This window comes from Eulemur rufifrons, chromosome 16 (genome assembly GCF_041146395.1).
Source record: "Eulemur rufifrons isolate Redbay chromosome 16, OSU_ERuf_1, whole genome shotgun sequence".
NCBI classification, from domain to species: Eukaryota; Metazoa; Chordata; class Mammalia; order Primates; family Lemuridae; genus Eulemur; species Eulemur rufifrons.
The window spans coordinates 24,552,426-24,613,045 of record NC_090998.1 but is presented as its reverse complement, the minus strand read 5'-3'; the positions used below and the strand labels follow the sequence as shown (position 1 = coordinate 24,613,045).

General features: G+C 34.6%; 2 protein-coding genes across 7 annotated transcripts; one reads left to right on the top strand and one right to left on the bottom strand.

Annotated features, from left to right (window-relative positions):
* Positions 1-4,579: 4,579 nt before the first annotated feature.
* On the bottom strand, positions 4,580-30,561 carry FGFR1OP2 (FGFR1 oncogene partner 2). 6 transcript variants are annotated; one of them, XM_069490309.1, is made up of 8 exons: positions 30,314-30,378; positions 18,035-18,183; positions 15,457-15,574; positions 13,889-14,031; positions 11,412-11,525; positions 8,875-8,988; positions 6,652-6,836; positions 4,580-4,682 (listed from the first exon to the last, which is right to left on the bottom strand). In XM_069490309.1, the coding sequence occupies exons 2-7, from the start codon at positions 18,167-18,169 to the stop codon at positions 6,699-6,701; spliced, it is 762 nt and encodes a 253-aa protein (XP_069346410.1). In that variant the 5' UTR covers positions 18,170-18,183; positions 30,314-30,378; the 3' UTR covers positions 4,580-4,682; positions 6,652-6,698. The 6 variants fall into 6 exon arrangements, with proteins under 6 accessions (XP_069346410.1, XP_069346409.1, XP_069346408.1 ...); XM_069490308.1 differs by lacking the exons at positions 4,580-4,682; positions 30,314-30,378 and adding an exon at positions 30,505-30,561 and having other exon boundaries at positions 6,326-6,836; XM_069490307.1 differs by lacking the exon at positions 4,580-4,682 and having other exon boundaries at positions 6,326-6,836.
* A 430-nt stretch (positions 30,562-30,991) lies between these two features.
* Positions 30,992-60,350, top strand: INTS13 (integrator complex subunit 13). The gene is made up of 17 exons (XM_069490086.1): positions 30,992-31,438; positions 32,445-32,680; positions 34,988-35,062; positions 41,123-41,325; positions 41,747-41,827; positions 43,760-43,850; positions 45,145-45,273; positions 46,800-46,884; positions 49,698-49,787; positions 49,990-50,079; positions 51,200-51,378; positions 52,482-52,652; positions 53,281-53,435; positions 53,728-53,958; positions 55,774-55,913; positions 59,083-59,218; positions 59,996-60,350. The coding sequence occupies exons 2-17, from the start codon at positions 32,456-32,458 to the stop codon at positions 60,033-60,035; spliced, it is 2,121 nt and encodes a 706-aa protein (XP_069346187.1). The 5' UTR covers positions 30,992-31,438; positions 32,445-32,455; the 3' UTR covers positions 60,036-60,350.
* Positions 60,351-60,620: the final 270 nt, after the last annotated feature.

The window sequence follows — 60,620 nt, the reverse complement described above, 5'->3', positions numbered from 1 at the left end:
GAGTCTTTATGGGGTAAAGGCTTTTGCTATCTCACATGAGGTTCATGGGTCCTGCTGGTAACAGATTCCATTGCCCAGACTTGCCTGCCTGTGCTCTGACCTGCCTGAACTCATGGTGGACACTTTGGGAAGAACATGGATGCCTGTATCTGGGAGCTTTGAGCAAACAGGGCAGAGGATCAGAAAATGAACTCAGCTGGAATAAGCGAGATGCACTGTCCAGTGTGCCTCTGCTCCCCGTTCTACATGTGCTGTTTTTGGCAATTGAACCAGGACTCTTTTTAAAAAAAGGACCAACTGTCTCATTTGGGGGGAGGAGACCATCCATGTATCAAAATCCTTTCAAACGACTAAAATATACATATTGTCAAGGCTAGGCATAGGGTTCTGGAGGAATAATTTCAGGAACAGGGTTGAAGGCTTCCTTTCTCTGAAGAACTATATCTCATCTTGCTTATTAATGCCTGAAGTTTTTTCAACCAGGATAGTATTCCATTCCACAAACCAGCTCTCTCATCTGAAATCCTTCAATGATACATACCAGTGATTTTCTTCCTACTCAGTGAAGATAATGTTTTTATTCTCTTATGTCCTACATATGTCTAGAGTCTGACATGAACTAGGAACAAAAGCCTTATAACGTTCATTGAGATGTCTTAAAATGAGCACATTCTAGGAAGTTAACATTTGAGAAACTCATTTACTCAAGGGAAAATAACTCGGTATCACATCAGCCACTGATTTGATAGCACTGAGAATTTGACCAGAGAGTGGTGCTAAAATCTGAAACCAGGTGCTTTATCTGTATTTTAAAGTAGCCAGCTCAACATATATACAAACGAAAGCAATGTGCTGAGGTTTGGGGATTATGTACAACCACAAAAGGGAATAATCTCTTAGGGAACATGATTTTAACCAGCTTGCCAAATATAGTCTTCTTATCAGTGTCTTATGCTCAAGAAGTATATTCTGCATTTCAAGATTAGTATAATTTTATTCTGGTTACAGTTCTACCTGTTGATACTTGTTTTAATATAGTGAGTTGTATGAAGGGTTTGGCTGCTCCATTACAGTGTGGGTTTGCTGTTTTCCATTTAGAAAAAAAATTTTCAAGGGATATTATTAACTTAAAAACAAAAACCAAGGTGAAGAACCAAGCTGTATACATATGTTTAAAAACATTTGTAGGTAAGTTTTCTGATTCACAAGAAATGATCTCTGGGAAGACAGAGCTTGTAGTAAGAGGCTGACTGAACTGTGTATTTTTTGGTATGCTGGATATTTTTTTTTTTTTTTTGGTATTTGTGAGGAGGGGTGCTCCATTGCCTTTTTTTTTTTTTTCTGTTGAGACAGAGTCTCACTCCATTGCCCTGGGTAGAGTGCAGTGGCATCACTGTAGCTCACTGCAACCTCCAACTTCTGGGCTCAAGTGATCCTTCTGCCTCAGCCTCCCTGATAGCTGGGACTACCGGCTCTCACCGCAGTGCTGGCTGGGTTTTTTTTTTTTCCTTTCTTTTTGGTAGAGATGGGGCCTCACTCCTGCTCAGGCTAGTCTCGAACTCCTGAGCTCAAGCAATCCTCCCGCCTCGGCCTCCCGGAGTGCTGATATACTAGATTTTTAAACATGTACATTTATTTTCTTCATTTACAAGATAAATAACAAAAATGAACATGATCTAACAAACTATTTCTGGGAATTTATACACTAGAAATGACAGTACAATAAAGGTACGTGTCTGGATGTTTACTGCAGCATTATTTTGTGTTAATTTTACAATCTGAAAATCCAATAGGGGAAATAGATGCATAAATTACATTTATACAATGGTAGGTATGAAATGCTTTGGTTTGCAGGCAACAGAAGCTGGTTAATGTAAACAACAGAATTAGGTAGAAGTATACTGATGTTATTTGCTTCTGGACATTTTCTCCTATGCATCTGACTTTTACATAGTTGTAATTGTGTGTATGTTAACATTAACTTTTTAAATTTTTTATGCAAATTTGTGTATTTTTCTTCCTGTTGCTAGAATCTTCAAGCCACAGACTATAATTGGACTGATATGAATAATTTACTTAACCATTGGCCTACTATAGGGTATTTAGGTTGACTCTAATTGTCCACTCTAATACTACCATAATGTGACTGTGACCAGGGGTAGCAGTGCTGAGGATTCTGATATGTTTGGAAGGGAGAACCAACAGGATTTGGTGATGAACTGGATACAAGATATAAAAGAAAGTGGAGTCAAAGATGTCACGAAGGTTTTTGGCCTTAGCAGCTAGAAAGATGGAGTTGTCATCAGATGGGATGAGGAAGAATATAGAGGTTCTGGGAGCAAGGTGAGGAGTTTGGCCTTGGGACATCTTAAGCTTGAAATGTCTCTTTGACAGTCACAGTTGCCTGAGTCTGGAGTTAATGAGAGGTTTACAAGAGCTGTAAATTTAGGAGTCATCCAGCATACAGGTGCCATTAGGTCATTAAATATGAAATGTCTGATTTAGAATCAAAAGTTTAGTTTGTTATATATCAAACAAGAAGCAGTACAATTAATCAAAGTATTTGCCTAAACTATCAACAGTTTTGCAATTTTTGCTGTACCTTGCTTATGCCAGCAGCGAAGAAGCCTGGAGAACAAGTGGTGATGAAATTGTGAAAGGTATTTTCCACAACTTGTTGAGAATTGAATGTTTTTCCTTTCAAGAAGTGGTCCAAAGCCTGGAAGAAGTGGTAGTCAGTTGGTGTGAGGCTTGGTGAATACAGTGGATGACAGAGTTTCTAAGTCCAGTTTCTATAGTTTGAGCAGCATTGTTTTTTGTGACATGTGGTCTTGCAAGAGGATTGGCCTGTGTCCATTGACCAATCTCGGCTGCTTAATTCCAAGTATCTTCATCATTTCATCCAATTAATTACAGTAGACATCTGCTGTAATCACTTGACCAAGTTTCATGAAGCTGTAGTGGATAACACCAGCGTTGGACCACCAGACGCCATTAGCTTTTTTGGATGAATATTTGGTTTTGGACTGTATTTCGGCATTCATCTTTTTTCAACTATTGTGCCAATGCTTGTGACTGTCAAAAAGAATCCATTTCTCATCACATGTAATAATATAGTGTAGAAATGTTTCGCATTTATGTTGGGACAGCAAGAAAGGCAAGCTTCAAGATGATTTCTCTTCTGATGTTCGTTTAATTCATGCAGAACCCATTTATCCAGCTTCTTCACCTTGCTGATTTGTTTCAAATGGTCCAATATTGTTGGAATAGTAACATCAAACCTTGCTGCTAATTCATGTCTAGGTTGAGATGGATTCGCTTCCACTACAACTTTCAGCTCATTATACACCTTGGTCTCAGGTCACCTACATGGCTCATTTTCCAGATTAAAATCACCAGAATGGAACTTCTCAAACCATCAACGTCCTGTGCGTTCATTAGCTACATCCTTCCCAAACACTTCATTGATATTTTGAGCTGTATGTACTGCATTGGTTCCATGTCAGAACTCATATTTGAAAATAACACGAATTTTTGACTTACCCATGGTTTCACAAAAATTGCTCTAAAAAAAAATTTGAAAGATAATCACAAGCCAAAACGTGTGTCTGAAAGAATGAGGATGTACCTTTATAATAAAAAAACAAAAACAAAAAAAACCCCAAGAAGTGTCAAAGTGAAATGTCAGAGATACAAAGTGCCAAACTTAGTACTTAAGGAAATCAGACATTCCACACTTAATAACCTTAATATTTAAAGCCATGAGACTGGGTGAGATCACCGAAGAAGTGAGTAGAGGTACAGCAGAGGAGTAAGGCTGAGGCTGCTCGCTCTCTACTGTTGAGAGGCCAGAGAGAAAAGAGGAATAAAGGAGACTGAGAAGGACCAGCCAACGAAGTAAAAGGGAAATGTCCCCTCAAATTATAATTTGAAATTGTCTCCATCAATATTTTACTAAAAAGCGTTTTCCTGTTTCACTGTGAATCAGCAACAGGGGTAGTAGTGACCACCCTATGTTCTTCCATTATTCATCAAAGCAGTCTAGAAATATAAAATTTCAGAAGTCACCTTAATAATAAAGAATATCAAAGAGTATAAATTTAAGCAGAAAGTAATTTAGCTGTGAGGTTGTATATAATTGGCTTCTTAGAACTGTATTCCTTATATAAAATATAGTTGATGGATGATAAATAATAGATGACATATTAGTTTCCTAGGGCTGCTGTAACACATTACGATAGCCTGGGTGGATTAAAACAACAGAAATTTATTTTCTTACAGTTCTGGAGGACAGAAGTCTGAGATCAAGCAGGGTTGGTCCTTTCTGGAGGCTGAGGGAGAATCCATTCCATGCCTCTCGCCTAGCTTCTGGTATTGCTAGCAATCTGGCGGGTTTCTTGGTTTGCATAACTCTGACTCTGTCTTCACGTGGCTTTCTAAATCTGTGTTTCAAATCTCTCTGACTATAAGCACACTAGTCATTGGATTTAGGGCCCACCCTAAAGCCAGGGTGATCTTATCCTCACATCCTTAATTACATCTCTAAAGACCTTTATTTTGAAATGATTATATTCCCAGATATAGCAGGTTAGGACTTGGACTTACGTTTTGGGAAGACACTATTCAATCCATTACAGATGATAAGGTTTGCAGGATCAGTACTAAGAAGTTGCTGGCCAATTCTGAAGAAATATAGATAGATGTTGCTAAGTACTAGTTTTATGGTAAGAGGAGACAAAAGACCTTAAAAATGAACTATATGTAAGAATAAATGTAAGCACTATTTTCAATTAGGAGACCATATCAATTTTAATCACTCATCTTTATTGATAAAATAGGCTCCTATGCAGTACATACTCTCAGACATAAATTTAAGGTTCTGTTGCACAACAAAAAAAATACAGGATGGAAAACAAAGTAAATGTCTTTAACACTGAGATCTTAAAATTATATCCAAGCAAAAAAACCAAGAATAAATAACTTACTTATTTACAAAAATAATTATTTATCAAGTAATGTTTTATAATAGAGCTGCCTCAATGAATTGCCTCAGACTTAATCTCAATTGTGTAGCTTATTTTCAGTAATTCTTACCTGGGATAAAAACTATTTGAATGAATGTGTCATTAAATTAAGGGATACTTTCCAAAAAACCAATAGAAAAGTTTAAAAATAAAAACTGTCATTTATTTATAAAATATCAATTAAGGCCTCTGAATGAGAAAAGAAATCTACTTAATGTTTGGGCCATTAGCCCTTTTCAATCAGCCCCATCCACCCCATTCACTCCAAACTTAAGATAGAAAAATTCTGAAGTGAAAAGTAGTTTTGAATTTTACCAATATATGAAATTATACATAAAAATTACCATGTGAAGTAATATTTTGTAACAAATTATATATTCAAAAGTGGAATTTTCTATCTGTGCTAATTTTAATATATATTTATTATAAATAAGTGTAATATATTTAATTATATTTGATACTCTTTTATTCTATAATCCCCACAACATAAGAAAAATTTAGCTTTCAATTGATGTTAAAGCACATTTCTGTATCTGGCGGTCTTTAAAAAAATTTACATACTGTATATTTGATTTTTTTTTTAAAAAAGAAAACACTTCTAAATCAACAGATTTTTCTCCCTCTTTCAACTGAAAGGTTATAAGAAAAATCTTACAGGTTATGAGGACAAGATGGAGCTTAAAAATAGATCTGGAATTTTTTTTTTAATTTTAATTTACTTTTTCTGTACCTCAAGAGTAATTACTTAAAAAAAAGCGTTCTATGAGCCGGAGGAATTCCCAATTTTCTTTGAAATTACCATACCTATCTTGCTATATCAAACATTTCAACTCTGTTAGCTAAATAAACTACATAATATCCTTAAAGATCAACCAGAGAAGAGAAAAAAATCTCATCTTCGTTACTGAATTAGAACCAAAACTTATTCTTTCAAAAGAGTAGTTTAACCTACCAAATGTCTATTATAAGATCTTCTTTCTTAGAAAGTAGTATTCCTTCTCTTTCATTCCTGAAATAATATTTCATATACATAAGCAAGTTGTGGACAATTGTTAGCTAGGTATCAGTTAAGGTAAATTAGCTAAAATTAAATTACTTCTTTTATATATGCTGCATATAAAACATTCATACAGCCTTTAAAACTGAATTTTCTTTGACAAAAATTTAAGCTAATGGAAAAGTAGACAGGCAATCACTAAAGCTGAAGTCTCATGGTACATAAGCTATCTGTTAACTTTGACACCAAACAGGAAGGATAAAATTTAATATGAAAATCTATTCACAAAACAGTGGCAAAAATTTGTTTTTTTAAACTGAGATAAGTCTATGAATCCCCAAACATTTATTGGGAATATTCAATTTATTTAAGTATTATCCAGAAAGCCAGCAGCACTGCTGAAAGCTCTTGTATGTTCAGCAGTCACTGCGAAAGCCTTTCTATTTGTTCGCCAATTAACAATGGCTCAGTTTCTACTTTTCAATTATGTTTGGAATAAAGTCTAAGACCATTAACTATGCATTTTTTGTTGCTATCTCATAGCCAGTGCACTGTACACATTATAGAGAAAAAAAATAAAGGGTTGATATTGAGTTTTCTGTTTATTTATTCACTCATTCATTCACTTACAGGCCAGTCCTAGTGACCATTTGGACCATTTAAGACTTGGAAGTTCTTCAGCTCTTCCTCAGACTCAGGTCACTATTGGTCACTAATGCTGATAAAGAGGTACTTTCCGATGCATCATCTTTCCTAAGGTTCAAAAATGATTCTCGAGTTATTTGAAGGATCTCCCTCAAGCCTCTGTTTTCTTGCTGTAAGAAGGCAAGCAAAAACAAAGATGCAGTCACCATCTACAAAGTAGCTACAAGAATACAAACATACACATACACACATTTTTTTTAGAGACAGGGTCTTGTTCTGTCACCAAGGCTAGAGCACGGTGGCATGATCATAGCTCACTGCAGCCTTACAGCCTTGAACTTTTGGGCTCCAGTGATCCTCCTGCCTCAGCCTCCCAAGTAGCTGGGACTAAAGGCATGCACCAACACACCCAGATGACTTTTTGTTTTTTGTAGCAAGGAAGTCCTGGCTATGTTGCTCAGGCTGGTCTCAAGTTCCTGGCCTCAAGTGATCCTCCCACCTTGGCCTCCCAAAGTGCTGCGATTTCAGGTGTGAGCCACTGCACCCGGCCCAAACATATATTAAGAAAAACCAAACATATAACGGTATAACAAATAAAAAACAAGTTCTATAATTGGCATAAATGTACTAAATGATACATATAGTTAACGCGAATATAAAGAACACTTTTAAAGAGACAGGAATAATATGTTCAGTATCTTCCACCACTACAAAGTGTTCTTATGTAAGCAGCTATAATTACAGATAGACACTCAGAAATTGCCTTATTTTATCATCACATTAGAGATGAATAACATCTCTCTATATATTTATATAGACTCCTAAAGCCAGTGAATAATAAATACCCTGGGAGTAGAACCTCTTAGTACTTTTATTGCTTTCCATTATAGAATGGAATGCAGGACAAGCCATCTGGTTTGCTTCTCTCACTGGAATTTGAGAGCAGTAGGGTTGGCAAAGTAGATGTTATTTTTCAAGAAAGAAAATGACTAAATCTGACTTTGTAAATAACTTTGCCTTTCTCCCCCCCTATAGATTAGTTACTGTAAGAAACTTATAGACATTTAAAAATAAACTGTCAGCCAGATGCAGTGGCTCACACCTGTAGTCCCAGCACTTTAGGAGGCTGAGGCTGGAGGACTGTTTGATGCCAAGAGTTCAAGACCAGCCTGGGCAACATAGTGAGACTCCACTCTCTACAATAAGAAAAATCAGCTGGGCATGGGTGGTGTACATCTGTACTCCTAGCTACTCAGGAGGCTGAAGCAGGAGGATTGCTTTAGCCCAGGAGTTCAAGGCTGCAGTGAGTTATGATCAAGACTCCTGTCTCTAAAAAGTAAAAATTTTTAAAAAAGATAAAAATAACCTCTCATAATTTATTCTCTACTACTTTGTCTTCAGTGGCACCTAAATTTCAATGGTATAAAGCAGGGATTAGCAAACTATGGCTTGGCCTGAGGACTGTTTTTGTAAATTAAATTTTATTGGAACATAGCCAAACCTAAATGGCTGGTTTTCAATTACAATGGCAAAGCTGACTAGGTGTAAACAGTTTAGTTTGAAAAGTCTAAATATTTACTCTCTGGCCTTTACTGAAAAAGTTTGCCAACTCCTGTTATATGACTGGGAGAACACTTATGCTCAGAGAATTAATTTTTGGCCCTCTATGACCAATTTCCCCACCAAGATTTCAAAATGAAGTTTAAGAGTATAAAAGTCTCTTCTATTGATTTGAATTATTCAATAATCACATGTACTTTTGCTACCACAAAATAAAGGACAGATAAAGGCTTTTACAGTTCCCAGGAAAATAAGAGTGCCCTCCGAATATCTGTTGATTAAAAAAATTTCCCTGCATCATCATAATCTCTAATAGAATGAACAATTTTTTTAAAGTTACTCAATTGAAGAAGTATATTCACCTAGTGAGATAAGATAGGATTAAAAATCAATGTTCTCAATTACTAGTGTAAGTTAGTGATTATCCTAGATTCCTGCATTACTATATAAATGGTCTTGTATCATACACCCATATAACCAGCATCCAGAAGAAAAAGAACATCAGTACCCCAGAAAAGTGATATATATATATATATATATATACACACACACACGCACACACACATACATATTTAAAAATGTGATATGTTTTCTGGTGTAAATCTTTGTATGGACAGTTTTCACCTATATTTGGAATTTAAAACTTACTTCAAGTTGAAATATCCGTTCTTGTTCCTTGCAACCCTGCTGCTCATCAATTTCAATGGCTTTCCTCATTACTGCTGCCATTTCAGTTATCTGGTCAACATGTGCTTGCAGTTCCTAAAAAAAAGAAATGGGAGTTGGAAATCAGTGAAATACTTTATTATTTTTATTTTTGGATCCTCTCCTTTTTATAAAATCTGCAGTGCCACTTAATACAAATGTAATTTATCAAGCAGATATTCACAATAAAGTTGGTTGACCATAAATGTGCTTTTAAAATCAGATTTGTTAGGACTAGAATTAAAACTAAGCAGCACAATAGCACAATATAACTAAATCTAGCAGCACGAAAAGTATTCATAGTTCACATTGTTCTCAACACCATGATCAACTTTTTCTTTTTTGCGCCTACATATATACTGTTGGTCAAAGTAATGGGAAGGATAAAAATTGTTGACATTCAATCTTTTTTCCTCCCTGAAGTCTTCATAATTTACCAATCTTTTTTATATTATCCATGCCTGTAAACTGATCTCAATCCAATCTTTAATGTTTTCTAGATCATACACCTCCTTGAAAATGGAACTGTATCTTATTTATACCTGCCTATTATTTAGTGTATGTACATAATAAATCTCAAGTAAAATGAATAGAATTCTGTTTTTAAGTATTAAAATATTAAATGGCCATCTTTGTGAACTGATGAAAATATAATTTCAGTATAATATAGACATCCATATATTTTAGACACAAGTAGCCCAAATTCTTCCATTCTCAATCCCTTATTTTTTGCATATTTATACTGTGCCAGGCACTGTGTTAGGCAACAGGAATACGAAGCCTATTAAGATATGTTCCGTGATCTGAAGGAGCTTATAGTTTAGTGAAAGAGACAGACAAAAAAGGTTTAAAGTCAATACAAACTTGAGAATCATCATTTTCTTAATAAATAGCTTCTATAGATCATTATTCACTGGCTATTTAGTATTATTTTATTACATTAAGGCCACAACTTAAATATAAAAGCGAATAACTCCCTCCCCAAACACTAAGTCCTGTAAATAGTTATACTTTTTCTCTGTAAAAAAGATTTGAACAGAACCCCCCAAATCCCACAGAACTAGTAAACTGGAAGAAATGATAGAGAAAAAAATAGGAACATCTTTGGCAAATCACATTTAATAACTTCTTAGCCAACAAAAATGCAGGTCCTTATATTATCTTAATGGGACAACCTATACTAGTACTCAGGAAGAAGGTACAACAAAAGACTAATCTGCACTGTGCGACGTATTTTCAGAAATTAACAATTCAGTCCCTGAATTGCACTTAATGACATTGTCGATGCTCAATAGTCACATGTGGCTAGTGACTTCCACATTGTACAGCACAGATAAAGAACATTTCCATCATTTCAGAAAGTTCTATTGGACAGCCCTGGGTTAGATTATAGTAGCAAGAATAGTATCAAGACAAATATTTGTCATATTCTGCAAGAGTTAAAAAACCATTAAAATCCTTCCTATTATAAAGGGTGCATAATGATTAAAAGCAAGTAAGTACAGGTAACTGCAGCAGCGAATTGAATAAGGATAATAAGTAAGAATTTTGAATACCAACAACTTTCTCAATTTATGATTTGGTCAGTCCTACTGCACTGACATAGGCTAAAAACTACAAAGCAAGCATTTCTTTGCCTTTAAAACAGAAGAAAAAAAGACACTAATAACTTTTTCAAGACAGAGTCTTCCAACAAGATCATCACAGGAAGAACCCCAATACTTCAAACAGAATAGTATTTTTATAGGCCCAGTTAACGGATCACTGAACTATAAAATCTTTAGAGAAGCATCACAGACCTTTTAATGGGCACAAGAAGCAAGACTTGTGCTTTGAAAACTGTCTTGAAGGGAAGAAGTGTCACCAACATAACCCTTGGACTGTTTTGAAATGCCTTTAATTTCTAACTTTTGTCTAGGTTTATTCCTACTTTACTCAATACAGACCTGCCACAACTGAGTTAAAAAAAAAAAAAAAAGACAGTTAAGACACAATGGAGGGAGTACCACTAAATCCTTATATCTAAACAAAGACATTTTTATTTGTGAACTTAAACTAAAGGACTACAAACCATCAAAAATCTGAATTAAAACATTTCACTTAATACTTTGACCAAAATTTTTATGAAATCAGGTTAAAATTAATGTCAAGAAAATATCTTTGATGTCCAGAAAGAGAATGACTGTTTTGCAGCAACAAAAACTGTAGCAACACCTAACAAGAGCAAATAAATGAAAAGCTGGGCTAAATAATCTTTAAAACCTACAAATATCTAATAGGCTGTGTATGAGACAATGCAGAGAATTAATGACAGATTTAAAGTTTATACACTGAACAGCATGGCTATCAAAGGTACAGCATTCTTTGATTTCATTTATTTTCTGATCTAATGTGGGAGGGAATTTCAATGTAAAAGAACTTTTTAAATGGACACCCCCCTTCCATCCACACCCCAAAAGTTGACTGTTTATTTAGTGTACATTCTGATTTGCTTCCAAGTGCCTCCTCTCCAGTCCATGTTGAGGTGCTTCAAGGATGTGTCGAGATGCATCAAGGAAGAATCCTTCGGAGTTGTTACGATGTACCATGTCAATCTGTAGTACAGAGTCATTATAATGTTAATACGGATATTATCCGTAATTTAAAAACTGAATGAGTGTTAGTTCATGCGTGTTAGCCAACTGTTTAAAATGTTTGTTTTTTTAAGATTTCCAAAAAGGCATCTGTTCAAAAATATGTAAAAATACATATTTGAATGAAAATATGTATTTTCCATTTATTTTTAAATGTGTGCTCAAAAACTTCCAGGTGAGGGCAAAATTCTGTATTACCATGGTCTCAAAAGGGTCTCTTATTCCGAAATGCTGCTATGTGTAACTCTATTTGTTACCCCTAAACATGCTATAGAATTATTTTTGTGTTTAGGGATATCAGAGCACTAGTACCTAAATACATCCCAGAATCCCATACTTTTGTGGCTTTGTAAGTTTCTCTGCTCACCTGCTTCTGCTTGTTGAGCCCCCTGTAATTAATTCAAGGTTGGATTTAGATGGATTTTCTTCCTTTTCTTGACACTTTTCCAGACTTTCCTCATGAGAACTAATAGTTTCCTCTAGTATTCCAGCAACAATTCATATCTCTATTTTAGGATTCATCACACCCTACCTTACATTAGATAGTTATATTTGTGTCTGTAGCTCCCATTACACTGCAAGCTCATATGGTAATGTAACTTATTCATTCATTCATCTTATTATTTCCCATAATTAACCCAGTGCAAGTGTTAATTGAGTCGAAGTATCTCCTTTTTGGGAAAAATCAAAATCACAAACATTAATATGTATTAGTTAGAATTAATAACAAGTAACTGAATAGTCATTTTATGGAAGGCAAGGCTCATCAGCACTTAGATAAAGAATTCAATCTACATAATGAAAAAGGATGGTTTATAGCTATCTTAGGAAATGTTTAACTTTGCTAATTAATAAACCAGCTCTGATAAAATCTAATGTGTTGCAAAAAACATTTGCTTCTGTCATAGTTGCTACCAGATAGGACTAACAAGCTGCAGTATTATCCTAAGCATTTTTTGTCTTAGTATTCTTTCCTTTAGATCTTCAAAATTTTATTTTTTTAGATTATAAAATATGTTAACCTTTTGGAATTTCTCAAGATTACATTTATCTTACCAATAATTTGAATAAGCCAATTCCTCTTTGTACTTTTAAAAACACTCTTAGTTATACCTTTAAATTCAAAGGATTTTATAATGGTCTCATTAACAATAGATATTTTCCATCTTCGAAAGATTGCCACTTAAATATTCCTGAATTTCCATTTGGTTAGGAGATGAATAACATAATCAAATAATGTTAAACCCAAATTTATTAATTTATTATTTTACTAGTTGACACAAAAAGGTACTTATTTTAAGTTCCCTAATATATAAAGTTGTCATGCAAAGAGCTATTTACTAGGTATTTAATTCTAAGAGAATTAATAATAGTTTTAGACCTAAATGTACAAAACTGGAAGAAATATTTTAAAAAAATCTAAATTCTTTCAATAATTGAGAAAGATAAAAAAGTCTTATAACAATCACTATTTCTTAAATAATATTAGTAATAACTAATAATAGTTAGCTCACCATTATCCAATACAGATAATGGCCTAGTTATTACAATCTAGTATAATATTTTTATTTCACACCAGGAGTTAAAATTCAGTCTGAAATAAAATATAAATAAGAAAAGATTATTCCACTTGTCTTCATAGCAGTTGCCAGCACATACGGGGACATACCAAAGGGAACAGACACAGGGATGACAATAAGTAAGATGAATAGCAGGAAAAACACTAATTTCTAACCACTTCCACTTTGTCTCTAAAAATTATGCCAATTGGTATGCAATATGTAGAGGGGAGGGGAGCAAAATTTTAGTATGTTGGTTCTTTTCTTCTTAACCCCATGGTTTTTCCATTATAATCAGGATCATTTATAGTCTGAATTAGCCTCATTCAGAATATAGACTTAAGAAAAACAAATCTACACTAAGCTGCTTTCAGATTTAAAAAGAAGTTTTCAGCATTTCAATTTTTCTTTTTGTAACAGAAGTCAATATACAAATTTATTGGATATATTTCTTAAAAGCAGATAACCTTATAAAAATAATTTTGAATTGAACACTTACCTTTATTTCCAAACTAAAGTTTATTTTTGAATATATGCATTAAAGTTACTAAGAAACAATGGGAATTAAAAGAGTAAATCAAACAGAAAATGTTACATATTAAGCAACGAAAAAATAAGGAAGAGCAAAAATGTCAATTTAAAAGATGAAACAATCAACATCATGTTAAAATGGCATTACTAGATACTTGTGATTTGTTTTTTAAATCTGAACACAACCATTCGTCCCTCTTTACCATTTCAAGTCACATTTATAGAATGGATTACCTTGGAGTGCTGTTCTTTTAACTTCATTATTATACCCGGGTCATCTTTTTTGCTAGCCATTAGCAATCTAAACATTTGTTCTCGATACTTGCTCATTATAAGTTCCAAGGCAGACTGATGTTCTTCCAGGGATGTACGCAATTCTATCAAGAATAACAGTGTATTTTATTCAAACTTGAGTTAAAGGGACACAAACTATTCTCTTCCATATTATATTTATCAAAAAAAGCAACTAATAGGACATTTTCAAAAGAAAACATGATGCGTAAAAATCTAGCCATATAATAATAAAAGGCATCAAATGAAGTCCCCTATTTTTTTTTGTTTTTTTTTTGAGACAGAGTCTCGCTTTGTTGCCTGGGCTAGAGTGAGTGCCGTGGTGTCAGCCTAGCTCACAGCAACCTCAAACTCCTGGGCTTAAGCAATCCTGCCTCAGCCTCCTGAGTAGGTGGCACTACAGGCATGTGCCACCATGCCCAGCTAATTTTTTCTATATATACTTTTAGTTGGCCATATAATTTTTTTCTATTTTTAGTAGAGACGGGGTCTCACTCTTGCTCAGGCTGGTCTCGAACTCCTGACCTCGAGCGATCCACCCGCCTCGGCCTCCCAGAGTGCTAGGATTACAGGCGTGAGCCACCGCGCCCGGCCTAAGTTTTTTAAATGACCATTTTAACTTGTATTTTTGAGAATCATTTCAACAAACATATACTGAACAGCAACTAAATATCAGACAATGTTCTCTATATTAAGAATACAAAAAGACCATAGAGCTCAGTGTCTAGAGGAGAAAACAAATACATGGTAAATACAGAGTGGAGCACTACTCAAATACATTTAAGAAAAGTCTATGGGGAGAAACTGGTAGAAGCTTCACACAACTGTAGTATTGAAATGAACTTGAATTCCTTCAGTTGAAAAATGAAGGAATGGGCAGTCTAAGCAGGGAGGCATGAGAGTGGATGATGTGTTTAGGAACTGGTTTGGGATGGCAAGAGCAAAGGGTTTCAGGTGAAAAGAGCTGTGGTAAGAAGTTAGAAAAGAAGGCTAAAAATTGACTTTGAGGATCCTTGCATAAGGAAATAAGGATATAATGAAAGTTCTTAAGCAAAAGAATAACATGATCAGCTTTATTTCTGAAAAATCAATCTGATGCTTGTGTTGAAGATGGACTGGAGGGGAAAAAGAGGCTGGGATCGGGGAGATCAGTGAGCACAGTTCAGGCAGGAGACTGTGAACACCTAAGCCTGGGGTCCAGTGCAGTAGAACTGCAGAGAATGAAGCTATTTCATAGATAACAACAACGGCGTAAACTGGATATTGAAGGCGAGAATCTAAGAGGATGTCATGCAAGGCAGACGTTCATATACAGAACAGGATAAAGAGCAATAAATATGACTTAGCTATATGGACTAGAAATGGGATTAATGTCAAAAAGTAACTTTAGTTGGCTGTTTTCCCATTTTTGAAAATATTAATTGGTCCCAAATCAACAGTACAATTGCAGATTAAAGTTCTCTTTTCATTTGCCATACATATTAATACATAGTAGTAGTAATAGGTTTTGCCTTTATTCTCTTGTTGTAATTCTCTGATTTGTCTGTTTTCTTGCTGGATTCCCATGACTAATGTGGACCGTGGCCGATGTCTTGCGACTTCATTAAGTTCTTGAATTTCTTCCTGATACTAATGAAAAAAAAATTTTTAAGTGGGGAGAAAATATTTTCAAATATCTATCTGATACATAAATATACATATCTGATATAGAAATAAAAATAAATAAGTAAATATCACATAAGTGTCTAGTATCCAGAATATATAAAGAACTCTTAGAACTCAATAAAAAGAAAATAACCCAATTAAAAATTGGGAAACGATTTGAATAGACAGTTCTCTAAAGAAAATATGCAAATGCTTGATAAACACATGAAAAGGTGCTTAACATCATTAGTTATTAGGGAAATGCAATTAAATACAACAAGATACCACTTCACTATCACTAGGACAATTATAATCAAAAAGGGTGAAACGATCGCTTGAGCCTAGGAGTTCCAGGCTGCAGTGAGCTATGATTGTGCCACTGCATTCCAGCGTGGGCAACGGAGCATGACTGTTATGGCTCCTTTGAGAAACAATCTGGCAGATCCCCAAAAAGTTAAACATAGAGTTATTACATATACCTAGGGTATATACTCCTAGGTATATACCCAAGAAAACTGAAAACATGTCCACACAGAAACTTGTACACAAGTATTCATAGCAGCATTATTCTTAGCAGCCCAAAAGTGGAACAATTCAAACACCTGTCAACTGATGAATGGATAAACAGTATGCTGTACCCTTGCAATGCAATATTATTTGGCAAAAAACAGAAATGAAGTACTGATACATGCTTCAACATAGCTGAACCTTAAAAATATGTTAAGAAGCCAACCACAAAAAGCCATGTTATATCACTCCATTCATACAATATATATAAAATAGGGAGAGAAATCTGTAGAGACAGAAAGATTAGTGGTGTCAGTGACTGGGAGAAGGGGAAACTAGGATGAAACTGCTAACGGGGGTGATGAAAATTTTCCGGAATTAGATAGTGGTTATGGTTGTATAACCCGTGAATATACTAAAATGGAATGAATTGTATTAACATGTACCCTTTAAAAGGGTGAATTTTACAGCATGTGAATATTTCAATAATAATAGAACATGTGCAAAATATATACAAAAAGTTTTGCATTTAAAAATGAGAATCTAATTTTATTTTATTTATTTATTTTTTTTTTGAGACAGAGTCTCACTCTGTTGCCCAGGCTAGAGTGAGTGCCGTGGCGTCAGCCTAGCTCACAGCAACCTCAAACTCCTGAGCTCAAGGGATCCTCCTGTCTCAGCCTCCCAAGTAGCTGGGACTACAGGCATGCACCACCATGCCCGGCTAATTTTTTCTATGTGTATTTTTAGCTGTCCATATAATTTCTTTCTATTTTTAGTAGAGATGGGGTCTCGCTCTTGCTCAGGCTGGTCTCGAACTCCTGAGCTCAAACGATCCGCCCACCTCGGCCTCCCAGAGTGCTAGGATTACAGGCGTGAGCCACCGCGCCCGGCCGAGAATCTAATTTTAAAATAGCATTCATTTATTTTCAAGGCATTCTTATGAGACACTTAGTAATGCATTCGTTATAATACTCCTGGTTCTTAATTTTAAGATGTCAAATTCCTTTTTTCACAACTCAATATTAGGTATATGTTTATTGGAGTGCTTGAGTCCAGCTGGACAATTAGGGATGGAAGTAATCTGTTGCAAAACACAGTTGCAAAACAAAATAAGTAAATTTGCTCCACTGTTTCCAGTAGCTTTGCTAAAAGCATTATCCCAGGGTTGCTTCCTTGTATAAAATGAATGAGTTTCAAGAAAGTTGGCTGTGAATATACATTTTTCCCCCTCTGATTTCCATCATAATATCAGTTATTTTATAACTCTCTTAAAAGAGCTGAAAATTTTTATCAGAGTTTAAAATGGTAGCTAAACTAATGGCCCACTGGAAGATTCCATCATATAACAGGAAGGACAGCAAGAAGTGAAGCCCTTTTAATTTCTTCTTTAATTGGCAGCATTAAAAGAAAACCGAGGTAGCAAGTGTAAGTGCAGTAACTGCACAGGGTGTAAACTAGATATTGCCTTGCATCATTTTTAAAAGCTATTTTTTTTTATTTCAGCATATTATGGGGGTACAAAAGTTTAGGTTATGTATATTGCCCTTACCCCCTATTTTGTTGTTAAATAGCATCACCAAGTACTTTTATAAAGAAAAACATGAACATTTCTACATTACATAAGACAGAGCAAAATGTGTGTCAATATAAGTATGGTCTTTGTCAAATGTATTCAGTCTTAACAAATTCTTTTATTTTCTAAACTCTATTGTGCAACTCTGTCAGAAAAATAAGTTATCAAATCTGTAAGTTTTAGAGTATATGTACATATATATGTCACCTGAACATGACAAATTTAAACAAAACTGAACCACATAAGTCAAGCTATTTTAAAATTTTAGAGAACATTGAAAAAAATTAGACCAACTAGGCAGCAATTTATGATTGTCAGTGACTGCTTTTGTTAATGGAATCAACAAGAAAGAAAAATCAAACCTGCTTCATGGCTTCTACTCGCTTGTTGAGAGCTGTGGTTTGCTCAATCAGAGATTCTGCTGCATCGTCGTGATCTCTCAATCTTTCAACAAGAGCTTTAGCATCAGCAAGTGCCTTCTCAATTGTGCAAGTCATTTCTAAAGGAATATCTATAATCAAAATTAAAATCAAGACTCTAAGTCAGCATGTCACCTTATTTTAGTTTCATGTTCACACAAATATGTTTCTTAAGCCACATTTGTTACATTGGCCTAGGGAGGAAAAAAACATCTAAGAACACCTTGTGGTTTTGCTTCCGTTAGGACAGCACAAGCTTTAAAGTGAATTATAATGTTTCAGAAAAATTAGAATACAAATGATTTGAAGACATAACTAGAATGTATCTAAAACATCCTGAATTTATGGCAGGAAAAAGGCACATAGCCAATGAAAACAATGTTCTATTACACAGAAATTATGTCCTTCATGAGGGTGCTCCCTATCTTGTCAATTTTTGAGCAAGGTCACTTTGTTCACTGGTCTGTATTCTGGGGTCAATGATTGTAAAAACTCTTCCTAGCCTCTGCTTGGTGAGGTTACTTAAGACACTGTTCACAAACACTACTGACCAGCCAAAGTGGCCTCTATGTGTCATGGTCAAAGTCTCAACCTCAAGTCTCAACATGTCTAAGTCAAAGTCTCAACCTCTTCTTAGAGGACCTTCTGCTTCTTATATATAGTTGCATATTATATAATCTTAACTCTTGTACTTTCCTTAGTAAAGTGCAAAAAAAAAAGTTTTGACTTAGAACTTTGGCCATTATGGGAAACTTTTGATATGTTAAAATCAGCAAGTAGTATGTTCAAGAGGAGATAAACAAAATTAGGAGACAAAACATGAAAAAGTCAATAGTTAGCTTTTTTTTTTTTTTTTTTTTTAAGAGATAGGGTCTTGTTCTATCTCCCAGGTTGGAGTGCAGTGGTCTGATCAGAGCTAACTGTAACCTCCAATTTCCAGCGTCAAGCAATCCTTCTGTCTCAGCCTCCCAAGCAGTGGGACTACAGATGCATGCCACTATGCCCAGCTAATTTTTAAATTTTTTTTTAAGATGGAGTCTCACTATGTTGCCCAGCTGGTCTTAAACTCCTGGCCTCAAGTGATCCTCCCACCTCAGCCTTCCAAAGTGCTGGGATTATACATGTGAGCCACCACGCTGGCTTGCTTCTTGAATTGGTAATGTGGAAGCCTCAAACAAAATTTTAATTTTAAAAGTCTCTTTCAAAAACTTTATAATCTTCTGAAACTTATCCTTCTTGAATTTTTTTCTCTTTCTACTAAGTTTTACCCAGCCTTCTATATGAGCCACCCTTTCTTCAAGGCTTTCTTAAAAAATAAAATCACACTATAAATTACTAGGCCAGAAGTTAGGTCTACAGAAGTTACACTGAAACTCTGGTATAGATCCAAGTCAAGGGCCATATGGAAGGATTTCCATCAACTTTAGGAAGACAGAACTTTGCTACAGAATTCATGATTTTGTTAAATAAATACTACTATCCTGGACTACAGATCTAATGCAGCAAGGGAGAAAGAGAAGATTTAAATAACTCAATTGAATAAAATTAAAAAAAAACACATCAGGCAATTTCAGAAGATTTTCATTTACGGTTATATTTAAGAAAGATTAAAAATTATCAATTAAAAAAACAGACTTTAAAAAATGTTCAAATAGCATTCTTGGTTATATCCAACAGCTGAAGCAAAGGGTATATTGTCCTGTTATAAACAAGTATACAGTCAAATAAGAAGATTTAATTAAAGTAAATTAAAATTAAAACTGCCAATTTAGAAAATATCTAGTATATGACTAGATATTTCCAGAGAGCTCTAAGAAGTAAATAAGTTGGAAATCAGTAAAATTTCTGGGTCTTCAGATGAAACAACCAAAAGATTTGTCTTCTAAGATCTGAGAAATTTAAATAAAGGTACTTGAAAGTATGACAAGCAAAAAGGCCATTAAAGGAACCAATGTCCTACACTTGCTAAAACACAAAAGAACAACTATCTAAAATCTAGCCAAAGATGCTGCTTGGAGGGAGAGATTGGCATACAATAATGCCCCGTACTTTCCCTAAACTTCCAAGGGGAATTATCTAAAATTGTAGATGGATAATAATACAACTTTCTTATTTACATAGGTGTTACCATATCTCCCTTTGATCCCACTACTATAGAACACTAGATCCTTCAGAGTAAAATTTTAAAGTTGTCTGTAAAGCAAAAAGGAAGGAAGGGAGGGAGGGATGAAGGGAAAAGAAAAAAGAAAAGAAAGGAAAAGAAAGTAGGGTAAGTCGACCTATGATAAGTAAAACATAAAAATCAGAAATAATATTAGTCTTAAAGTAAAAATAAATGGTTGTAACAGATCGTGAAACAAAATAATAAAAGACAAAGTCATAGAAATCTCTAATCACATCCTAAGTTCCAATCTGTAAATGACATCATTGGGACCACTACCAGAAGAATACTTCTTTATGTGCTAAAATACAACATCTACAAATTTAATAGATAGAATCTGTTTCCAAATAAAATGCACTAAGGTTCCTACATATGATCAGATAGCTGATCTAGCTATGAAAATACCTATACTCTGTATAATTCAAGAAAAAAAAAAAAAAGCTAAGCTTCCAGAATCCTCTGGGCAAAAGAATCCATGGACATAGATAGATTCATTGGAATAGAGCCCTCAGTGTAGACAGCATAGTCTTCCTAGATAATCATAAATATTTCTTTTTGGAGTATGAAAACGGTACACTGTGTTCTGGGAGTATTAACACGACACTGAAAACCCCCTGCCTATTAAACCTTACATGTTAATTCAGTGGCTAAGGCTTTAAAACTTAAAAACATCAATTGAATTAGTCAAAGCATCTTCAGGGCTTATACTAGGCCTTTAAACCTGATGTTACCATAAGGAGTAAATGCCATAGTAAACCACTCAAATTTTCTACCAGTTGAGTAATTATGAAATATTGTTACTTTCTCCTTTTCATATTATCATCCACTTATGTAACACTCTTAATACAGCAACTTTTACCTACTGAAAGAAAAATCTCACAATCGTATTTCCACAGTTCAAGAAGTATCCAAGCCCAAAACAAAACTTTTGAATTCTCTAGTACCAAATCCTGACTTTAGGGTTTGTTAATAGGTTTTATATTAAAAATAAAAAGTGACGATACCAGACTTGATACGCAATAGGTACTTCATTCACTCTGATAAAACTCAATTTCTTACCAAAAGTCAAACTGATCAAATTACTTGATTGCGGTCCTCTAACACAGAGGAACTCACTAAAATAAAAGTAAATATATACACTAATAGCTGGTATGCTTTTAAATAATAATTCACTTCTCTGAAACGCTGTAAAGAAAAGAGGTTCTTCAGACATTCTTTAAAAACAGATACATTAACTGCTTGATGCTACCCAACATAACTGCTATCATAAAGGCAGAAACACAGTAGGTGGAAACACTATGCAAGCTATTAATAGTATACCATACTATAGATACTACAGAAATACTTTAAAGTACATTGTTATAAACAGATTGGTTTGACTAAAAGTCCTTATGCAAGGGCCTCATATATAAAATAACAAATCCACAGAGAAGTTCAAAAATTCCATTACAGACACACAAAATCTGGCCTGTCAAATTCTAAAAGAAACACGAGATGATCAAATTGTTAACATCCATGTTGATAAAAACTGACACAATCAGACTGGGTATTTAATAGCACCAGATAAAACCTCAGATACCAAAAACTCCATGAAACATCTCATTCAAGTAGGGAAAAAATGGCCAAAATATTAAACATGGATGAGAAAATTTATCTGGGGTAGCAGAGGATTTGGCTCATTTCATGTCTCATTTGTAAATTAATTAATCTGGAAAAATTATAAAGGTGAAGGAAGGAGTAAAATCATTTCTAAAGAACTTTTTGAATATATACAAGTGGATTTAATATGCTTGCCTCTCTCTATGGTTTAGGAATACATAACATTCTTACATATATAAGTAAATATTAGTAAATATACTAATGATAGTATGAATGAAATGTATGAATTTCAAGTATGCAACACTTTGTTTCTTTCTAAGAAACTGAATTGTCTCATCATTCTCAGTCCTCAGGGAACCCCAAGCGAGACAAATCCAAGGAGATCTAACACACGTTATAATCAAATTTTTGAAAACTAAAGACAAAAACGAAATCTTGGAAACAGCCAGACAAAAAATGACATATTACTGATAGATAACCACCAATTTGAATGATTATAGATTTCTTATCAGAAATGAAGGCCAGTAGAAAGTGGAACACTTTTAAAGTGCTGAAAGAACTGTCAACCCAAATTTTTGCTATATCGAGAAAATGCTCTTTATATATGAAGGTAAAATAAAAACCATTCTCAGATGAGGAAAAAAGTAATTCATTTTTGGTAAACTTGTTCTAAAGGAAATTCTTCAGATAGAAGCAAATTGGTATCAGAAGGAAATTTACAGCATCAGGAATGAGGGAGGAGAAACAGAAATTGTGAATATCTAGGTAAATATTCTCTTTAGTTCTTTAAAATATGTAACATTTGAAAACAAGAATTGTAATTTTTTCTGTTAAGATTTTTAATTCATGTAGATGTAATATATGACTACAACATAAAGGGGGAGAGTAAATGGATATATATAATGATAAGATTTCTACATTTCACTTGAAGTTGTAAAAATATCAATTGTAACTAGACTGTAAAAAATTTACATATATTGTAATTCTTAAAAAACCCCCTAAAATAACTGTACAGAGTTAATAGTCAAAAAATCACAATAGACGAATTAAAATGAATTTAAAAGTACAGAGATAATAGTCAAAAGACCACAAATAGCCCAATTAATCCCAAAATACCCCAAAAGAAAAAAAGGTGGAACAAAGGAACAAAATACTGAGGGAACAAACAGAAAACAAATGATGTTAGACCTAAACCCAAACACGTTAATAATTTCACTAAATGTATATGTTCTCAACACACAGATTAAGATGGATTATGACAATTAAAAAAGAGGACCCAACTACATGTCATCTGTATGAAACTTACTTCAAAAATGATATACGTAGGGTAATAGTAAAAGGATAAAAAAGTATACACACACACACACACACACACTATATAAATACTAATCAAAAGAAAGCCAGACTGCTAATAACCTCATGAAAGCACACTCATTATAATTAGTCATCAGGGAAATGTAATTCATAACCACAATGAGATATACTTACTAAGATGGCTATAATAAAAAAAGACACATAAAAAGTGTTGGCTAGGACATGGAGAATCTGGAACCTTCGTAACTGCTAGTGGGAATGTAATATGGTACAGCTACTTTGGAAAACAGTCTGGCAGTTCCCCAAAAGCGTAAACATACCATCCAGCAAATTCCACTCCTAAGTACACACCAAGAAAATGAAAACAAGTCGATGCAAAAACTGTATGTGAATGTCTGTACCAACATTATTCACAATGGCCAAGAAGCAGAATTAACCCAAATGTCCATCAACTGATGAATGAATAAATACGGTCTCTTCATATAGTGGAATATTTAGCGAAAAAAGTCGGGGGAGGGGATGATGTCCTGACACATGCTACAACATGGACAAAAATTGAAAAAATTATGTGAAGTGAAAGAAGGCAATCACAAAATGCTAACATATTATATGATTCCATTTATATGAAATGTCCAAAAGAAGCAAACCCATATAGGCTGAAAGTAGATTAATGGATACCCAGGCCTGGGGGTTGGGAAGTGGTAGGGGGAATGGAAAGTGAACACAGGATTCCTTTTTGGGAAGATAAAAATGTTCTAAAATTGATTTTGGTGACGGTTGAACAAGTCTACGAATATACTAAAAACCAACAAATTGTACACTTCAAATGTGGGAATAGTATGGTATGTGAATTACGTATCTCAGCAAAGGTGTTATATTAAAAAAAAAGAACTAGAGTGGCTATATAAATATTAGACAAAGTAAACTTTAGGGAAAAGAAAATTATCAGCGACAGAGGAGCATTATATAATGATAAAAAGGTCAATTCACCAAGACAACATAAAAATCCTAAATGTATATACACCTAACTAGAGACCTTCCAAATGCATGAAACAAAAACTGAAAGAATTGAAAGGATTAATAGGCATGATTAATAGGCATATTCACACTTACTGCAGAAAACTTCAACACTCCTTTCTCAGTAATCAACAAAACTCGTACACAAAAAATCAGCAAGGGTAAAGACAAAAATGAACATCATCAACTAAGTGGCTAGAATTGTTATCTATTAAAAACAACAACAGCAGGGTACCCATTATTTTTAAGTGCACATGGGATGGTCACTATGAGAGACCATATCCTGTGTCACAAACCAAACCTTAACAAATTTAAAAGAATCATACAAATTATGTCCTCTGACTATAATGAAATTAAATTAAAATAAAAGAGATAACAAGAAAATCTCCAAACATTTGGAAGTTAACACTCTTCTAAATAACCCATAAGTCAACAAGGAAGTCTCTGGAAATTAGAAGATATTTTGATCTAAATAAACATGTAAGATATCAAAGATTTTGGCATGTATGTAAATCAGTACTTTGAAGGAAATGTATAGCATTAAATGCTTATATTAGAAAATCAGAAAGATCTCAAATCAATTATCTAAGTCTCAACCTTTAGAAACTAGGAAAAGAGCAAAATAAACCCAAAGTAAAGAGAAGGAATTAAAGAGCAGAAATCAATGGAACTGAAAAGAAGAAAGTAACAGAAGAAAAACCAATGAAATCTAAAGCCAATTCTTTGAAAAGATCAATAAAGCTGGAAAACCTCCAGCAAAATTAATGAAGAAAAAAAGGAGAGAAGAAATAAATTACCAATGTCAGAAAAGAAAGAAGGGACATCACTGCAGACCTTTAAGTCATTCAAAGAATAAGTGAATACAATAATAAATTCCATACATACGAATTGGATAATTTAGATGAAATGAACTAATTTCTCAAAAACCACAAACTACATTACATTAATTAAGTTGCACAAGATGAAATAGATAACTATTAATAGACCTATAACTAATAGTTATTGGAGTTATATAACAATTAAAATCCAATAATTATAATAGCCTTTTATTAAGAAATTGAATTTATAATTAAAAATCTTCAGACCCAGATGGCTTCAATGGCAAATTGTACTATACATTTAAAGAAGAAATAACATCATTATTGCACAATCTCTTCAAGAAAATAGAAGAAAAGGAAATACTTGTACATCCCAACTCACAAAATGATGGTAGCATTTACTGACACCAAAATCAGACAAAGATAGTATATAAAAAAAGAAAATCACAGACCAATATCACTCATGAACATAAATGTAAAAAATCCTAAAGAAAATATTAACTCAAATTCAGCAACATGTAAAAAGAATACTACACTATATGACCAACTGGTGTTTATTCCAGAATTCAAGGCTGTCTCAATATTCAAAGATCAATCAATGTAATCCACTAAAGAAGAAAATCACTTGATCATACCAACTGGTGCATTAGAAAAAATTCAACACACTTTCATAATAGAAATTTTCTGCAAACTAGCACTAGAAAGGGATTTCCTCAAACTGAGAAAGGGCATTTCCAAAAGACCTACAGCAATGAGGAAAGGATGACCCCAGCCACCCGTCCTATTCAATATACTAGTGCAATAAGGCTAGAAAAAGGAAAAAAATGGCATACCGATTGGAAAAGAAGAAATAAAAACGCCCTCATTCACAACCAACATTGTCTATATAGAAAATCTCAAAGTATCCAGAAAAGAACTCCTAGAACTAATACCTGGTTTTAGCAATGTCACAAGATACAAGCAACAAGAATAAATCATTTTTCTACATAGTAGCAATGAACCAACCACTGGAAACCAAAAAAAAATTTTTTAAAACCCACATATTTAAAAATAGCTTAAAAATAAAAAAAGAGGCCGGGCGCGGTGGCTCACGCCTGTAATCCTAGCACTCTGGGAGGCCGAGGTGGGCGGATCGTTTGAGCTCAGGAGTTCGAGACCAGCCTGAGCAAGAGCGAGACCCCATCTCTACTAAAAATAGAAAGAAATTATATGGACAGCTAAAAATATGTAGAAAAAATTAGCCGGGCATGGTGGTGCGTGCCTGTAGTCCCAGCTACTCGGGAGGCTGAGACAGGAGGATCCCTTGAGCTCAGGAGTTTGAGGTTGCTGTGAGCTAGGCTGACGCCACGGCACTCACTCTAGCCTGGGCAACAGAGAGAGACTCTGTCTCAAAAAAAAAAAAAAATAAAAAAAAAATAAATAAAATAAAAAAAGAAATTCTTGGGTATATATGAAACAAAACACATGCAGGATCTGCATGATGATAACTACAAAATGCTAATGAAAAAAAATGAAAGAGGACCTAAGTAAATGGAGAAACATATTGTGTTAAGATGTCAGTTTTCCACAACTGTTCTGCAGATTTAATGCAATATCCAATCAAAACCCCAGCAGAGGCCAAGCATGGTGGCTCATGCCCTAATCCAAGCGCTTTGGGAGTTGTATCTAGAATACCTAAAAATCTCTCAAAACTACAAACAAGAAAATAATCCAATTAAGAAAGGAAGAAAAGACCTTAGCACTTAACCAAAAAGATATATAGATAGCAAATAAGGACATGAAAAGATGTTCAACATTATTAGCTATTAGAGAAATGCAATAAAAACTATGATGCGAATGAGATCCACCACAGCCCTATTAAAATGGCCATTTCATCTTGGCACACGAGGCAGCTTGTAAGTCTCATAAAATAGCTATTTATCTTTTTCTACATCAATACCACATTGCCTCAAATGTAATAGCTGTAAAATAAATTCTTTTTTTTTTTTCCCACCCCTCCCTAAAATAAATTCTTGCTATCTGATATGGCAAGTTTTCTTTTTCAAAATTGCTTTACCTATTCTTTGCCTTCTCTCCAACCTAATTCAATCCAAATGAATCTCTAGAGTACTCTAGAGTAAAATCAAACTGCCAGGTAATACTTTCAATTAATTCAAACTGTTCATAGCTTTCTGAATTTGAGGAATGCTACCTTATACTGTCATTTGCACAAGAGAACAAGTGTTATTCCCATTTTACCAATGAGGAAATAGACTCAAAGATTCCAAATATAAAGTGCCAAATGACAGTGCTATGAAGCAAGGAAAGAGCCAAGCTAATACCAGAAATAGAACTTCTGATCCCTAGTCTAGTGTTCTATTCTTGAACCAACCTGGATCCCCAGGGCCCTGTGTTTGCTTTTTACCTATATGAAAACCACATCGATCTCCTTAGGTGGAAAAACAAAGCAAATTTTCTGATCCTTCCCCACAAATGGAACTTACAAGATATTATAAAATTTCATTTCAAGCCAGCCATAGAAAAATGAGAATGTATATGAAGAGAAAATTTTAAAAATAACAAAATTTCAAATATATTTCCAGATAATAAAAGCCTGACATTCATTTTAATTAGGCATCACAGTTAATTATAAAATCAATGAATGTTTACTGACTAGCTTCTTAAAATTGTAATTAACATCCACTTTAAAAAACATTCTCTTTCCAGATTGCATAATGAAATACTACTGTCAAAATGAACTACATTTAAAATTTGTTATGTAACTATAAAAACATCTATTCAGGGAAAGGAATTATAAACTGCAGGTAATTCAAAGCATAATTTTATTAGCACTTCAGAAAAACAGTTGACACAGTTTCTAAAAATTTGCATGTTCATTTCCTGCATGTGAAACCACAGAAAAGTTTAAAATATTTTATAACATGCATTTACTTTGTCACCTTTTTTTGCAAATCATTGTGCTTTCTCCTTTTTTTGGCTAGTAAGTGGAGTGGGAGGAAGATTGTTTTCCAAACTCTCTAACAAGTTTCAAATTTTTAAAAATAGACTCTAGTAAAAAAGAAATATTCCAAATCTATCTGCCTATTTTTAGTGCATGTCTTAACTAGCCACGATAGACTTACATTATTTTCTATAGGTAGGTCCAAATTACAAGTGAATTTTTTTAAGGTGGGTTTTTTTTTTTTTTTTTGGTTTTTTTCTTTTCTGCATTAGCCACATCCTCGCCCACTTTACCACCCAAAGACATTTGCAGTCAGACTCCTGGCAGAAGGCTCAGAACATTCTGCTGCAGATCAGAGAAACCACCACCCACTCAAGACACCAATGGCCAGCTGTTTACTTTCAGATTTTAGTTAAGAAAAATTTAAAGAAATTGAAGTCTCTCTTCTGTTTCCCTTATCTAAAAATCCAGTATTCTTCCAGCTGGGCCTACACAGAAATATTGTGAATACTGATATACCACAGCTATGTCTTTAAATGTCAACAATCTAATTTAAAATTTTTTATTGTTCAGGCAGGTGTCTCTAATGTTAAATAGTATAGTTAATATTAACTGAAACATATGGAAATGGAAAAATAAAAAGGCATAGTTAAGGCATATGACTTAAGTCCCATAAGTCATAGAAATTTATAATCTTAAGAGATCAAGAAACACATAAATTACATATAAAAATAAGCATCTTAGGCATGCATATCACTATATTTGAAAGCACAGATTTTTCACTGTCCTTGAAAATGGTGGAATGAATACATGTTTGGAGCTTAATGAAGAAGTTTTCTGAAGAAAATAAATTTTTAAAGTTGGAAGGAAGAGAATTTGGAAGTAAGGACGCTGGAGGATTTTTTAAAAATTACATGTTTCCTTAGAATTGTGGCTAAATATACATTACATATACATATGTTCAAACAGTTATGACAATTCAAGAAGGAACTAACAATTTAAACCAGTTACTTCTAACCTGTGGGTCAAGGAGTCAGTGGAAGAGTTGCATGAATGCACATACACCAAGCATTCTCTGCAGTCTAAAACATTTCTCTCACACACATCCCGCTATTTTTCAAATATAAACAGATATTAGTTAGAAGATAACGGGATTTCTGGTTTTAAAAAAACAGATACTAGTATGATGAAATACAATATCATTTAAAAACATAGCAGGTTTTTTGTTTTTTTTTTGCCATTATGCCTAATTTCAATCAACAAATGCTAAAAGCATAATTATTTGTGTGTTAGAAGTGCAGGGTTCCTCATATTCAAAACAAGCCAGAATCCTTTAAGCTAATACACAAAGTTCCTTCTGGCTCTAAAATTATGATTTTAAGGGAATGAGAACTCCTATGGTGAATTCTTTATAAGTATTACACTATAAATACGTATACATACGTATATATAAATAATGCTTGCTATGTGTCAAGCATTGAACTAGCTTTTGTTTCAACAATAAGTAAGAAATGATTCCAGACTCAAGTTCAAATTCGCAAGAGAGAAAGATACAAGAACAGATAATACAACCTAATAAATACTGCAGAACTGTTTCAGGCGCTTTGGAGCACAGCGGTATCAATGTCTCCTGGGGGAGTCTGAGAAAACAATGATTTATGAATTGGGTGTTGACAGGTGGAAAAAGAGAGGAAGAAGAGTATGCATTCTAGACAGGTGGTACAGCACACACAAAGGTATACGGAGTTGTGAAAGTGTATGGCATGTTTGGGGAAACAGCTAGTAGTCTGGTATGGTTGGATATTAAAGTATTTGGAGGGAAAACAAGATGAGACTAAAAAGGTAAAATGGATTGGGATAGACTGTAAAAGGTCCTGAACCATGTGCTTAACAATTAGTTTTTGATTATGTCAGCAATACGTTACTAAAAAGTTTAAGGAAAAGAGAGATATAAACAGATATGTATTCCAGAATAACTCTAGGGAAGTGATGGTGGGGAAACCAGTTTGAGAGTGGGAGGCAACTGCAATAATTCTGTCGAAAAAAGAAGAAATAATACAGTGCAGTGTGAGTGGAAATGCAGAACCAAGGATGATTCCTAGGTTTCTAGTTTCGATAGGACAGATACTGATAACGTTATCAGAGATGGGATACAGAAGAAAGGCAGGAAAAAGAACCAGAAAAAGAGCAACACCGCTTGGAGAGCAGTTTCGGGAAAGAGGGAATGATTATCTTTGTCAAATGCTGAGGAGGTACACTGAAAAGGATACCCCTCCCAATAGCGAGCTCCCAGGTGGGTAAGGCAAGGAGAAAACACACGGAAGGAGTGTCCACAGGGTTAGGGCCAAGGCTTTTCATTAAACTTTCCGCACCTCAGTTCCGGAAAGAGGAGCTCAGCGCTGAGGACCGGGAGAGGAAATCCGGCTCCCAGAAGCTGAGAGCCCACGGAGGGAAGCGGCTACGGCTGGGCGCCGATAGTTCAAGAGATGCAAAGCACCGGAGCGGCCCAGGCGAAGGAAGAAGCTTCGACTCGCCTACACCCGCTCCCGTCCATTCCACTTACTCCGCTCTCAATCCCTCGCAGCTGTCAACTGTAGCGATTAAGACTCAAAGCCTCTACCAACCGGGACCTATGTGTTCAAGGGAAGAGACTCCGCGACCTATTCGGCCTCTTCAGCGAGCAGACGCATAACCAGACAGAAACAGCACACAAGCTGCTGAGGAGCCAGCGGGGCTCAGCCCCGCCACTGGCCCGGGAGTAAACCTCCACTGACCGCCTCCGACCAGCGCTCCCGGAGCGCTCCAGCCTCGCGAGATTTCCTTTCTTGCGTTACCGTAGGGCAGAGCCGACCACTCGCTGATTTGCGCGAGAGGTAGGGGCGGGACCCTCCTTGGTCCCTCCCTCTTTATCCACACCCAGGCTGTCGTTCGGCCTCTCGCAAAGTCTCGCGAGTTTTTCCGAGGGAAACTGGCCTGGGTGGAGAGACCGAGAAGGGGAGACCGGGTGGGTGGGCCTTACGCTTAGGGGGTCGTAGCTGGTTTAGCCGGCGCTGTGGTTGGTACTTCGCTGTTGGGGAGGCTTTTAAGTTGCCCAGGTCATTCTTCCCAATGGGTGATTGGGAAAATTAGCGGATAGAAAACCTCGAGCGGTGGAGGCATTTTTTTTCCTCCTTGGCTCCGCCCTCTTCCTGTTCGGCGACTTGGGCGTCTGGCCCTCTGAGGGGGAAGGGAAGCTTGGCGGGGCTGCCGAAGAGTGTTTTGCGCACGCGCAAGCCCGAGTATGTGAGTGCGTGTACGCGCACGCGCGCGCTCCTGCATTTAGGAAGCCTGGGATGGACCGGTGAGCTAGGAGATGAGTGGGGAAAGCATAGTCCCCAGTCTGTGCTACCAGACACTCCTGACTGTGCGCTGACTCTCCCCACCCAGCCAGCAGCCTTTTCCAGAGAGGCTGTGGTTCATAGCCTCTGTTCGTTTTCACTGCAGGACCAGGCACGAAAGTAAGCGAACCTCGATCCTGAGGTCTTCCCTATCCACTCACCTTGTACTTTCCACCCCCCCACCTTCCAGCAAAGTATGTCTAGATTCTAGACTCTAGAAGGTTTTTCAAAGAGAGTTTTGCATGAAGGGGAGATGCGTTTGAAAGCAGCAGATGAAAATAGCTGGATCGTAAAAAGTCAGTTCGTTTTGATGAACACTTTGGCTCTGCTTACCATGTGCTTTTCGAATGTTGGATTGTCTGTTCAGTATAAGATTTTATTAGCAAAGGAAGGGAGTTCCATATGCTCTGTTTTTATACGAAAAAGTTTTAAAAGTTCCTCTTCCGCACCAGTGTGGTGGTAGCAACTAAATTTTTCTGGTCTACGTGGTAAATTACTGTGGTGTTTCAAAAGCTAATAGGGAGAGTGAATTGGGGGTCTTTATCCTAATGCAAGAACCCGATATGCAGTTATCTTAGATGTTTATCATGTATTCGCCTTTCCTTTCGCTGTCACTTCTCCTTCCTGTTAATTCCCCCCACCCCCATCCTCCTTTTTCAAAAGTCTTGAAACGTTTTTCATGGGGGAAAGCCCAAAAATGCTGGCTTGGGGGCTTTATATATGATTGATGTCAACTAGCAAGAATCATCAAAAGTGTATTTGAAGTGTATTTACCATATTATGTTTCGTGTATATAAGGGAATCAAATACAATGTATGTAAAAATGTTTTCTTGTAATAGTTTTAAGTTCATTCAAAAAGCAAGAAAATATGTATGGACTATAATTTACCTGTATCTGGTAGAGTGACACCCTAATACGGTGTAGTTCATTCCTTGAATTTAACAGTTGCTTTCTAATCATGACCCCATTAAATCTTGTGTTTGTCGGACAGATTTCTTTGAACACATTATTCATGTTCCCTACCAAATCTTGAGGAAAAGACAATCTTTTTGAGAAAATTAGAAATAATTTGAGATATTAAATGTTATATATAAACATTTGGCTAATATATTCTTCCCCTTACAGGTTAAAACAAAATGAAGATTTTTTCTGAATCTCATAAAACAGTATTTGTTGTGGATCACTGCCCTTACATGGCAGAGTCATGCAGACAGCATGTCGAGTTTGATATGCTGGTGAAGAATAGAACCCAAGGAATCATTCCTTTGGCCCCTATATCTAAATCATTGTGGACTTGCTCAGTAGAATCTTCCATGGAATATTGTAGAATAATGTATGATATATTTCCTTTCAAAAAGCTGGTGAGTGTGAAGTATAAACAAAATCATGATTGTGGGGATGTACTTAACTGCATAAATACAATTTTTATATAAGAATTTGCTATAGGTTAGACTTATAACTGTTTACTACTTAAAAATGTACATAGAACTCCCTTTTGGGATTAATATATTATGAGTATTTAATTGGGGCCAATAATAACAGCTAACAATTATTGAGCACTTACATGTGTCAGGCATGTTCCAAAGTGCTTCTTATTTATTAACTCCTTTAATTCTCAGAATAGTCATATGAGGTAGGTGCTATAATTATAGGGGAAGTATTCAAAGTATATAAAAGCATGAACATGGGCTGACCACTGAGAACTGTTGGCAGCCTAAGCAGAAGAAATGTTGGCTGTAAGCAATTCGTCAAATTATGCTGGTATATACCAGCTAAATATCTGTCTTGTTTATTACTGCCATGTTGTGGATGTGGAAACTGAGGTAAAGAGAAGAAACTTGTCCTAAGTCACATAGCTAGCTAGAGGCAGAACCAGAATTTGAACCTAATTAGGCTGGCTGCTTGCAGTTTTGGTGAATATATACTAAACTGCTATAGACTATGGCCATATTAGAAAGAAATGCTTTTAAGAATGCTAAGTGGAAATTATTTACCAATAAGAGAGAAATTGATGATTAATAGCAATTCAATTAAAGTTATCTTATGTTTCAGTATCTTAAATGTCTTATTTTGAGAAAGTCATTTGGTTAGCCCTAAGTGGATGATTTGCTTTTTGTCTCACTTGGAGCACATAGGCTGAAACTTAGCTAATTCTTTGACTGGCAAAGGTAGGGCAGTAACAGTGAAGGTGAACCTGGAGAGTCCAATATTATACATTTAGATATATTTGAAATTAAAATTAAGTCTTTCTTAAAAATTTTATACATCATATGTAGAGTAAAAAATATGTAATGGGAGGAAATTTAACATAGTGATTTAAGGCAGAGGCTTTCCTACAGACCCTGACATCTTTAGCTAGCAGTGGTGTGACTTTGATCATATTTCCTATTCTCTCCAAGCCTTAGTTTTCTTCCCATGTAAGCATAACACCTTCTTTGTTGTTGTAAGATTTAAAAGAGATAATTTAAAGTGGTTAATAAAATATTTTTTTGTCAGATAAGGTTTAGGAGAGAAGACCAATTATCAGACTTTTTCCTTGGGGAAGGAAAACTAGTATTTCATGGATATGTAGGAAAAAAGATCATAGGTTAGATCATACTGTTCAAGGGTAACAAATCTCACTCTCCTCCCCAAAATGAATAAGATCATCATCATAATTTGATATATTTTCTAATATGTTTCTTGTCATCATTATCATCTTACCTGATATTATTTTTTTATTTGCATTTAAAGACATAAAGTCCAAATCCATTATTTTGGTTTTCAGTGTCCTATATGATATGGCTGCTGCCTATTTCTCTGAGTTCATCTCCTACCCCTCTGCCTGCCTTTTGAGGATACTCACTTAGAGGCCTTTGCATTTCATGTTTGCTGTACCTGGAATTCTCTATCCCTGACTTTTATGCTGGCTAGTTTCTTTTTTTTTTTTTTTTTTGAGACAGAGTCTCACTCTGTTGCCCAGGCTAGAGTGAGTGCCGTGGCGTCAGCCTAGCTCACAGCAACCTCAAACTCCTGAGCTCAAGCGATCCTACTGTCTCAGCCTCCCGAGTAGCTGGGACTACAGGCATGCACCACCATGCCCGGCTAATTTTTTCTATATATATATATTTTTTAGCTGTCCATATAATTTCTTTCTATTTTTAGTAGAGATGGGGTCTCGCTCTTGCTCAGGCTGGTCTCGAACTCCTGAGCTCAAACGATCCGCCCACCTCGGCCTCCCAGAGAGCTAGGATTACAGGCGTGAGCCACCGCGACCGGCCAGGGCTAGTTTCTTTTAGTTTTTTTAGATTCCCTTCAGTTGTCACTTCTATTGAGAGCCCTTTTCTGACCGCCCAATCTAAAGTAGCTATCCAACTTAGTTTTCATAGCATTTATCGCTCTCTGAAATTATCTTGTTCATTTGTTTGTATTCTCCCTGCAGTGCCCTTTTGCCTTACTACACTTCCCACCCCCGACTTCGCCACATTGTGAGTGACAGAACTGTTTTATTCATCACTGTATTCCCATATCCCCAATGCCAAGAATAGCACCTGGCATGTACTAGGTATTCTGTAACTATGAAATGAATGAATGAATCGAACCAGTGTTAGGCATTTCATATTATTTTAAAATACAGTGATTGAGTGAAATTAGAGTTGAATACTAATTGTTTCTTTGAAATCTATTAGGTGAATTTCATTGTGAGTGACTCTGGAGCACATGTTTTAAATTCTTGGACTCAAGAAGACCAAAATTTGCAGGAGGTATGGTTAGATTTTGACATGTGACCATTTTTGAAAATTATGTAAATGTGGTAATGCTTTTTAAAAAATGGTTAAATTTTTTTTTATCACTGTAGTATTTGCATATAGTTTTAAAATCCAAGTAATATTAAAAACAGCTATCTCCATTCCAGTCTTTCACTACTCCCACCCAGCAAATTTTTCAACTCTTTGGCTGGTCTGGCATTTACTTCTATGTTTCTAAATAGCATGTTATTACTCCTATTTCTTGAATTCTCAATTTAAACATTATCTATTATTTATCATTGTCAATGAGGATTTACCTCTTTTACTTCACCCATGCCTCTATGCCTGCCTCCTTTCCTTATTTTCTCAATAGTGTTATATCAGAATTTTGGGTTAGTTCAAAATTCCATGTTTGCATTATAATGTCTACATAAAGTACCATTCACTGCTAAGCAAGTAGTATATGTGATTATTTCCTTGTATTAATATAACTTTTTGTTTATTCCTAAAATTTATCATTACCTTTTTTCCTTCATTTCTTAGTTTTCTGAATATCTGTTTCTGCTTTTCCTCCTGTCTCTACAAAACTGCTCAATATTTTTATTATAAATGCATTTAGAGGGGCTGGGAGCGGTGGCTCACGCCTATAATCCTAACACTCTGGGAGGCTGAGGGGGGCAGATCGTTTGAGCTCAGGAGTTCGAGACCAGCCTGAGCAAGAGCCAGACCCCATCTCTACTAAAAATAGAAAGAAATGATCTGGACAGCTAAAAATACATAGAAAAAATTAGCCGGGCATGGTGGCACATGCCTGTAGTCCCAGCTACTTGGGAGACTGAGGTCGTAGGATTGCTTGAGCCCAGGAGTTTGAGGTTGCTGTGAGCTAGGCGGACGCCACAGCACTCTAGCCCAGGCAACAGAGTGAGACTCTATCTCAAAAAACAAAACAAACAGAAATGCATTAGATAATGTAGCAGTTTGATTTTTTTTCACCCAGAAGAACTTCTAGAGCAGTCTTCAGCTGCAGTTGAACTGGCTGCTACTTTCTAGGCCCACTTCCCTGCTGTCATCCTCCACTCTCTATATTTTTCAGATCTCATTTTTTTTCTCTCTTTTTCATTATGTAATCTTTTGTTTTGGTTAGAGTATAACCTCCAGAATTCCTGGAAGTTTCCCTGCCCTTTATTGATACTTTTGGTATAGACATTCCATGTTGGAAATAACTTTTCCTCAAAATTTTGAGACATTGTGTACACCACTGTCATATAGCATCCAGTGTTGTTAAGAGATCCAGTATCATTTTTCTTCATAATTATTCTCTGAAAGCTTTTAGAATCTTTTCTTTCCCCCTTCCTGTTTTGAAATTTGTCAATGATATGCCTTGATGTTGATGCTTTCTCATTCATTGTGCTAAGCCTAATATTCTTTGGTTCAGGAAAATTTCTCTATATTGTTTCTTTGATGTTGTTCATGTCTCTGTCTTCTGTGTCTTTCTGGAATACGTGTTAGTGGGATATTGGACCTCCTGGGTTAAATTCCTTATTCTTTTTCTCACTGTTCATCTTGTTGTTCTACTCTTTGGAGCCTTTTAACCCTTATATGGAACTATTTATTTGATTGTATTTTTAATTTCCAGGAAGTTTTACTTATTCACTAATTATGTCCATTTTTGTCATATCCTTTTCTTGTTCTATGGGTGTAAATTTTTATACGTAAGGGTATTAACTATAAATAATTTGAAGTTTTCTTTTGTTCGTCATGTTCTCGGAGTTCTTTTCCTATTGAGGCTTTTCTTAAATGCATGCTGATATTTAGCCATGCAGACTTATTTAAAAGCAAGGCACTAAACAGCAGATTAGAAAGTCTACATGTTGTGGGATCAGTATTGCTCTGGATTTCACTGTGGTTTAAGACAATTGTTTTCACTGGGGAACCTCCAAATGTCAGAGTTACCAGATCTTCTCTCTGGGACTGTTCAGGATCTCCAGAGCACATCTTTCACTCCTCTGCCTGTATGCTATAAACGTGGTTGTCAGCCTTCTGGGAGGCAGGGGAGGGGAGATAGGTTCTACCATTCACTAGGTAGACTTCTCAGGTTGTATTTAATTTTTCTGTATTTGTATTTTGCTGTCTAATATAGTAGTTAGTAGGGGCATGTGGCTATTTAAATTTAAATTAATTAAAATTAAGTAAAATTAAAGATTCAGTTCCTCTGTAGCACGAGCCATGTTTCAGATGCTCAGTAAGCCATATGTAGGTAGTGGCTATTGTATTGGAGAGCACAGATAGAGAACATTTCCATCATCACAGAAAATTCTGTTGGACAGTACTGATTTGATATCTTACTCTTATTCTCTGCTGTGCTTTGTGGTGTCCGTGCTTGGTGTTGGTACCTTTCTGGTTCATTTCCTCCAAGGAATGTGATTCTGTGTCTATGGGAGTCAGGGAGAGGTAGTCACTTACATGGGTAGGGTGTGAGTAAGATCTGGGAGTCAAGTTGCTCCTTAAACTGACTTCAGTCTATTCATGGTTCTCAGTATCTTACCTCACCCCTGGTTTGTGTGGTCCTTGGTGCCTCCAGTTCTTGAGCTTCTGCTGGATTCTGCAGGGCATATCATCTTGCCTTTTTTCCCCTGTAGACACTTTAATTTCAGCTTATTCAGTCTTGTTAAATTCATCCCACTCCTTCATCTATTTTTATACATTCTTGTTGACATTTCTCTTGTTTGCTGTTGCCTCCTCTTCCATTCTCTTCAAGTTTCTGGTTTATGCTCTTTTTTTTGGTTTGTGCTTTTTAAAAATTAAATTCCTTCACTCTGGTTTCAGTAGAGGGAGCAAAAATAAACTTCTGCTCAGTCTGTTACATTTATGTTTTGTTAACATTTTTTATCTAAGGATTTTGAGTTTCTGGTAGCTTATGTTCTTTGCCATTATTTAGTGGAATAGAAAACTTCAGTCTACTAGGTTCTTCACTGATGAACAACATGGGAGACAGGCATTAGTGGACTATTTGAACACATTATTTGAATTAGTTCATATTACAATTTTTCTGTGAATGGATGCTCTACAGTGGAAATAATCCTACCCAAGGTGAGTTTTAAATGGAACAATTTTAAAGAAAATGTGTTCATTGTAGTGTTTGGTATTAAAATGTTTGTGATTAGTATTATAATATCTAAACATATCCAACTTTAAATTCTTTTCAGGTAATTTGCTCAAAGGATAGGCTTTTATTGTCTTGGTTTTATACTTACATCACTCCAGAATGTTCTTAATATTCTTCCATTACTTGAAAAAATAATTTTTAGAATTCCATACATTACCTCTGTACTGTCTTTTTGAAATACAGTCATCCATTGGTATCTGCAGGGGATTGGTTCCAGGACTACCCACAGATACCAAAATCTGTGGGTACTCACGTCCTGCAGAACCCTCATAAACATAAAAGTCGTCCCTGTATGTTGTATTCTCGAACCAAGTTTGGTTGAAAAAAATTCGTGAATAAATGGACCTGTGCAGTTCAAACCTGAGTTGTTCAAGAAGCAACTATACTGTGTAAGAAGCTTATACCTTTTTCAAGAGGCACTGTGGAAGAAGCTTGAAGCCTTTCTAGTGGTGTATGAATAAAAATAAGTACAAATTTGTATAGATCTTCTTTATTGCACCTCTGTGGTCTGCAGTGAGTAAAGGTGTGCATTGATAGGTATGCTGATCAGAAAAGAATTGCTATTTCTCTCTTCTGAAGGTGAAGGCACATTATATCCCATTCATCGCTTTTAAATCATGAATGGGGGAAACTCCAGTTGTGAAGGCAACTGTATAGCAAATCACTGGTGTTCAAGAAGACATAAAAAGAATTGACGTTTTATATAAATTATGTATAGTCTCGTTGATATTAACAGATTTAATGTTTAGCTTTGGTTATCCATGTCACACCTTTCCCTAGGTATTGTGGGTAATCAAAAGTAACAGGTGAAGTAGATTGATTGCAGAATAATTGGGCTGGAGGATCTTAGTCATCCTTTGCTTCAACTCCCTCCTCGCAGGTAAAAGAACTGAGGCCCACAGTGGGTGGAGGTGGTTTGACTTATATAGACAGGTCCAAGGCCTTTTCTGTTATAGCCCATAACTCTACCCTATACAAAAAATTATTAGACTTCAGAAGTTTTGGTCTTGTTTTTGTTGGCTAAATTTATTTCATTTTTTAAATTTTTAAAAAAGTTTTAATTTCAAACTTTAGTTTGAAAATGTCACACACTAATATGGGACAGGTCCTATTATTATTTTGATTTTCAGATTAGGAGAAGGGCCAGAAGAGATTGACCAGGGTCACACAGCTAATAAATAAGCAGAGCCAACATTTCAATCCATGTCTATCTGACGCTAAAAGTTAAGATTTTTTTTCTGCTGCTTTCTCCAGGACCACAACACTCCTCTTCTAAGAAGTTATTTTTATTGAGCTTTTGCTATGTACTAGGGACTTTATAAAGTGGTTTAGAAATAGTATTTTTCTTTCTCTTTTGATCACTTTTTATGAATAGGCAATACTCATAGTTTAAAAATAAATTTTTACATTTATATGTACATGTATACATATAGTATACACATACATACAAATATGTGTGTATATGTAAGTAAAAGGTGTACCTTGACAAGTTTCCCACTTTTCATCCCCTGTCCCAATTAGTGGTATGCTAGAGTGTGCTCATACCAGTTTAGGAGAGCTGAATTTGGGCATCTCTTACCAATTGTGCATTCAGTGGTACCACATGTATAGCTTGATGTTGGCCATGGTGGGAGTACTTAGCCATAGAAATTGACAAACCAATGCTTTTGGTTTTTTATTGAGAACCAGTTTACCTGCACATCACTCTTTTTGTCCCACCACTACTAGTTTTTTATGGGTCCTGCCAGAGTATCTTCATGTATATATTAATATAAGCAAATAAAATTTTAATATTTTCTCTGTTATTTTCACAGGCAGTTACAAATTCTATGCATAGTTCTACATCTTGGTTTTTTCACTTAACAATATATGCTAGAATCAGTTTGTCAATTTCTACAAAGAAGTCAGCTGAGATTTTGATAGAGATGACAGTGAATCTATAGATCAATTTGGGTAATATTGCCATCTTAACAATATTAAGTCTCCCAAATCCATGAACATGGGACATTTTTCCATTTATTTAGATCTTTAATTTCTTTCAACAATGCTTTGTAGTTTTCAAAGTATAAATTTTGCATTTCTTTCGTTAAATTTATTCCTAAGTATTTTATTCTTTTTGATGCTATTGTAAATGGGATTTTTTAAAAATTTCATTTTTAGATTGTTCATTACAAGTATATGGGAATACAGTTGGTTTTTATGGCTTGATCTTGTATCCTGCAATTTTGCTCAACTTGTTTATTAGTTCTAATAGTTTTTTAGTGAATTCTTTAAGATATTCTGTGTAGATCATGTCATCTGCATCATAGAGATAGTTTTACCTCTTCCTTTCCAATTTAGATTCCGTGTATTTCTTTTTCTTTCCTAATTGCCCTGGCTAGAATCTCCAGTACAGTTTTGCATTGAAGTGGTGAGAGTGGACATTTTTGTTTTGTTTTTTATGGGGGAATGCATCCAGTCTTTCACGATTAAGTATGATGTTATCTGTGGGTTTTTCATAGGTGCCCTTTATCTGCTTGAGGAAGTTCCCTTCTATTCCTAATTTATTGAGTTTTTTTTTCCTTTTTTTTTTTTTTCCTATCATGAAGGGTCTTGGATTTTGTTAAATGCAAATGCTATTTCTGTGTTTATGGAGATGGTCATGTGATTTTTATTTATTTTATTGATATGATATATTACAATGATTGATTTTTGGATATTAAATCAACTTTGCATTCCTGGGATAAATCCTACTTGATCATAGTGTATAATTCTTTTTTGTATGTTGCTGTATTTTGTTTGCTAGCATTTTAAGGATGTTTATGGCCATATATATAAAATACATTGGTCTGTAGATTTCTTTTCTTGTGATGTTTTTTGTCTCTCTTGCATGTACTCTTGTCAACATAATTGTTTTCCCTTTTACTTAGCTTATGGCAGCATTAGCTGCTGTTGGACCTCCTAATCCTCGGGCAGATCCAGAATGCTGCAGTATTCTTCATGGTCTCGTTGCAGCAGTGGAAACCCTCTGCAAAATTACCGAATACCAACATGAGGCTCGTACTCTGCTCATGGAGAATGCAGAACGTGTTGGAAATAGAGGACGAATAATCTGCATTACTAATGCAAAAAGGTGAGATGTTAATAATAGTTCTTCACTGAGGGAATTTTAATGTCCTATTGCAGTTTTTATTTTAAAAAGTAGGGACAGCGTATTAACATTTAAGCATACTGCAGGTGTCCTTTCTGATTTTTTTTTTCTTTTTCTTTTTTTTTTTTTTTGCCTTTTCTTATTAAGGCTGTTTATCCAGCTCTAGAATAAAGGCTCATCTGAGTGAAAACTGTTTAGATTTTTATCATATAGTTCAATTTGACTTTTTTTCCTCACTAGTTTTTCAGCTAGTTGTTTGTTGTTAAGAATGAACACATTGAAGACAGTCCTTATTGAAGTAATTTTAAATGTTGATAACAAGATAATACAACTGAATAGTGTTTTTAGTTTCTTCTCTTATTGTTTATTCCTTTAAGTTTGCTATATCTTTTTTATGTCACAGTGATAGTCACGTGCGAATGCTTGAAGACTGTGTCCAGGAAACAATTCATGAACATAACAAGCTTGCTGCAAATTCAGATCAGTGAGTATAATTCATAAGTGAAATAAATATGTTCAATTTCATAGTTATATGTATTTCGTTATTATTATTTCCAATAATTTAAAAGTGATTGGTAACATTCCCTTGAATTCTCTACTAACTCAACAAATTAGTCAAAAAAATGTATGTTTGATCAGGAAGTTTTCTTTTTCCCTTTTTCCTTTCACTTGAGAATTTTATTTTTCCCCATAGGAAAGGTGATCAGAGGAAGAAAATAATACATAAATTTATAATGTACCAAATCTAAACAACTAAGTGCACTGTAAATTTTTTAAAAAGAAAAAAAGCTATTGAAAAGGAAAACACTTTTTTCCCCTCTATACTCATACCAGTACTTATGAGTGACCAAATGTGTGGATTTTTTTCCCTGCACCAACCAATTCTCCAACTCTCTGGATACCAACTGGGTATCTTGCAATTCAATTTTGACACTTCTTAGAGTTAGTGCAGACCCCACAAGTTAAGAACTCAGTCCCAGAAGACTGCACCCTGCTCCCGACACCAAGCTCAAGTAGCAGGTCCACAGTTTACTCATACTTCTGTCCGACTTGGCTGTAAATTGGGTGTCCCATGACCCCTTGCTTATGTTTGATAATTTGTCATGGCGGCTCACAGAACTCAAGTTTACTGATTTGATAAAGGATACAGATGAACAGCCAGATGAAGAGGTATATAGGGAGAAGTCTTGAAGGGGTCCCAAGCATAGGAGCTTCTGTTCCTGTGGAGTTGGGGTATGCTGCCCTCCCAGCATGTGAGTATGTTTACCAATCCAGAAGCTCTCCAAGCCCCAAACTTTAGGGAATTTATGGAGGCTTCATGTAGGCATGATTAATTATTAACTCAATCTCCAGCTCCTCTCCCCTTCCTGGAGAATGAGAGAGTGGGGCTGAAAGTTCTCAATCTTCTGATCATTACTTGGTCTTTCAGGTGACCAGCCCCTATCCAGGAGCTGTCCAGGATCCCACCAAGAGTTACCTCATCAGAGCAAAAGATGCTCATATCACCCAGGGAATTCCAAGGGATTTAGGAGGGATGTGTCAAGAACTGGGGTCAGAGACCAAATATTAGAGCAAAAGATGCTCCTAGCACCCTTATCACTGAGGAAATTACACGAGTTTTAGGAGCTCTGTGCCAGGAACTAGCGGTAGAGACCAATATATATAATTCTTACTATGTCACAGCTAGTAAAGATATGTTTGGGACAATTTTAATGCATATTCTTTTAGATTGAGCGGTTATTAATTTTCTTAGGTGGGGTAATGGTGTTATAAGTAGGATTATTCTCACTAGGAGAAGAATGCTAAAGTATTTAGGAGTTAAGTGTCATGCCCTCTGCAGCTTACTCTCAGTTTAATTGAAAAAAAAAGAGTATACATATGTTTAGATATAGTATATAGAGAAGCAAATGCCGCTAACAGTGAATCTAGGTGAAGGATATATGGGTGTTCATTGACTAGTACTTTTCTTTCAACTTTTCTGTAGGTTTGGGAATTTCAAAACAAAAAGTTGGGAGAAATGTTTAGTATTACCAATCTTGTATTCTTGGAATAACCAATTATAGGTAATGGTTAGATTTTATCATTAAAAAACATTAGAATTAATACACAATATATTCATTTTTCTCTGTGGCAGTTATCTGTTGGAAATTATACTTAATTATAAGAATTTTCCCTTTATCCTTCAAATACAGAAAATTTATTTTTGCATTTGAATTAAATTAATATACTCATTAAAAGTTTACATAAGTATAATAATTATATATATGTACTTTGTAATACTTAGCTTTTGTGTTAACAGTAATATCTGATTATAGCAATACACTGTTTTAGCATATTAAAGTGTTAATGGTTTACATGTCTGAATTCTTTACATACTATGTATTCTAATATTTTAAGTGAAAAGTTTCTCTTTAAGTCTCATGCAGATTCAAAAATGTGAGTTGGTCTTGATCCATACTTACCCAGTTGGTGAAGACAGCCTTGTTTCTGATCGACCTAAAAAAGAGGTAAATGTAGAAATAAAAAGGTCATTGTGAGTTATTAACAATAAATACTGATAAAGGTTAGCATTAAAATGATCACATTGCCAATATTATCTGCCATGAAAATATTTAGAGTTTCAAAGCAAACTTGTATGGCAAAACATCTAAGTTGGTTCTTTATAATTGTAGATTGTAAAGTGTTTTCTGTTTTACTTGCGTGTTGACCCTTGTTTATTTAAATTAAATGATTTCAACACTATACACAGTTTGTCCTAAAATTTTAATTACCTTCATGAATTTCAGTTACTTTAATGACTTTTTATTCTATAAAAATTTTTTTCCTTAGAAAAGCAATATATTCTTTAACAAAAATACACTCCAATAATAAAGAAATTAGTTTTTACATTAAGAGAGGGGAAAACTTACTTTCCAACCTTGGTTTTACTTTTTAAATAAATGGCAACAATTTTAAAGGAAAAGATGCTTCTCTTGATTGTTGAATGGATTCACATCACAATATTCTCTATCAGTGATGTATGTTTAGAAATATAGGTATATGTATTTACATAGTTACATTAAATGTATATGTTCTTATGTTCTGGTTTTTCATTTTGCATTATTTAATATAAACATGTCAAGTATTACTTTAATCTCTGAATTTTTATAGTTAAGTGGTCTTTTTAAGTCATCATCACTATCATTGTGTTTTTAGATAGTTTCCTCTGTAAGCCCCTTTTTAATAAACTTTTTTCTGCCTCCTTTGAAAATGTGGCAATATGTTGGTTTTACTTTGTGATAATGAAAAAAAATTATTTATAATAAATGTTATTGTCCTAGAATAAGTAAAATTTTGTGTCATCTTGTAACTTTTGGCTGCCTTATTTATTGTTGATGAAATGAGATGTTTGTGGTGATTTCCACATTCTTTCTTTCATTTTTATCTGCAGGGTTTTGACCTCTCCAAAAAATGAATTATTTTTTCTGCGGTATTTCTGTGGGCTATTTCAAATCCATTTTGCATATAGATGAATAGAAGTAAAAATTATAAAAACATATATTGCATATATTTTGTATATATTGTATTCTCCAGTGGCTCACAGTTTCTGGCATATAGTAAACTTTGATTAAAACATATGTTATGAATGTATGAACATTTATTGCCAAAATAATCATCATGGTTTATTTGTGGACTTTCTTATTTTTTCCAAATTCTAAAAAATAAAAATACTTAATTTTTATGGATTGTAGTAAAATATTTAGCAATAGGTTGCAATGAGTTAATATTTTGTGGGTTATTTTTTTGCATACTTTTCTGCAGTTGTCCCCAGTTTTAACCAGCGAAGTTCATAGTGTTCGTGCAGGCCGACATCTTGCTACCAAACTGAATATTTTAGTACAACAACATTTCGACTTGGCTTCAACTACTATTACAAATATTCCAATGAAGGTAGGTAATTCTTTTTCCCACTGTTTTGAAAGCTCTGCTTTGCTTTTAAAATATTTGTTTGACGTGTATTATTTGTTTTAATTGAACCTTTACTTTTTCTCCCCATACCATATTTTCTGTTTTGCTAGCCCACATTCAGTGTCTTTGACCAGGTCAGTAAATACTGAAAATCAGCAAGAAAGGATCACAGAACAAAATGCTATATTTTTTCTTTCTCATAAGAACGTTGTTATATGAGCTTTTTTTTTACTTAATTGTGTTCTCATTTCCATCAAAATATAATCTCTATTTTAAATTATTTTTCTGTGATTCTTTTCCTGACAGCTGTGTTACTAGATTTTACTTATGTTGCATATTCTAGTAGATCTTTTATTTTCTTTATTTTTGTTCTTGCCCACCCACTGTAAAGGTGTTTATAGCTAATAGGTCTAACTAGTAAAAATAGCTCATAGTTCTAAATTAGTTTGTTACTCTGTAGCTGAAAAACTGTAGATGTGAGTCCTATGATTTTACTGATGGATTTTCTTAGGAGTCTACTGCTAGCGTTTTATTTTCCTTGTATTATCATTAAGTTTTCTAAGGGATAGCACAATACTTGGCCCATAGTAAGCTTTAAATTAGTTTTTACTGAGTGGAATTGAATTTAATTGTATTGATTATGTCCAAAACTATAAAGTAGCAACTATATCTAAAAAATCACCTTGGGTTTCTTACAGTCCAGTTTCAGTTTTTTGCCATTACATCATGAACACTAAATTGCATGAGAAATATAATCCTTTCATTATTAATTTCTTCCTAATACTATTGGCTCGTTCTTCACTAGCAAGTTTAGGCTTACCCTATTGAACCTTTTGGATGCAGAAGCAATTAACAAGTAAAATAACATAATAAGTATACTTTAATATATATAATTTTATATAGTATAAGAAAAATACTCTGAGGGTGATAAGTACCTTGCTTATTAAATTTGACCATATTTGTGTGCTACTGGTGTGACTCTTCAATCTTTGTCTTTTTTGGTAAATAGATAATGTTGAAATTCCTATTTACTATTTAGCAAAAACAAGTTGCTAAACTTGTTTATTAGTTTGTATTTGCTATTTTATATAATTGGTGTTTGCTATTTCACTGTAAGTATTTAAAGATGCTAGTTCTTCTTTTTAACAACTATGTCACTTCAATTTATGTAAATTATTTCAATTGTATTATATTTGTATATAAAAAGTATTGACAAGACAATGCATTTGAAGTAAAAAATATTCCAAAATTTATGGATTAGTCATCTATGTTAATTCTGACATGATGTAAGAAAATGATTACTTTGTTATCTATATATTGCCAGTAGTTTTTAGAGTTCATATTGCTGTGGAAAACTATTGCATCTTTAAATAGATTATCCTACTATTTTATCTAATTATTTTTGAATGTATTTGACCTCATTTTAAGCAAAAATAAAAATGAATAATAATTTCATTATTTTGAAAGCAAAACCAAGTTATTTTAGATGTTTTAAATTTTGCTTAAAGGAAGAACAACATGCCAATACATCTGCCAATTATGATGTGGAGCTACTTCATCACAAAGATGCACATGTAGATTTCCTGAAAAGTGGTAAGAAACATTTGAAAGTATTACTTTGTAAGATCTAACAAATGAAAACATATTACAGTAGTCCCCCCTTATTCTTGGGGAAAACATTCTAAGACCTCAGTGGTTGACTGAAACCTCAGATGGTACTGAACTCTATACTATATATACTATGTTTTTTCTTATACATACATACTTATGACAAAGTTTAATTTATAAGTTAGGCACAGTAGAATATTAATAACAATAATAATAAAATAGAACAATTATAACAATATAATAGTTATATGAATTTTTTGTCTGTTTCATAAATATCTTACTGTATTGTACTTACCCTTCTTGTGATGATATGAGATGATAAAATGCCCATGTGATAAAATGAAGTGAGGTGAACAACGTGGGCATTATGACGTAGCATTAGGCTGCTATTGACCTTGAACAGAAGCACTGCAATGCTGCGACAGTTGATATGATAACCAAGAAGGCTACTAATGGGAGAGTAATGGGATGGTAGTGTGTACAGCATGGTTATGCCGAAAAAAGGAATGACTCATGTCCCAGGTGGGACAGAGTAAGACAGCGTGAGATTTCATCATGCTACTCAGAACAGCACATAATTTAAAACTTATAAATTGTTTATTTCTGGAATTTTCCATGTAATATTTTGGACCGTGGTTGACTGCAGGTAACTGAAACCACAGAAAATGAAACAGTGAATGAGGGGGGGACTACTGTAACAGCCCTGAGTTCTTCATTAGGTAAATTTGATTGACTTTAGTTCATTCCTTTTTAAACTTATCCGTCAGTATCACCTATTAATGGCCACGAAGCTAGTGTTCTTTGGAATTCTTGGAAAGACTAGGCTAATGGAACAAACACTGAGAAAGATAGCCGTGTCTTTCTTTTTTTTTTTTTTTTTTTTTTTGAGGCAGAGTGTCGCTTTGTTGCCCAGGCTAGAGTGAGTGCCGTGGCGTCAGCCTAGCTCACAGCAACCTCAAACTCCTGGGCTTAAGCAATCCTACTGCCTCAGCCTCCCGAGTAGCTGGGACTACAGGCATGCGCCACCATGCCCGGCTAATTTTTTTTTTTTTTCTATATATATTTTAGTTGGCCAGATAATTTCTTTCTATTTTTAGTAGAGACGAGGTCTTGCTCATTGCTCAGGCTGGTCTCGAACTCCTGACCTTGAGCGATCCACCCGCCTCGGCCTCCCAGAGTGCTAGGATTACAGGCGTGAGCCACCGCGCCCGGCCTCTTTTTTTTTTTTTTTTTTTGAGACAGAGTCTGACTCTGTTGCCCGGGCTAGAGTGCCATGGCATCAGCCTAGCTCACAGCAACCTCAAACTCCTGGGCTCAAGCAATCCTTTTGCCTCAGCCTCCCGAGTAGCTGGGACCTATAGGCATGTGCCACCATGCCCGGCTAATTTTTTCCTATATATTTTTAGTTGTCCAGCTAATTTCTTTCTATTTTTAGTAGAGACTGGGTCTCACTCTTGCTCAGGCTGGTATCGAACTCCTGACCTCGAGTGATTCACCCGCCTTGGCCTCCCAGAGTGCTAGGATTACAGGCGTGAGCCACCATGCCCAGCCTCAGTCTTCACTTCTCAAGGAAGCTTTCGCTGGTCTTTTAATAGGTCAAATCTCTCTGTATAGGCACTTATACACTGTATACATCTTCTTCAAAGCTTTGTCAGCTTCATAGTTGTACTTTTGTTTGTTATGATTTGATTAGTATCTTCTTATATATTTACTTCCCAGTAAATGTTTCTTTAAATAAACTCATTGGGGTTCAGTATAATTAGTTGCGCATTTTAGATTTCATAACCTTTCTCTGAGTACTTAACTATGTTATTTTATCATTTAATGGTGTGGGCAGGGGGGAGCAGTTGTAGATGCTTGAAATTTAAAAAATTTTTGCTACTTTAAGCACAATGACCTAAATCAGTGGTCTCCAACCTTTTTGACACCAGGAAACAGTTTCACGGAAGACAATTTTCAGGGGGGAAGGGCAGGGGATGGTTACGGGATGATTCAAGTACAGTATATTTATTGTGCAGTCTGACCTCTCTGCTAATGATAATCTGTATTTGCAGCCACTCTCCAGTGCTAGCATCACTGTCTCAGCTCCACCTCAGATCATCAGGCATCAGATTCTCATAAGGAGTGCAGAACACAGATCCCTTAAATGCGCTCCTGTGAGAATCTAATGCCTCTGATCTGACAGAAGGCGGAGCTTATGTGGTGATGGGAGCGATGGGGAGTGGCTGTAAATACAGATGAAGCTTCTTGGCTACCTCACCCGCTGCCCACCTCCTGCTGTGTGGCCAGGTTCCTAACAGGCCAAGGACCTGTACGGGTCCGCCGCCCAGGGGTTGGGGACTGCAGACCTAAATGATTAATTAATGAGGAATTTGGAGAAAAATAACATATTTATTTTAATCAGAGTTACATCCATACTCTATTTTGGCATTTTTCTTGGGGACTTTATAAAAAAGATGTTCTCCTAGACGTATTTTCTCTTACAGAGTTTAAATTCTTTTGGAAATCTAGGGTAAACAATTTGAAGTTTGTGATCTATTTATTAATTTTAATGTTTCTCAGACATATTTGGTTGTTTTTAAATGAACTTTTAATTTTAGAATAATTTCAGATTTACAGAAAAATTGTGAAGACGGTACAGAGTTCTCATTACTCCATACTCAGCTTGCCCTATTATTACTTTTTTTTCTTGTATTACTATTTTAATTGCCACATGATAATTGTACATATTTGTGGGGTACAGTGTGATATTTCAATACATGTGTACAATGTGTAATATCTCTGGTGTATTTTTGCAGGTGATACCCACTTAGGTGGCAGCAGTAGAGAAGGCCCGTTTAAAGAAACAATAACACTAAAGTGGTGCACACCAAGGACAAATAACATTGGTAGGTATTTAAAAATACTTAAAAGAGAAAAGAATAAATCAAAAGGTTCTTAAAGTATCACATAGGGATCGGTTAATTAATTTATTTTTGAATTTTTGTTTCTCATTGATTTGGGGGCTCAATGAACAAGTGTTTTATTTTTCTTTTAATTGTGGGACTATTTCTTTATATTCTTTCAAATCAGTGTTTTCTTCTATTTCAGAATTACACTATTGTACTGGAGCTTATCGAATTTCACCTGTAGATGTAAATAGTAGACCTTCCTCCTGCCTTACTAATTTTCTTCTAAATGGTAACTTTCATTTAATGATTTGGACTGAAGTTATTACAAGTGAAATCATTAGTGAGAATATGAACTCTGGAAAACTGTTTTCATCAATATAGTCTAGCCATGTATTTGCCAAAACTGTTTTAAACATATATAATTGGAAATAGCCTTTAACAATTTTACTAAGTTTTACAAGTAAGTTGACTTTATATCTGGCTTGCAGACTATTGCATCTAAGTAAGTTTTATTTAATATATTTTAAGTATTTTTACTTAAAAATGTTGAGCTTTAGAGTCTAAATTGATTTTTTTTGGAAGCTAAAATAACATAGACCATTTATCTTGGCTCACTGAATTTTAAATTACAAAACATGTGGACCTGTTTCTCTTTGAACACTAGACCTTTGTCATAAACATTGTGTTTTCAATATTATACTATATGATTCTTACATATTGACCTTAATGTGTGGTTTCCTGTGTGAAAATTTTTTACCAGTCTAAATTATTGTATTCAATTCTACTAAATCTGAATTTTTAAAGCTTCTCTGATAATTCTTATGATCAGTTAGGTTTTGGAACCATTGTTCTAACGAGTCATTCTGTCTTGACCATTGGGTTAATTTCACTATTATGTTAAGCACAGTTTGACCATCAGACTATGTGAAATTCAGATTAAACAATGTTTGGACATGTGGAATAGAAAGTATTTAAGATTACAGGGCTGATGAGGAGGTATTAATATTATGGAAGTGAATAAAGACTGTACCTGCTCTCCACGTGTTTTGTAGCATTGATAACCTGAGGGTAATCCAGCAGTTGTCTCACTTTTCTTCTTGATGTACAGCAGAAAACTTTTATATGAACATGTACTTGAATGAACCATATGACCAGACATACTATACCAGAGACCACTATACTTTATTTGGAAAACTGTCTGTATAACTATTAAGCTTGAAGTAACTAAGACAAAGTTAAGGCTCAAATTTAGATTGTTAGGAATTGAAATGTAGATATACTAAATTAGCAATGCTAGTTAAAAATGAGGGTTAATAAATAAATTGAAAAAACCTAGACATAAATCTTAAGGGAATACATAGGAGCCCATTTGAATGTCATTACTGATAGTGTAATCTTGCTTTTGACAGGTCGTTCTGTTTTATTGGAACAACCACGAAAATCAGGTTCCAAAGTCATTAGTCATATGCTTAGTAGCCATGGAGGAGAGATATTTTTGCATGTCCTTAGCAGCTCTCGATCCATTCTAGAAGATCCACCTTCAATTAGTGAAGGATGTGGAGGAAGAGTTACAGACTACCGGATTACAGTAAGACTCTAATATCTATAAATTTTATGTTTTGAGTCTGTCATTATTCAGCAAGTAGTTATGGAGTACCTATTATATACTAAGATCTGTGAAAAAAAGAGATTTGGAAGAAGTTGATTATTTATTATTATTTTAATTAGGTGAATTTCCTGCAATACTTGCTCAAGAGATCTATTTATCACTATGTAATCTTCCTTATTATGTATTCAGTATATACTGAGAAGTATCTGAATTGCAGTGACACACTGGAATTACAGGAAAGAATGAAAATTGATCTGAACTAATATTTTAGGTAGAACTTAATCTCTAATAACTTAAATGGCAAGCAGAAACATTTGAATATTCAAATTGCTGCTACTTTGAAATAAACTTTTATTGGGAGGAACATATAAGGAAATTGTGTCTATTTGGTAGAGATTCTGTTGTTCTAATTTTAATTTTCCATTCTCCTTCCCTTCTTTCATATTTGGTATTTCATAGCTGTCTACTTTTTGAGATGGTTGTGAAAATTAAATGTGATTTATATATACAAATATACTTTGTAAACCAAACCACAAAGTGTTATGTAATGTAAGTAATTGTTTTTGATTAGGCTTTTTTTTTTAACATAATTTTTTCAATATGGAAAAAGCTAATCAGTATTCATTGTAAACATTTAGAGAATATAGACATCTAAGGAAAAAAAAACAAAAAAATCTGTAAATTACCTATAATTTACATCATTCAGAGATAACCACTGTTAACATTTTGATGTTATGTCAGGGTAGTTTGTAACTAAACAAATTGGTTTTCTAATATGATAACTCATTCTTTTATCTGTATATCACAGAAAAGAGTTAAATTTTAAGACTGAAAAAAAAGAAATGAGTGTTCCTTGGTTTTTAAAAAGGGGAACATACCATGAATGCATTTATGTTTGAGGATGATAGGTTTCAAGTTCAAAAAGAAGGATGAAAAAGTAGTAGGGTAGGCAGGAACTGTTGAAGAAAATACTTTGTTGTGTATCACAGGACAGAAGACATCAGGGAGACAGACTAGTACATGTAAACCATACTGAAACATTAGAAATAGTTTCTAATTTTATCTTATTTGGTTATCATTAGGATTTTGGTGAATTTATGAGGGAAAACAGATTAACTCCTTTTCTAGACCCCAGATATAAAATCGATGGAAGTCTTGAGATCCCTTTGGAACGAGCAAAAGATCAATTAGAAAAACACACCCGTTACTGGCCTATGATTATTTCACAAACCACCATTTTCAACATGCAAGCGGTAAGTGTTAAATAGTTTCACATTTTTTCTGAATTAGTTATATATTCTTTATAGAAACAAATTAGAAAATTTGTTATTTATACCATTTCTCAAGCAAAGAATGAAATACAAATTTGCTAAAGCGAAAGAATTAGTAATTAAAAATTGAAGTGATAGACATTCCTTCACCATGGAAATCTTTAAAATCAGTTTTAAGCTGGGCACAGGGGCTCACACCTATAATCCTAGCACTTTGGGAAGCTGAGGCGGGAGGATCCCTTGAGGCCAGGAGTTCAGGACCAGCCTGGGCAACATAGTGAGACCCCCGTCTCTACCAAAAAAAAATTAGCTGAATATAGTGGTGCATACCTGTAGTCCCAACTACTTGGGAAGCTGAGGCAGAAGGATCGCTTGAGCCCAGGAATTTCAGGTTACAGTGAGTTATGATGATGCCACTGCACTCTAACCCAGGCAACAGAGTGAGACCCCGTCTCAAAAAAATTAAAAAATAAAACTAAATAAATAAATAAACCAGTTTTAAAATTAAGTTCTGCCTAGGTGTGTTCTTTTTAGTTTCAAAATGTTAAGATGTTTTTGATAATTATGTTTCAAGACAGACTTTCTTTTTTCATTTTAAAAAAACTAACAGGTAGTTCCACTAGCCAGTGTTATTGTGAAAGAAGCTTTGACAGAAGAAGATGTGTTAAACTGTCAAAAAACAATATACAACTTAGTTGATATGGAAAGAAAAAATGATCCTCTACCTATTTCCACGGTTGGTACAAGAGGAAAGGGCCCTAAAAGGTAGTTTTTTTTCCCTTACTTTCTTCATATATGATATTTACTTGATACATATTGTTTCTTAAGGTAACTTATTCCATATGTAAATTAAATTTGAGGGCATGTATATATAAATACCCATGTTCAAGATGAAATAATACAGAATAATGGAAATGGATATATTATAACTTAGAATTTCACCATTAACTATTGAGTAAGAGGAAAGAAGTCCCATGTTTAATTACTTCCTTTTACTTTGCCAGTAGCAAGTGACACTTCAATGTTATTTAAAGCATATTTCTAAATCTTTACTCAGAGATGAACAATACCGTATAATGTGGAATGAATTAGAAACTCTTGTCAGAGCCCATATCAACAATTCAGAGAAACATCAAAGAGTCTTGGAATGTCTGATGGCATGTAGGAGCAAACCTCCAGAAGAAGAAGAACGAAAGAAACGAGGAAGAAAGAGGGAGGACAAAGAGGACAAGTCAGAAAAAGCAGTGAAAGATTACGAACAGGAAAAATCTTGGCAAGACTCAGAGAGGTGACTTCTTGGTGTTGATACAGTACCACAGTGCCTTTTGGCATATCACATTCTGCATGTAGCACATTTAAACATTCAGACCTCACTAAATAGTTCATTTAATACATGTTTATTCATTTTATAACTCATTTTATTCTTAAATTCTAGAAAATCTTTTTTGGGCTTAAAAAGGTATGAGTTTTTTTACTGTTGGGGCAAAAATAGTGTTAGTTTTTCCTAATTAACTTCTGAAAATCATAATGCATGATGTTTGTTATCAGTATGTGCTTTATGTGTTAAAAATTTCAAAGACATAACTTTATTCCTTTGTTGCATAAATTTTTTTTTTTTTTAGAAACAGTCTCACTCTGTTGCCCTGCCTAGAGTGCAGTGGCATCATCATAGCTCACTGCAACCTCAAACTACCAGGTTCAAGGAATCCTGCCTCAGCCTACTGAGTAGCTGGGACTACAGGTGCGCACCACTGCACCGTGCTAATTTTTCTGTTTTTTGAGGTCAGGAGCCATCCTCCCACTTCAGCCTTCCAGAGTGCTAGGATTATAGGCGTGAGCCACCTCGCCTGGCCAGTAAATATTTATTGAATGCCTATGATATGCCAGACATTTGACACAAGATTCCTGCCCTGAAAGAACATACAGTAGTATGGTAGAGACAGGCACGTAAGTCAGTGCTTGCAGCAAAGTATGGAAGGTGCTGTTGTGAAAATAGGCACAGAATAGCCTTGGAAGCACAGAGGAAGAGCATGCTGTCCTAATTCTGAAAATGTTCCTCAATAGTACACTCTTTTCCCTTAGTTTGTGTTTTATATAATGATGTCAAGGTTAAATCTGAAAAAACATAAAAACTAATAAAGGCTTATAAATAAAAATATCATGACATAACAACTGGCTGTATCTTCTGCCTCCTTCCCAGAAATCAGACAACCAACCTGATAACTATTATAATGGCAATGTAGTAAGTCCCTTAAAAACAAAACAAAACTTCTTAAACTTCTTATTTTGGAAAATTTCAAACATACACAACAGTAGAACAAATAGGTCCCCATCATCTGCCTTCAACAATTAACAGTTCATGCCAGATCTCATTTCATGTATATCCCCATCCACTACCTTCACCACCACCCACATAGGAATATTTGGAAACTAATTCTGGAAATCATATGATTTCATCCATAAAAAGAGAGAACACTTTTATTCTCTTTGATTTTAGAAGTTCACTTTTTCCTTAGGGCTGCTGAGCTTCTGAAACAAAACTGGCTTACTGTAAGAAGAGGTGGGAGAAAGTACTCTCAGTCCAGTCAGAGCCCATTGAGCTTCAAGTACACTCACATACTTTGAAAGTGTTTTTGTTCCGTGATGTAACTCAGTAAAAGCTTGGAGTTAAGTTCCTAACTTGTGGAATGTAAATATATTTCCAGAGTACATAGACTACAGAGTGAATGAGAGTAAACTTCTTAATCTTATTTATAATTTGCAGTATAGTAGTATTTTGTTTGTATCTTTATAAAACTATGAAGTTTCTTCCAAAGATCACATTATTTTTTACCTTTTAAATTTTAGCTTAAGTTTTCCTCTATTTTTTCATATTTTACAGCTAATTATTGCATCATTAATATGAAGTAAAAGGGAAACTTGTGTTTAATTCATTAAGTCCTATTGTATTACCTGATTTTAGACTGAAATCTCTGGTCCCTAGGTTTAGTTTGAGATCAGCTATCTTTTATAAAGATTGATATGCAAAGATAGTGTAATATTGAATGATTTTTAGACTTCTAAAACTTTAAACTTTATATTTCATTATTTGTCCCTCTAAAAGATTAAAAGGAATCTTAGAACGTGGAAAAGAAGAGTTGGCAGAAGCCGAGATTATAAAAGATTCGCCTGATTCTCCAGAACCTCCAAACAAAAAACCCCTTGTTGAAATGGATGAAACACCACAAATGGAAAAATCAAAAGGTAAGGTAGAATTATGGTAACAAGTTTATATAAAGTTTTCCAGTTGAGCTCTGTTTTGAACAGTGTTATTTAATATTATTATATATATGAGGAAGAGCTCCTTGCTATTCTTGGATATTGTTCAGGAAATTCTCTGTTTATAGCCTTAGAAAATATAGGCAGTAAATATATTTGTCAGCATTAAAGAGAAAAAGTAGTGTCATACCTCCATTAATAAAGGCTTTGGAAAACAAGCAGTTTTACTATAAAATTTGTGTTTTAAGAAATTTTAAATATGCAAACTTGAATCTGTTTATGTCCCTGCCACTATACTAAGTGCTGGATTATTGAAGACAAACTCTTTTCCCTAAACTCTTCCTAAACCTAGGGAAGGTTATAATATCATTTGTTTATCGATAAATTAAAATGTATTTTGAATGATGGTTTCAGTGTAGATATTAAAAACAATATTTTGATTGTAAAGCCTCTTATCTCTTATTTATAGACTGAAAAGTTCAATTTCTTCTTGAAGGAATTCTAGGCATCAAAGATACGATTTAGGCCGGGCGCGGTGGCTCACGCCTGTAATCCTAGCACTCTGGGAGGCCGAGGTGGGCGGATCATTTGAGCTCAGGAGTTCGAGACCAGCCTGAGCAAGAGCGAGACCCCATCTCTACTAAAAATAGAAAGAAATTATACGGACAGCTAAAAATATATATAGAAAAAATTAGCCGGGCATGGTGGTGCATGCCTGTAGTCCCAGCTACTTGGGAGGCTGAGACAGGAGGATCACTTGAGCTCAGGAGTTTGAGGTTGCTGTGAGCTAGGCTGACGCCACGGCACTCACTCTAGCCTGGGCAACAGAGTGAGACTCTGTCTCAAAAAAAAAAAAAAAAAAAAAGATACTATTTGGGTTTAGGAGCTCCTGAGATCATTCTAGACATTAGTTATCTTGAAGGTAAACTAGATTTAGTCCATTTAGGATACATGGGAAATGGTATGCCATTTTCAGACTGTCTGATGACTTGCCACCATGCCTCTGAAGTGAGACTTCAGGGCTGGCCAGATTATGATTTCTCATCCTAGGGAGAAGGTAGACTTGCTTGCTTTTTTATACACTTCTGTCGTAATCTATGTATATCATGATACATGTTATATTCTTCAGTTCACTAGTTTCTTTGAAATCAAAGATTACTCTCAAGGTGATCTTACTGTATTTTATATTTGCCTTTCAGGCATTTGCCAGAGTGCCTAGAAAATAATAAGATTTAAATAAATGTTTACTGATAAATTATTTTATTTCTTACATGCCAAAATATGCCGCTGTTGATTAATATGAGAAATTTAGGTTTACTCTAAACAGTATTTCAGCATTGCTTGAAAAATAGAACCCCCAAAAGGATTACTTATATTGGCAAAAATTACAAGCAACCAAAAACACATATTAGTAGAAAATGACTAGGTGATAGTATGTCCATAGGGTGGAATTTATATAGCCCAAGAATAATTATTGTCATAAATGCCCCCTCTTCCCTTTTATAATGTTTGTATGTCATTCAAGTTTCAGCTTAAGCAACTCCTTCTTTAAGAAAGATTTCCCTGACTTCCTTTCACAATTAAGTTAGGTCCTGCTGCTTTGTGCTTCTATTGCATCCTAAGGTTACTATGATTGTAGCACTTAGAGTATTGCATTGATATTGCTTATTAACATCTTGTCTCTACTGTCAGTCTAAAACATTTTAAGGGCAGGGACTGTTTTTAATTTACCGTTCTATATCACTACCACCCAGCACAGTCCCTGGCCCACTTCTACAATAAGTACAATTATTTGTTGAATGAATGAGTAAATGAATGAATATATAATAAGTTTTTTTAAAAAACAGTCTACAGAACCATATATACTGTGATCTCAGATTTGGTTTTAAAAAAAATTTCATGCACATATACACGAGCTTGTCTCTTAGATGAAATAATAGCTATCATTAAATTAAATGGACCCCTGTTGCTTTTCACCCTGGAAACACTGTATGGAGTACCAAGCAACTTAATTGCAAATCACTGCCTGCCTTTGTAACTTTCCATCTGAGGCTGAAATTTGAAGTGTTTGTTTTTTTCTTTCATTCTATTTGACAACCTAAATTGCATGTGTGTTCTGGTCAGCAACTTATCTGGGCATATACTTCAGTTTTATGTGCTTTGAAAAATGACTTCCCAGGTCTCCCCAAAGTGAATTTTGTGTGTATGTACACGGCACTTAAGGTTGGGCTGTTCCAACTGTGCCCTTTAGGTTTGGCAAAAATCTATTCAGCTCTCTTTGTATGATGCAGTAACAGAAAAACCAAAATAATCATTTTATTGATATAGATTGGCATTGGACAAAAAGCCGAAATATTTATAGTTGTTAGAGCAGTGGTATTATATGGATGATTTTATTTCCTCTTTTATGTGTTATTTTCTAAATTTTCTCTAATGAACATGTATTAGTTTACAAAAAGAAAAAAGAATTTTATTTTTTTAATTTACTTTTTAAAAATTTATATATAGAAGTGTTAACTCTTTTTGGTGTACAGTTCTGTGAGTTTAGACCATACAGTTATGTAACAACTACCATCACAAGCAAGGTCTAGAACAGTCCATCATCCCGAAAGTTTCCGTTGACCCTTTGTTGTCATACTACACTCTCCCTAGCCACAATCCCCTGATAACCACTGATGTGTTTTCTCTTCCTATAATTGTACCTTTTCCAGAATGTCCTCTAAATTAAGGCATATGCCATGCTGCCTTTTGAGATGGGCTTCTTTCACATAGCATAATGCATTTGAGGTTTATTTGTGTTGTATGTGTATCAGTAGTTCTTTTTATTCCATTTATTTGTAAAATGTATGATTCCTCCACTCTCAGCCTAATGTGCCTGTTCCTCTTACTCATCTGGCTGTGTATCCTCACTGTGTTGCTGTAATGATTCTAACCATGAGTATAACTTTACGTTTAGTCATTTGAGTCCTTCCAGCAAATCACTGAACTAGTGGGTGGTCTTGGAGATGCTGAAACACATATAAATTTTAGAATAAAAGGAAGATGATATTGCCTTAATTGTATAAAATGAACAATAGAATTAAAGGTTAGGTTTGTTGAATTTTGAAGTAATAAATTATTCTCTCTTTTTCTCTTCTTTCAAATATAACACCAGGGCCAGTGTCCCTATTATCCTTGTGGAGTAATAGAATCAATACTGCCAATTCCAGAAAACATCAGGAGTTTGCTGGACGTCTGAACTCTGTTAATAACAGAGCTGAGTTATATCAACATCTTAAAGAGGAAAATGGGTTTGTGTTATTTATTGTCAAAATTGGTTTTGTTAATTGCTTGTATGGTACTTTAATAAATACTGCTTGCTTGTTGTGTTCAGCAGTTTTTTTATTACTAATATTATGAACTAATACATGTTACCTATAAGGAGAAAAAATTAACTTCTTTGATTCTTGGTACTGGTAAAAGGCCTAATTATATTGAATGTAACCCTGAAAGTATTTACTCCATGGAGAATTTTTTTTCAATGCTTAGTAAACATCATAGAGGGAAAAATCTTAGAGAATACTTATTATGCAATTCTGAATATATATGAAATAACAGGAGGAAAATATTTTGCTATAAAGTAATACAGTATTAAGAATATTAATTAGAATAAATCTCATATCTGATTTAATCTATGTTTTAGAAGAAATTCTTATAAAAATATATTGGTAAAGAAATTTCTTTAGTGGAAAAGGAAATAAATCCTTGACTAAATGATAGAAATTTATTTCCTTAGTTTTGCTTGGAGAGGGAGAGTGGTATAGTAAAAAAAAATGCCAGTGGCCTTTGTCACATAATCTTGGGAAAGTCGTTTAATTTTTTTAGGCCTCAATATTCATTCATCTGCAAAATGAAGAAGTGGGCTAACTGGAAGAACTCTAGTCTTTTCCTAAAGTGCTCATGTTCTTCTGTTCCATGAATATATTATATTTTAATTTTCATGTGAAAGGTAGATAATTAAGGAGACAAAATATGGATCGTAAATGTTTTATTTTGCCAACTCATTTTTTTTCCTCCCTATTTTTCAGAATGGAGACAACAGAAAATGGAAAAGCCAGCCGGCAGTGAAGAGTAACTTGAGGAACTAAATTTAGTATATTGCATAAATATTTTGGGTGGAATTTGATATAAGTACTTTTACAGCAGGATTGTATAGTTATGTTGCCTAGACTGGTTTTTACATTTTTAAAATATTTCAACTAACTTTTTTGTACTAATTATAAAATTGGCACATAAGTCAAAAATATACATTTGAGATGATTTGTTCCCCCAAATCACACAAGTTTATTTTATGATAAAAGGTGTCCTCTCTTGAAATGTTTTTAAAAAATTCTTAGGCTTCTCTTTGCCAAATAAAACTATTAAAATATCTGAAATGTAAAATACTGGAGTATTACTTTAGAAAAATATATTCTTCATTTAATGACTGAAATCAGCCTATAGAAATTTTTTTTAATTTGACCAGAGTTTAGGTGAGATTTTCAATACTTAATATAAAATCTTACATGTTAATCTGTATCAGATAGAGTGCTTTTCCAAAAAAGAACATTGTTTTTGTTTGTTTATTTTATTTTAAATTATGTGTGTTATCCATTTAAAGGCAGAGTTTTTAGGTAGTTGGTATAATTTTAATATTTACTAGCATTGGATAAT

Excerpts from the sequence above, each read along its gene's own strand:
- FGFR1OP2 (XM_069490308.1), bottom strand. The coding sequence starts at position 18,169 with ATGACTTGCACAATTGAGAAGGCACTTGCTGATGCTAAAGCTCTTGTT. Across the intron at positions 11,526-13,888 it reads TAAAAGAACAGCACTCCAAG|ATTGACATGGTACATCGTAA; the intron begins GTAATCCATTCT and ends TCTGTACTACAG. Across the intron at positions 6,837-8,874 it reads AACGGATATTTCAACTTGAA|CAAGAAAACAGAGGCTTGAG; the intron begins GTAAGTTTTAAA and ends GCCTTCTTACAG.
- INTS13 (XM_069490086.1), top strand. The coding sequence starts at position 32,456 with ATGAAGATTTTTTCTGAATCTCATAAAACAGTATTTGTTGTGGATCAC. Across the intron at positions 50,080-51,199 it reads TACTAATTTTCTTCTAAATG|GTCGTTCTGTTTTATTGGAA; the intron begins GTAACTTTCATT and ends TGCTTTTGACAG. Across the intron at positions 53,959-55,773 it reads TCTTGGCAAGACTCAGAGAG|ATTAAAAGGAATCTTAGAAC; the intron begins GTGACTTCTTGG and ends TCCCTCTAAAAG.